Source organism: Ascaphus truei, chromosome 4 (assembly GCF_040206685.1).
Source record: "Ascaphus truei isolate aAscTru1 chromosome 4, aAscTru1.hap1, whole genome shotgun sequence".
Lineage (NCBI taxonomy): Eukaryota > Metazoa > Chordata > Amphibia > Anura > Ascaphidae > Ascaphus > Ascaphus truei.
Window position 1 is genome coordinate 395,977,042 of NC_134486.1, and position 72,089 is coordinate 396,049,130.

General features: G+C 47.1%; 1 protein-coding gene and 1 long non-coding RNA gene across 2 annotated transcripts; one reads left to right on the top strand and one right to left on the bottom strand.

Annotated features, from left to right (window-relative positions):
• Positions 1-15,723: 15,723 nt before the first annotated feature.
• Positions 15,724-49,491, bottom strand: XKR5 (XK related 5). The gene is made up of 7 exons (XM_075598601.1): positions 49,374-49,491; positions 43,880-44,063; positions 30,187-30,374; positions 27,450-27,659; positions 25,528-25,697; positions 20,435-20,546; positions 15,724-18,051 (listed from the first exon to the last, which is right to left on the bottom strand). The coding sequence occupies exons 1-7, from the start codon at positions 49,429-49,431 to the stop codon at positions 16,883-16,885; spliced, it is 2,091 nt and encodes a 696-aa protein (XP_075454716.1). The 5' UTR covers positions 49,432-49,491; the 3' UTR covers positions 15,724-16,882.
• Positions 49,492-62,836: 13,345 nt separating this feature from the next.
• On the top strand, positions 62,837-67,057 carry LOC142492196 (uncharacterized). Its single transcript, XR_012800804.1, has 2 exons — positions 62,837-63,024; positions 65,361-67,057. It is a non-coding gene; the product is annotated as an uncharacterized LOC142492196 (long non-coding RNA).
• The last annotated feature ends 5,032 nt before the right edge of the window (positions 67,058-72,089 follow it).

Sequence of the window (72,089 nt, forward strand, 5' to 3'; positions counted from 1 at the left end):
CCCCCCCCCCCCCCCCCACACACACACACACACAGCCACCCACACACACACACACACACACACAGCCACACACACAGCCACACACACACACACACACACACACACACACACACACACACACACACACACACACACACACACACAGCCACACACACATAGAGCCCCACACACACAGAGCCCCCCCGGACACACACACACACACACACACACACAGAACCACACACACACAGAACCACACACACACAGAACCACACACAGAACCACTGACCCCCACACACAGAGCCACTGACCCACACACACACAGAGCCACACACAAAGCCACTGACCCCCCCCACACACACAGAGCCACACACAGAGCCACTGACCTACACACAGAGCCACTGACCCACACACAGAGCCACAGACCCACACACAGAACCACATACAGAGCCACACACACACACACACACACACACACACACACACACACACTCACAGAGCCACACACACTCACAGAGCCACACACACACACACACACACTCACAGAGCAACACACACACTCACAGAGCCACACACACTCAGCCACACACACACTCAGCCACAGACACTCAGCCACACACACACTCAGCCACACACACACACACTCAGCCACACACACACTCACACACAGCCACACACTCACACAGCCACACACACACACACACACACTCACAGAGCCACAAACACACTCACAGAGCCACACACACACACTCACAGAGACACACACACACTCACAGAGACACACACACTCAGCCACACACACTCAGCCTCAAACACACACACTCAGCCACACACACACTCAGCCACAATCACACACACTCAGCCACACACACACACATACCTCTACCTGCTATGAGAAGGAAGCAGCTCAGTGTCCTCTGTCCTCCAACCAACCAGTCCCCTGCGGCCCGGCATCCTGCAGAGCCCCGCCCCGGCTTCCTCCAACCTCAAACCAATCCCCTGCGGCCCTGCATCCTACAAAGACCCGCCCCCGGCAACCTTCTACCAATCACCTGCGGCCCAGCCGGCATTCTCCAAAAGCCCAACCCCCCGGCATTCTGCAAATCCTCACCTGCTACCGCATCTTCTCCTCACCACCCGTGCGCCGCCCCAGCATCCTACTACAAGAAGCGGGACCAGGGCCAAAAACCGGGACATTACCGGGACGGACCGCCAACCGGGACAGGGATGAAAAAAACGGTACTGTCCCGGCAAAACCGGGACGAATGGTCACCCTACCCAGAGTGAAGGGGATATCATCCATGTAAATAATGTAAGTCCTGTTAGTCTGTGACTACATGTGTTAATGTTAAAATTGCACTGTTGTTGTCCAGCTAAGGAAGTGCCACTCCTAAAGATAAGGCCCCTCTATGTGGCTCTGAGCATGTTCCACACACAAGAGGGAATGGACAGGTAAGCAAGGGTCTTGGAGTGTCACCCTAGAATTGCTCGGGGATAAGAGTCTCCTTGGTTCTGTCAGAGGTGATAGGGTGTTACCTCATGCCAGAGGGCACCCTGCCTAGGGATTCCAGTGAGGGGGGAACAGTTAATATTCAAGAGAGAGAGCGCGCTTCCATACATCAATACTGAGTGGAAGAATGGGCCTCTTTGAGAGGATGCTGCCTGAGCACCTCTGAAGATGTTTATATGTGTTCCTTTAAATAAAGTAAAAGAAAAGTTTCTGGTGCCCTCCACTTATGTATATATTTATGTCTTTATTTATATAGCGCCATTAATGTACATAGCGCTTCACAGAAGTAATACACGTGACAAGCATATAAATAACAAATAGTACAAATAGCAGATCATGAGAATAAGTGCTTCAGACATAAAAGTAACATTGTAAAAGAGGAGTCCCTGCTCCGAAGAGCTCACAATCTAATCTAACTTATTGCTCACCATACCAGCCCTGCACAGACCATCAGAACAGCTGACATTGGGACACTTTGGTGTGGCGCCTCTTCTGTTGGCTGGGGGAAGAGGTGTTCCATATGGAAGAGTAAAAAGCGAAGAATCAGTATATACAAACTATCGCTGTCCTTTGAAGAGGGAGGTCCGAGATTTCCTAATGTTGGTATTGAATGTTGGTATAAAAATGGTATTACCTTTCTTACCTGTGTAGGTCATTTTTAGACTGGACCCTTGACCCTAGTGACTTTAGAAATTCTATCTTGGATAAAGAACGAGCCAGCATATTAACACTGGCATATCTTTCTCATGCTAGAGATAAAGCTCTAACACAAGCGATAACACAAAACCCTTTCTTTTTTTAATGGCATAATTAATAGCGTGAACATACACCGTAGGGTCTCTTTAGATCCGACTGCTACTCTGTATTTGCCTTTGACAGGAAATCCTCATGTCCCAGCTGGAGACATTGAAGCCCCTTTCAAACCATGGAAAGGATTAAGCACATTTATAATTTGATAACAAGACAAGAGGAACTATACTGCCTTTCAGTGCCATTAAGGGAACCTTTCAAGTGCCAATTTCACATTTCTATGCATACCTTCAAGCTAGACACTATGCACAATGTTTGTTTTCAGCACAGAGCACTATACCAACTAGAAACAGGATATTCAGTGTAATAACGACTTTTAGGAGACTCAGTTTAGCTCTCTATTTTCTCCACACTTGTTGAGGCTTTGCAAAGAGAGTTTACGGAGATCGAGGAAGCTTATTGTTTGTATGAGGGATTAGCTTTAATTAAAAGATCAGTTTGATCAACAGAACTTAAGGAAATCCCAAATATATATATATATATATATATATAAAAGAATATATATATTTATATATATAAAGCTTACCTAACCCCTAAAGACCTGACACATTTTGTCCCACAATGCCCAAATAAGTATAGGAAGTGTAAGTACGAATATCCCACATGTAACCCTTCCTGCCCAGCATCCTAGGGAGGTTACATCGGTGTAGTGCAGGCCTGCCCAACTCGTAAAGCGAGAAGGGCCGAACTGCTCCAAGGAAAAAAAAATTGGGCCGCACGGGTTAAATCATCATCATCATCATCATTCTCTCCTCCAGCACCTCTCATCATCATCATCATATCTCCCCCAGAACCCCTCACTATCAACCTTTACGATACTCCCCATCTATCTCTCATACCCCCATCTCTCCCCCTCACCCACACAATACCCCTCTCCACATCAAACACACAATACCCCCTCCACATCCCCCTGGCCCATTCCATGTCAGCAGCCCCCCCCCCCAAGTCAGCATCCCCCCCCCCACAAGTCAGCATACCCCCCATGTCTCCCTTCCCTCAATATAACACTCTCTCCCCCTCCCCTAAATCACACCCTCTCCCCCTCCTCTCAATATGACTCTCTCCCCCTCCCCTCAATATGACACTCTCTCCTCAATATGACACTCTATCTCTCCCTCTCTTCAATATGACACTCTCCCCCTCCCCTAAATGACACTCTCTCCCCCTCCCCTCAATATGACACTCTTTCCCCCTCCCTCAATATGACGCTCTCTCCCCCCCTGCAACTCACATCATACCCTCCCCCTGCAACTCACATCACTCTCTCCCCCCCCTGCACCTCACATCACTTCCCCCCCCTGCACCTCATATGTCAGCCCACCCCCCATCACATGCCAGCAGCCCACCCCCCTCACCACATGTCAGCAGTCCACCCCCCTCACCACATGTTAGCAGCCCACCCCCCTCACCACATGTCAGCAGCCCACCCCCCCCCTCACATGTCAGCAGTCCACCCCCCCCACCTCTGCACCAGCCCGTTTTTCACACACACACACACACACACACACACACACACACACACACACACACACACACACACACACACACACACACACACACACACACACACACACACACACACACACACACACACCCTCTCTTAGATCAGAACATCCTCCCCGGTACTAAGCCCCGACCCCGGCATCCTGCTATTGAAAAAAAAAAATACTCACGGCTGCCGCATCCTCCTCATGCTGCTGCTGCCCCCGCGCACCGCAAAACCCAGGGGTGAGGGGGGGTGGAGGAGGGGGGGTGGTGGTTTGAAGAGGGGGGGGATTAAACGCCGCCATTTTTTTAAACTTTTTTTTTAAACTTTTTTTTTTAAATTTATTTAATTAATTAACTGGCGCCCGGCCGCAGTCATCGCGGGCCGCACAGAGAGGCCAGGCGGGCCGCATGCGGCCCGCGGGCCGTATGTTGTGCAGGCCTGGTGTAGCGGTATGTTTAACAACAGCATAGATTGACCCTGTCCCAGGGAAAACATCGGCGCTAGGATTTTTGTATAGTACAATACCAATCTTTTTTCGTGTTCCCAGGCATGGGAGATTGACAGGGTTGTACCTTGATTCATTCATACGCTTAACATAGTTCTTCCAGGGGTGCTGTCTCTTATTTCTCCTGAGAGGTACATGCACTTGTTACTGAGATACCTAATTATATTGGACCAGTCCCTCCTTGTTTCGCCTGCTTAGCACTATCCATGTGATCCTGACATTTCAGGCCCCTCTCTAAGATACTGTCCTGTTCTGGGGAGGTTATTATTACCCTCCTTTCCATGCAGAAAACTGCCACTTTCTCAGCGGTTATAAACTCTGTATGTAGAGAGCTGCTTGTGAGTCTGATCTTCTGACATCCTAGAGCCCTATCTAAGCAGCTCTCTGTGGCATGTCTGCACTCCCTCTCTGGGACCTGCATATCTCTTCTGTTTATGTTGTACGGATTCTAAGCACTGTCCCTAACTACTGTATAACACAATAAACAGGGGGCCTAATCTCTCCTTTACTAGGGGAAACTTTCCCCCTGTCTCTACTCCCCGAGGCTTCTGCTCTCCTCTCCTCCTGGAACCTCCCTTGCATCGGTTCCCCTCTGACTGATATCTCCACTGTCATCACAGGGAGGAGCTTATCATCTATTGCTTACTCCCTATAGTAACCATCACAAGGAGGGGGGTTACACATACTTAAACATTAATTTTGGGAGTGTGGTAAAAGAGGTAGTGAGGCATGTAGAAAACATCTGGGTGTTAGGGCGCCTCATGATCAGCTGTGACAGAGTTGTCTTGTACTGTAGGTATGGTCAGGAGCTCTCACACCACTTTCTTGTAATGAATGTCCTTTTCCCCCGTGTTAGGGGTTGCAGGTTGCAATAATCGGGTAACAAAAACAGAATAGTCTTTTTACAGCATAAGGCTGCGCTTATAGTGACAGCGACGCGACGTTGCATCAAAACAAATGCATTGTCGCGGGTGCCGGCGCTTATAGTGGACGCGACGGCGCGATGGAGCGACAGCGCTACCAAAATTCTGGTAGTCAGTGGAATTTGATTTCTGGAGAGACGGTCTCCACATGTGACTGCCTATAAGCCAATCGGGGAGCTTCTCTGCCTGTCTGCCTTCCCCCTTGCTGACGTCACTGGCCTTGCAGCCAGCGACGTCTCCAGAATTTGAAATATAGCTTTCGTAATGGCGACGGCAATCGGTGACGTCATTGGTCGCGTCGCCGGCTGTATAAGCGCAGCCTTAGTCTGCAAAATAACAGGACAGTCCTTAATCGCTGGTATCCCAAAGGAAGTTCAGGCTCTCCCCTGCCAGGCTCTCTGTAACCTTTTCCCTCACAGGTTGAGAGCGAAATGAGAGTGGGGGAAGTTTGCTGCCTGCCTTTTATATCCCCCCTTTGCAATCAGCATGCAGTCCTACATGCCGGGGTGTGCTTTTTCCTGGTCTGCTCAGGTGAGAGAGTTTTAACCTTATACTCTCCCTCACACCAGCCAACAATTGTTTTTAGTGTTAGGAACGTTTGGAAAGCTATAAACAAACACCTTGCTCACGATGAACCTTTCTCAGTTGATAACAAAGATTCTAACATTGGGAAAAATGTATCTTGCAAAAATGGGTGTCGTATCTACCTCCTACATTGGCGCAACTAACTAGTTGAGGACACATACTCTTATAGCCATGCATAATAATGGTATATTACTTTCCTCTCTGTTGGCAGTAAGCCCTGATAAGAACGGGTATGCCAGCAGTAGTTATGGAGGTTTTCCCTCACACCATGGTGAGGTGCCCTATGTATGGAGGGGAGTGGCTGTATGCTCTGAGTCCCTGGATAGTGACATCAGGGATGCGCCTGCCTCCTGAAGTATATAAGGCACAACACAGTTAGTTAGTGTGTGTTCCAGCAGCTGTGGGAAGTTGTTGGGAAGTTGTACTTTCCTGCATAAGGGATTGTAGGAACACTTTGTGACCCTAGTGCAGTAACTAGCGGTCCAGGTTGACCAATCGGCCTGTCTAAGCCACTCTGTGTCCAGGGACCTGGCACAGTGAGGATCTCCTTAGGAGAAGAGGGAATTCCACTTCAATTTGGGAGGGCGTACCTGGCAAAGGGACAGCACGGAGAGATGTGCGGCTAGAGCCGGCAGCTGCATGGGGCAGTCTGCTACATTCCAAACTACAATAAAGATGGCCTTGTTAACGAAACACCCACTGTGTGAGTGTTAAATTACTCAACAGTGGCAGGCACCGCCAAGAAGGAGTTCCTCACCAGGACCATCTCCCCGCGGAAGCATAGACCCTGATGAGGTGGAGGTGCTGCACATGATGTAAGTTGAACTCGCACCCACTACCTCAGCTACCTGTCCTGATGACATCCCCTAATACCATCAAGCGGGAGACTCAGGAGTTCTGTTGCCTGCAGGTGCACCACCAAACACTAACACGTAATGGGGGTTGGTTATTAGAGTACCCGGGCCAATGTGAGATTGGGGGGGGGAAAACCCGTTACAATTGGAGGCGCTGCTGAGAGGTTAGATACCTGTCAACAGGACAGGCTTTTGCTAGGTACACTAGGAAACAGGGAAAGTGTATGCTGCCACTTTGTGCTGTGTTGGGATGGAACCGCAGGAGTAACCTGGGAACCTGAGAGGAGTTAGTGGGTCTGGAGTGGGGCTATAGCTATAGTTAGTGGGGCTATAGCTCTCCGAGTCACCTTGAGGTAGCGCTAGGGGTAGGATGCCTGAAGGGATAGCCTGTTAACTAGGTCAGGACTCTTTGAGAGGGTCTGCACTAGGCTGACCAAGAGAGGTAGACGCCCAAGTACTGCATGGAAGCCCCAGAGTACTCTAACCCATTCCAGATCACTTACCGAAGGGAGCACAGACTGGGAGGAAGGAGATACAGTAGACACTGAGAGAGTGAGCCTAGACTGAGGTAGTGCAAACACGAGTTAGATCTACGTTAGGTACATAAGGTGGTGCACAAGGCATGTTTATTGTACTGATGTGGTAGCTGCCCCGCAGAGCGGAGCTCCATGTACAATAATCCAGTATACAGTGATCGAGAAACAACCATCAGAATGGAGGATCTGCAAAGAGCAGAAGGTCCAGGATGCCGGACTGAGGAAGAAGAACAAGCTACAGAAGAGACTTTTGTGAGTTTGTTGTGGAATGGCGTGAAAGCTGTGGCTGCGCCGTGTTTGTCCTGCCTATGTTCTCGGGAAAGTACCCTCGAGACTAGTGAGGACGACAGCCTTGCGAGATGGGAGGAACGAAATGGACTTTGTTATACACCAATAAACAAACAGCCAGACGCTACCTCAAATATGAAGAAGGACAATACGAACCAAGATGGCGGTTCCCGCGTTCCCGGGCCACCGCGTGGGCCAGCTGCAGAAAGTCTTGCATCTTTGCAGTTTGCTAATTGTTGGCCAGGATTGGCGGCAACGAGAAAACCCCACCCTTCTAGGGAGTTTGGTGCGAAAGCTGGAGCCGCGCCCTCATGGACTATGACTTACTCTGCACCTGTGCTGGGTCAGCCTACAAGTCTGCGAGACATCCTCCTAGTTTCAACCAGGGGGAGTGGTCTGCAATTCCACCGGATGCCGATGGAGGAAGTAGGGGGAAGGATTGCTCAACCAGCCCCTGCCCTTCAGTTGCGAAGAGCCATTGATCGATACAGACCTCTAAGACGAGTGCCTCCGTTGGTGACTATGGCTGAACATTCTGAGAAAGTGGAACAGAGTCCCTTGATCTCTACCCATCCCTATTCGGTTCCAGGAGGCTTCCTGATTATCCGCGTAGAGGGTGTGGAGACAGTGGTCTGTCTCTGCCTGCAGTGCAGACTGCCGTGTGGAGCTGTGGGCAGCGAGGCTCGATGCCCTCACTGTGGACTGCAGTATATGTGGCCCATGACAACGTATGTGCCAGTACAAGCCGTGGGAGTGAAAGATTCTACCCCGATGTCGGCAGCGGAGCTTCCGGGTGCACTATGGAGGGAGAGTACAGGCCCCGCGGAGCAGGAATCAAGCCGGGTTCTCAAACCAGAGAAAACTAACCATCGGAGAGGTGACCAGAAAGGAGCCCATCGACGGTCCCCTACTGGAATACCCCGCCCGAACTGTAAATTAGAGTCCTCGGACGAGGAGTGTGCCAGGCTGGCAGATGCACAGGACTTGTTGACGGAGTACCATACCAGTGGTATCCCGTGGCGAGATGCTATTCCACGTGGTGTGGAGACGGAGTCGAGTGTCTCCAGAACCGCGACAACCCGATCACCGGAGTCCCACTGCCGGGGTGACTAGCGGGTCGGTAGGAGGTCGATCCACCCCGACGCTGCGGAGCAGTAGGCTAGCTCAGTGCTCGCCGCAGACCGAGGGGGTGGAGGTGACGGAGGAGCGGATCCAGGGTCAGGCTGGACCGCGTAGCAGACGGGCGTTGCCGGATGTCCTCGTGGAGGAAGAGGTCTCGATTGGGGACCCAACCCAAGATGGCGTCGAAGCACGTGCGTGTATGTAGGAGATTCCGGAAAACCAGGGCGGCAGAGTGGGAGGTGATCGCGCCTCTGCGGTCGAGCAGTGGAAGTCGATCCCCTACGGACAGACGGAACGGGCGCTCGAGCCGGAGAGCGAGAAGCTCTGCTGCCGGAGGAAAGAACGGACTTTGTGGCGGAGGTGAGGCAGGTATTGCTGAGGAGCAGGCCGTAACCCTGCCGATACCTACCATCCGGCCCCGTCCCCCAACCCCGTCCATCCCCAAAGTTAGCCCCAAGGCCCTAGTTAAATCCCCTGTCCCTGTCACCTGTTCCTTCGGGTCTACCTCTAGCCTGGGGATGTCAGGGGATTCTCGGGGTCCTACCGAGGAACGGACTGGGAGCATGGACTGGGGAACTTCGGATGATGGATCGGAGGGTGGAGGGAGGATTTCCCGACGAGGGTCGGTACCCAGTGATTGTGCTAGTATGTTGGGGATCACGGGTGGACACTGGTCACAGCGTCGGGGGAAGGTTACGCAATCTGAGGGTACTTCAGGGGTATCATCGGGCGGGCCTGAAGAGGAGGAGCCACTAGAATCCAACTCGGAGGAGGTACGGGAAACTCGATGGTGGGCACCACTATATGAGGGTTATGTCGCCTGGATAGACCGCACCCGTTTCATTCTAGAGAGGGATGGGATAGTTGACCATTGGTGGGCTCCCGGGGATTTCGACGATGAGGCATACCTCAAAGAGCTGCGAGTAAGGTGGGACCGAATTCGAGGGGGTCTTATTACCCCAAAGGGATCTGAAGGGTTAGATGATCCGGTGGAGTCAGATGAGCCCCTGTCATGGGTGTTACCGGGAAAGGCTGGGCAAACTAAATTAACCCGGGCCTGCCGAGCTGAATGGGCCATTACAGCCAAGTGTAAACGGTCTCATGGGCTTGAGTACCCATATGTCCCTGAACCTCTGATGAGGGAGATAGAGGACAATCGAGAGAGGTGGCTTCGTAATGATATAAAATATTATATCGTCAATAAGGGAGGGGCCATTAAGGGCGTTCAAGCTGAGCAGAGGGTTTCCCAACTGATGAGGGTTTGGAAAATTGGGCGCAGCATTTATATGCACAAAGTGGTGTATTGTAATGAGCGAGGCCTGCCCCGAGAGTATAGCGTGACAGTCACCGATGCAGCGGGGCGGGAGGTGAAGAAACCAGACCCTCGACACTATTATTAGGTCCCGTCAACGAGTGGTCTGCCTTTTTCTTTAACGCTCCCTGCTGGTCAGTGAGCGGAAGGTTCTTGCATTATTATGTGAAGGTGATAATGTTTGACGCTTAATTTGTGTATTCTTTTTCAGTGTTTCCTGGAGCAAGGTACACCAAATTTAGGCCCCAGCCGGGACGGTGGGGATTCACCAGGGGGAGTATATAGCCATGCATAATAATGGTATATTACTTTCCTCTCTGTTGGCAGTAAGTCCTGATAAGAACGGGTATGCCAGCAGTAGTTATGGAGGTTTTCCCTCATACCATGGTGAGGTGCCCTATGTATGGAGGGGAGTGGCTGTATGCTCTGAGTCCCTGGATAGTGACATCAGGGATGCGCCTGCCTCCTGAAGTATATAAGGCACAACACAGTTAGTTAGTGTGTGTTCCAGCAGCTGTGGGAAGTTGTTGGGAAGTTGTACTTTCCTGCATAAGGGATTGTAGGAACACTTTGTGACCCTAGTGCAGTAACTAGCGGTCCAGGTTGACCAATCGGCCTGTCTAAGCCACTCTGTGTCCAGGGACCTGGCACAGTGAGGATCTCCTTAGGAGAGAAGGGAATCCCACTTCAATTCGGGAGGGCGTACCTGGCAAAGGGACAGCACGGAGAGATGTGCGGCTAGAGCCGGCAGCTGCATGAGGCAGTCTGCTATATCCCAAACTACAATAAAGATGGCCTTGCTAACGAAAACCCCACTGTGAGTGTGAAATTACTCAACAGTGGCAGGCACCACCAAGAAGGAGTTCCTCACCAGGACCATCTCCCCGCGGAAGCATAGACCCTGATGAGGTGGAGGCGCTGCACATGATGTAAGTTGAACTCGCACCCACTACCTCAGCTACCTGTCCTGATGACATCCCCTAATACCATCAAGCGGGAGACTCAGGAGTTCTGTTGCCTGCAGGTGCACCACCAAACACTAACACGTAATGGGGGTTGGTTATTAGAGTACCCGGGCCAATGTGAGATTGGGGGGGGGGAAAACCCGTTACACTCTCTTCTTTGGTGGAACATTTTGAATTAATAGATAATTAAATCTGTACAGATAGATGTTTTGATATCTGAAGACCACACGTGAATCAACTTCCTCTTGAAAGTAAGAGAGGAATATGAGCACCCTTTCAAAATAACCCGGTGCTTACAGGCTCAACGGAATGGGGAAATACAAGTACAGAAAAGGTCTATGCATTGTATATAAATGTAAAAGATTATAAAGCAGTAAAGTATAATTTATTCGTGATAAATCTGGAGATTTGGGTTTGGTTATGGATTCTTGGCCACCTAAATATTTCTGAGCATAGGTAAGGCATTGTATGTCACGGGCAATAAAAATATGTTTATATAATGTACCAATTGTTTTAGAAAGTGGCATTTATTTATTAGTATATAGTAGTTGTCCTGTTTAGTCTAGTTTCTAGTTTTATATCTCTTTAATCTTTGTTTTATCTTTGGTGCATTTCACAACATCATTACATTGCATCCTGGGCTAGAAGCGTACAAGTCTTTGAAATAATACTGGGATAGATAACTACAATAAAACAATCTGTGATGCAGAGGAGACCGAGTGCAGAAAATCATCATAAAAGCTGTAGCTCCCAGAGAAACTATGTGTATTATGTCTGTATAGTTGCAACTGTCAGCTGGAGGTGATCCAGTTCTATGGAAGATTTTCTGGTTTTGAAAAACTCTAAAAATAAAATAAAAATAGAAAAATATAGGGTAATATTCCATGGGAAGAAAATAAGGAAGAAAAACGGGGAGAAGAAAAGAAACAAAAAACCCAAAAGAAAAATATAGTGTAGTATTCACTATCAAAACGCCCGGTCTTTGCGGTTTCTGGCTTCCCTCGATATTGCAGTCCTGGCGCTTCTGTTTTTTCACCGATGTTGTCTCTGCACCTCTGAAGCAGACGCTGGTCCAGTGCTCAGACCGCTCGGAACGTTATTGCATGACAGCACTACAGGTCACCTCTGCAGAGTGGGGACCCAACAGTCCTACATATTGAAGAGAAGATGTTGTCCTCTGGCGCATAGACTCAGTTTTTATGGTCATACCCACTTTATTTTATGCCACCATTTTGAAATCAATGTAAACATGTTCTAGAAATGGCAAACGAATGTGAGAGGGCGAGGACACAGGCGATGTAAATAAATATGTTTATATTAAAATACGGTATAAAATTCATAAATGCCAATGCTAAATACAAATATAATTCATTTATGCTGCTAAAATACATTTTAAATAGTAAAATCTACAGTTACATGTCTGTACGCTGTAAGAAAAAAATAAAAAAAAATAACAGGAACATTTGATTCAAAAAGCTTGATAAAATAAGTAATTAGGATACTTCTTTAGAAATATTTAGCTAAAGAATATAGCACAACCCAAAAAAAAATGAAAACCAGCAAAGCTGGTCAGATTTTGAAGACCCTAAATTCAGTGGTTGAAGGGCTCACAAAAAAAAATAAAAAGTGGCTTGTAAGAGACACAAAGCCAACGGAACGGAACCGTCTTGCCTCGGACCAAGTCTCTGCTGGTGTTCGGCCGCAGACGGATCCTCAGGCGCAGCCGATCCGCCCGCCGCTGGCCGCTTCTACAACATAGGAAGTTTTTAGTGCTTAGGGTAGGGGGTTATCTTTAGGGGTTTAGTGGTTAGGGGTTTCAGGGTAGGGGGTAGCTAGCGTTGGTATTGGGGGTTAAGATTAGGGAGTTCTAGTGTAAGGGTTAAGGACTGAGCTGGCCTTGTCCCGGCAACAAGGCGGTTCGCGGCTAAGCGCCGGCGGTCATTTGGTCTCGGCGAAAATGGCCACAACCAAAATGTCCTAGAACTCTAAACTAATTATACGCTGAGGCAAAGCTCTAGCAAACTAATTTTGCTTCATACAGTATATATAAATAAAAACAAAAACAAACAAGAAGAGTGGTATTTCATACCTCTTTGCCCCATCACACTTTGATTATGCATTATGTTGTACGGTGTATTGACCAACAGATGTCACAACAACATTTCATTTGTTTTATCTAAACATCTGATGAAGAACAGCAGCCAGCACAACACAGTTACAAGAAATGTATGAATGATTAGAGCAGCATTCAATATATAATACTATATTTATTATTACAATCTTCCAGGCCCAGCAAGACCACACTATAGCCTTCAGGTCTGCTAGGTTTTTCCAACCAACTCCTGATTGGAAATGGGTTTAAAAAGGCAGGCAGCAGAAAAATGGCACGTCCCCATGTGGAAAAGAGACAGATTCAACAATAAAGAGAAGAATAAGGGAGGTTTTCAACTTACAGCGGAAGTTACAGAATCGTTTAATGATGACCCTCAGGAAACCATGGGTCAGAAAGGAGCCGAGATGTTCTGCAGCTTAGAATGACAGAACAGAGAAGAGGCAGCAAAGGAAAAGGATGCACAAAAGAATGAAGATTCCATGAGCCGGGCTAAACTCGCAATAACCCAGGTGAGACTGAATTTGCTAAGGGGCAAGAAGCCAAGGCTGAGCGAGAGGTGTCTGTCCACAATCAACGGCAAGTGCGCATCTTTGGAGAAGACAAAGCATCTTTTGCATGGTGTGGTGGATGACCGGATTAACCTGGAGGTGTCAAATGCTGCTGCTGCCGCCGCCGCCGCCGTGGACAAGAAGCAGAGCCACTCTGAAAACGATTGCGGACTGGAAACATAAGTATGAGGTGGCCCAAGCAGAGCTTGAAGTCTGGCAGAAGGAGGCACTCAGATTCAGCACAGAGCTGTGTAAGTTGAAGAATGTCAATGAAAAGGTCTTGGATATTCAGGAGAATCTGCAAGATGAGATTTCAGTTAACTGGCCAGGTCAGTGAAAGAAATAAGAAACTCCACAAAGTAGAAACGATCAAGAAACAAATAGAACAAGAAAAGTGAGAGTCTGCTTTGAACCATGGAGAGCAAATCCATAAGTCTTCAATTAGAGCTCACAGACCAGAGAAGAATATGAAACAAGGGAAGCATTCTGACAACAGTAATACTACATAGCTTGTGTACAAAGAAGAATGGGGCGAGAAGCTATTTGCGCAAACTCTCCGCAACTATCCCCATACAGGCTGCCTATAGAGGAATGAACGCTTGTCAGCTTTATCGCCAGATTAAAGCAGCTTGTGTAGTTTAGTCAGTTTGGAGAATGCAATAGCAGACAAACAAGTATGATCACTTGAAGCAAGGTGTGCTTCTACGTCAGTCAAATGTTAGAAAATATCAGCAACAAAGACGGTACAAGGATACGACGAAAGCTGCTGGTGTCCAGATATAGATCCTACGTCATTACCAAGCAAGCTGTGCATTCCTACAAGTGCATCTGCAATGCCATTTCAGAGCTACAATCTGCTTCCCACAAAATACAGAGTAGAAGAAACAAAGTTGCTGGTACAGTAGGAGTGAAGATGATCTTGGGAAAAATACATTGCACTTAGAAAAACCATGAAGGTCCAGAGTCACAATGTTCAAAGATTAGAAATGAAAAGCGACACAAAAAAGTGTTTCAATTCTCACTGCCCTTCGCTTTGGGATAGAAGCAAAGAGAACCAGATCCACGGATACCATTGGAAATCAAAACGTGTGAAAGACGTAGAAAAGACTGAACAGAAGTTTGGGGACTAGTTGGAATGGAAGTCAAAGCAAGAAAAAAAAAAAAAAAAAAAAAAGGAGAAATAAATTGAAGTTGGAGCTCACTGGCAGTGTCAAGTGCCATGTGTCTGGGGAGCTGTCACCCAGACCAGCACACGTCAAAGTCTTATGGCAACTACAGGTCTTCGTGTTGCCTAAAAAGCAGGCACTTAAGGAGCTCTGATCGCTGTATAGATAGACAAAAAGAAACAGAACAGTTCAAGGACAAATGTACACTAATTATTTACATTCAACAATGTAGAACACAGACATTATTTGATGGGGAAATAAGTGGATGTCACCTATGACAATAGAACATTTGTCGAGACTGTACAAAATAAGTAAGATCTGTTTACCGACAAACACTGAGGACCTTAATGTATTGCCTTGAAATAACAAAAGTATTACAACCTTTGCAGATGAAATAAGAGTGAATATCTAACGGAACCGATTAATTAATGGAGCTAACAGAAAAACTCCTCGGGTATTCTCATTAACACCACTCGTCTTCTAAACATCCAAAGCAACGTAATACTCCAAGTCAGGCAGAGCACTAAATAATACTAATACCGGCAAATAGTAAGAGACAAAAAACAAAACAAAACATGGAATTAGTCTTAGTCATAATACAAATACTGCAATATTCTGTTCTGCATACATTATCCCATGGTTCTGATAACTGTGCAAAATTAGCTCAAATTGTTAACACCAATCCCCCTTTCTACCTAATCAGAACCAGAACTAGGGCGGGGGTAAGTCCTCTGGGCTGGACTGTACTGTTCTTGGCTCCATGGACCTCCCAGTTCCCAAGAAAACCTTTTTATTTGCTGGCATTCTTCCCTTCTGGGAAATAACATGTTTGCGGTTGGCTCCACTCCGATGGGCCAAAAGGACGTTGCAAAGTCATCAAGGCTTCCTGTTGTACTACCGTGGAAGCCATGGGTTTTTTTTTTTTTTTAATTTTCACTTTACTGACAAATTAAAAAAAAAAAAGTTAATTTCTTGAGAACCGCAGGGTCCCCAGAGAAGACTATATTGTGTTTTAGCTGCAGAACTGAAGGGGGGGGGAGGGGAAGGAGGGATTAGGGGGGACAGAGAAATTAGAAAGCGAGCGGTTGGTGCTGTAACACCTCCCTCTGCTCCACCTCATTATATACCGGTGAGAAGAGGTGCTTAGGATTTAAAAATATTCGAATATTTCAAAGGTCGCTTTTTACCATTGTAGACAGAAGGCTTTGTCGATGCCAGACCCTAAAAACACAGAGATTATCAGAAGATAATGATGCAGTGGAAAGGTTTGGAAGCTCGAATGATCCTAGACACAACCATACATTTGTTGTACTGCAGGTTGTGAACACTTTAAATGGAACAAGAACAGATTAACATTTTTTTTTTAGTATGTGCAGTTTCCAAAACATCACAGGGTATACATACACACACACACACACACACACACAAACACACACAAACACACGGTTCTGCAAGATCCATACACATTGTAACATCTATGAAGAACTGTCCGTGGTCCAATGAAAAGGTATTGCAACAAGCTACAGAAAATAATAAAAACACTTTTGTAACGGGAATTAGATAAAAATAATAAATACAAAAAAAAAAAAAAAACATTGGGGATATTATATGAAAATCGGTTTTGAACAAACAAAAAAAGACATTCAAACACGCATTACAAAATTACTCAAGGTCCAGCCTTGGCTATATTCTTACTCTCACAATTTGACCTCTGTCAGATGAGAATCCATTCACTGACCAAGATTATATGATTAGAATATTGAACCAAATCAGAATATCGGCTCTGCAAGGAGCATATTGTGCCACATTCCACAGGCCATTTCATCTTTACTTAGAATGTACCGGGAAAATGTTGGAAGATTTAAAAGCAACCGTTCCTATAAAAGTAGAAAACGATACCCAAAACATCATAGGAAAGCGATGCAAGGTTAGAGTTGATTTCCTACACTGTTGGGCAAACAGTGTAAGTCCATATCAACTAAAGGATTTTACCTTCCTGTAAGGAGGGCCAAGTCCAATTACACAGGTATTTCTATCTTAGGTTAGATATATTTTCCAACTAATCCCAAAAGAACTACACTGTATCTCAAACATAGAAAGAGGAAAAGTCTATTACAACCTCTGGAATTTGAGGGCCTTTAAGACCTCCTTAACACTTTGAGAGATGCTGTACTTTGCTAAGCTTTCTCCGTCAGTTGGGCGAGCTTTTTCCTGGCTTTTGATTCCCGTAGCCCTAACTCCAGGCTTGGGGGATGTGGTTTGGGGGTGGATGTGAAGCAGGGTTTCTCTTCCAGCCCGAGTCTTCCTTTATTAGAAGGGGCTAAGACCCCAGCAGTCAACAAGTGGTGACACTTCTCCCCGAGGGCATCCTCGCTCTCCATAATCTCAGAGTCATTATTAGACAGAGAGGACTCATTACAAAGACTACCCACATCTGGGGCAACACTTCTCTGGAAGTTGCCGTTTTTAGCAAAACCCAGAATGGGACTGACACTTATAGCTGGAAATGCCTCTGTTTTAACTTGAACCTGCTCTGTGATTTCTTTAATAGAGCTGCCGAGTGGTGATTTCACACCCGTACCGTGCACCAATACAGTCTTTGTCTCTCTCACTGAGGGTACAACTCCCTCAGTGTTTGCACTGAAGTACAATGTGGCATTCTCCGGCATTTCCGCTCTATTGCTGGACGAACCAGCAGCATTCAACTCTTCATCAATATTACCATGTGCAATCCCACCATTCACCCCCAACTTGTCTCTATCTGGACTATTTCCGAAAGTGACATAGGTAGACGAGTCATGTGGGCTGCCCTCGTAATCCTGGTGTTCTTCAACTTGCATTTTCTCCATCAACCATCTTTCTGACTCCAAGATGCCAACAGGGTTAACAGGCTCTAGTTTCCCATTATCTGCACACATCGGGTACTTTTTACCCAAGAGATGTCGAGAATTCTGCGCATCTTCCAGACCCCCAGGAAGGAGGATATTACCAAAGCCACCATCGCCGAAAGCTGCATTGATCTTTGACAAATTCCCAGTTTTCATGGCTAATTTCAAGAGCAGCCAGGGACGACGACTTTTTTCGTGTGTGTCCATCCAAGTAACAAGTTCTTCGTCTGCCACCATTTCCCCGTTACCAGTTTGCACCTTTGGTTTCAGATCTTCTATCCCAAACGTCCCGTCTGCCTCTCTGCCTTGAACGCCATGCCAGCGCCCTGAAGAAAAAGCAGACTCTTCTGCCTTTTCCTTTCCGACCCTCGCCACATGTGCCATTTTCCTGAAACTCTGAGATATTTCTGTGGATTTTGGGTGCAACAGGGTATAGTAAACAATCAATGCGGCACATCCTGCAGGGGAGATGGAAGCAGTGCATGGTCAGTATTATGCCCTGTGCATGGTCTGCACACAACTATTACATTGGAATTACTGTACAACAGGAATGCATGAACCAAAACAAACAAACATACTATAGTGTACTTTTGGGCATATCTAATAAAGTGCTACTGCAGAAATCCCCATTCCATGCTGAAAGACACTACAGTAAGGAACCATACTAAAAGACATTCTGGAAGGTGTCTTGTGGAGTAGCACTGCTCAGTAAATATGGCTCTGTATACTTAACATAGTTCTAGCCTCTGCTTAAAAAGGAATATAACATGAAGGGTCATATTTATCAAGTAGTGCCAAGCTGTAAGACACCTAAATAGGCCTGAAGGTGTCTTGTGCTTGGTACCGCTGAGTAAATATGAGCCAGTACCTAAAACCTGTAGAGCGTCACCATGTCCGAAACAACAAGTGTGTGGAGTACACCTCTACTGTCCAGAGTAATGACCAATAGTAGCGGTATGTCAGGATGGGATTATGGATAGGAAAGGGTTAACTGAACACAATGAAGTATTGTGTGTGTGTGTTTGTGAGTATACTGCTAGTCAGGTCTTTTTCTGTTAAACCTTTGACCTTGCTTACTAGAGAGAGTAGAGATCGATTTTTACATTCTTAGTTTAACGTTTATATTTTCTCATTCTGTTGGCCTCTCCTAATTTTATGTTGACATATTTCGGTAGAACACTGGAATGATTAAACAGCAAAAATAGGGCTGTGCAGAGATGGCAGGCTAGTGACTCAAGGTCAGGATGAGGAATATATTTTGGTTGGGGTTGATAGACCATACAATAAACAGAAATAATAAAACAATTTTTTTTTTTTTTTAAAGAAACAAAATTAAGTTTTGAGAGAATAAACCTGAGTAGATCACCGAAAATATGAATATTGATTAGGGTGTGTGATACCTGACTAATAAGATGCGAATCACTTAGAAATGAATAGTGTGTATGTTTGATTGCTTCCGTACATTTCCTTGCAGCAGGTTTTTTGCATGCTGATGCGCTGTCTTGCGCTTTTACTGCAGTAATACAAGTTCTAAAGGGAGAGAGAACCTACTTGGAGTTTTTATTGCCAAGCTTTTAATCACCTCATATTGGGCCGACTCCTCTCAGACATTATTGGAACCGACTATTTTTTACTAAACCCCTAGTGGGCTGGGTGTGTCCACATTACAGATTGATTATTGGTAACGGACAAAAGCATTCACCTGTCACTGTAAAGCCATGCAAGAAGTGTGTAAACAGTACAGCAACCAAGGGGTTGTGGTTAAACACACACACGTGTAAGTGACAATCTCCAACAAGGGTAATATGGTACTAGTTAGGAGTGAAGCTTTTTTTTTACAGCAGCAATAATGTTTGGTCCATGTCTCTCTTACCAGAATAAACTTCAGCAGGGCATGTGCAGCCATATCCCAATTCTGCATGTGCAGCCATATCCCAATTCTGCATGTGCAGCCATATCCCAATTCTGCATGTGCAGCCATATCCCAATTCTGCATGTGCAGCCATATCCCAATTCTGCATGTGCAGCCATATCCCAATTCTGTATGTGCAGCCATATCCCAATTCTGCTTGTGACTGCAGTATGTAAATATTTGCACTTGGCAGACATGCCAAATTGGATTTGGATGTCCTAGTTAGGAGCAAACGAGTTACCCATAACTAGGTCTGCTTGATCCCAACAACAGAATAATACAGTTTTTCTGGCTTTATGTAACTAGTGTAGGTAGGAAACAGAACTCATTAAATTACACTTCTAACAAGACAACAAGTGCCGAGTACTGTGTAGGTGTCTTTTGTACTCAATATGGAAAATAGCTGAAGCGCTCAAATGCAGGTATATCTCAAAATGATAACAAGCCAGACCACTGTACCAGGGTACTAACAATTGATATAGTACCTATTGTGTCATATAATGGGTACTATCCTCCTGAAGACAGGTGGTGTGTGGTGCAACCCACTCACCATCAGTCTCATTGGCAGGTTCCCCTGAAAAATATACAAGTACTCACATTCTGGTAGGGCAGGCAGGCAGGCTGTGCAGCTACTCAATGCAATACAGGGAAAAGGGAGACCAAAAAGCGCACCAGCACAAACGGAGCAGGAAGAATCCAGGACAAAAAAATGATTAAAAGGGCACTTTAATGTGGCAAAAGACCCATCCAATGCATTTCGAACGTCGCAGCGACGTTCGAAATGCATTGGATGGGTCTTTTGCCACATTAAAGTGCCCTTTTAATCATTTTTTTGTCCTGGATTCTTCCTGCTCCGTTTGTGCTGGTGCGCTTTTTGGTCTCCCTTTTCCCTGTCTTTTGTACTCATCTAATAAATCATCCATTCTTACCAATAAGGAATCCGGACATAACAGCCACAGAAAGCTTTATGTTGCTCCACATCGCCTCCTGCAGGAAGTCTGTGGCCAGCAGCAGGAGGATGCTATTTTCTAGCAGCATGACCTATAAAAGGAGAAAGGACAATGACTTCAGTTGCAGGGCGTTCTGTTCCGCTTGCAGGTGCACCATCGTCCATTACCGATTTCATAAAAGCTTGTGAGGTCGCTCCTAAACAACAAGGGAATCAGTTGCACATACATTGCAACTAAACCAGAGTTAGGGTGACCCCAGCAGTGTACAGGTTTTCAATCCTACAGCCATTTTTTTGGAAACCGTTATTCTGATTTAAAAGATACTCTTGTGCAAGGCATTGCTTACTAAGCACTGCTCAGCTAGGAGACATCTTCGAGCCCATTAACACGAGTAGGCCATAAGGTACCTTTCGACTGAGCACCGCTGAGAAAATAAGGCCCCAACAGGTCAAGTGCAGCAGGATATAAATAACTCGCAAAACCGGCGACTAATGAACCAACCAAGGAAAGTCTCCATTAACCACATTAAAAGCCTGGATACAAGTGAAGATGTGATGCAGTCTGATGCTTTTGAAGCCAAAAGGGTCTGGAATGATCGGTCAGTAACTAATGAAACACTTGCTCTGGGTGTGAAAAACGTACAAAGAATTATTAGTCAAACATGGGAGTAACCCGTGTAGTATCTTAAAGATTACGTTTGCCCCCACCCCCCAAAAAAATGCAGTCTTGGGGCTGTGAAATGCATGTAGCACAACGCACGGTATGTACAAAAAAAATATATATATCTCCAACCGCGTTCTTCTTCAGGATAAACGAAGAAGAGACATGCGAGGATTGGAAATGTCTGAAGCATTCTCTGGTTAGTCTATCTTGGACTTACATGGAAAACCAATACGGATACGGATACATATATACATATACATACATACATATACATATCTTATACTATATTAGTGAAAGCACTGTATGTTTGCCTGCCTGCCTGCCTGCATGCATGCCTGCCTGCTGGATGTCCGGTGTCCCTAGCGGCAATCTCATTGGTCCCTTGGCCCGCCCGCCCCCGCACACCTCTCATTGGCCTCACACACTCACACCACCCCCTTGGCCCGCCCCCCACACCTCTCATTGGCCTGAGGTGGAGTGACGGGCCAAAGGTCCAAAAAAATAAATAAAACACACACACACACACACACACACACCTCTCTCCCCTCTCCAAATCACCTTTTCCCCCTCCCCAGCGGCATCACCTCTTCCCCCTCCCCAGCGGCATCACCTCTTCCCCCTCCCCAGCGGCATCACCTCTTCCCCCTCCCCAGCGGCATCACCTCTTCCCCCTCCCCAGCGGCATCACCTCTTCCCCCTCCCCAGCGGCATCACCTCTTCCCCCTCCCCAGCGGCATCACCTCTCCCCGCTCCAAATCACCTCTCCCCGCTCCAAATCACCTCTCCCCGCTCCAAATCACCTCTCCCCGCTCCAAATCACCTCTCCCCCCTCCAAATCACCTCGCTTCCCGCAGCTGCCACGCGGCGCGTAAGATGGCGGACCCCCTTCCTCCCTCGCGGCGCCGAGTCAGACGGTGGCGGCGCCCGGAAGTACAGGTAGGTGTCGCTCCCCACCTCCGGCGCCAAACGGAACTGTGAAAGGGCGCTTCAACTGAGGTGTGTGTGTGTGTGTGTGTGTGTGTGTGTGTGTCACTGTCCACTGCCCCCCCCTCCTATCCACTGCCCCCCCCTCCTGTCCACTGCCCCCCCTCCTGTCCACTGCCCCCCCCTCCTGTCCACTGCGTCCCCCCTCCTGTCCACTGCGTCCCCCCTCCTGTCCCCCCTCCTGTCCACTGCCCCCCCCTCCTGTCCACTGCCCCCCCCCTCCTGTCCACTGCCCCCCCCCTCCTGTCCACTGCCCCCCCCTCCTGTCCACTGCCCCCCCCTCCTGTCCACTGCCCCCCCCTCCTGTCCACTGCCCCCCCTCCTGTCCACTGCCCCCTCCCTCCAGTCCACTGCCCCCCCCCTCCTGTCCACTGCCCCCCCCCTCCTGTCCACTGGCCCCCCCCTCCTGTCCACTGCCCCCCCCTCCTGTCCACTGCCCCCCCCTCCTGTCCACTGCCCCCCCCCTCCTGTCCACTGCCCCCCCCCCTCCTGTCCACTGCCCCCCCCCTCCTGTCCACTGCCCCCCCCCTCCTGTCCACTGCCCCCCCCCTCCTGTCCACTGCCCCCCCCTCCTGTCCACTGCCCCCTCCCTCCTGTCCACTGCCCCCCCCCTCCTGTCCACTGCCCCCCCCCCTCCTGTCCACTGCCCCCCCCCCTCCTGTCCACTGCCCCCCCCTCCTGTCCACTGCAGGAAATGCAGGGGGAGGAATCCATGCCTTTGAGGCGCCCCCCCCCTCCCTTTGACGCCCCCTCCCCCTCCCTTTGACGCCCCCCCCCCCTCCCTTTGACGCCCCCTCCCCCTCCCTTTGACGCCCCCCCCCCCTCCCTTTGACGCCCCCCCCCTCTCCCTTTGACGCCCCCCCCTCTCCCTTTGACGCCCCCCCCCTCTCCCTTTGACGCCCCCCCCTCTCCCTTTGACGCCCCCCCCTCCCTTTGACGCCCCCCCCCTCCCTTTGACGCCCCCCCTCCCTTTGACGCCCCCCCCCCTCCCTTTGACGCCCCCCCCCCCCCTCCCTTTGACGCCCCCCCCCCTCCCTTTGACGCCCCCCCCCCTCCCTTTGACCCCCCCCCCTCCCTTTGACGCCCCCCCCCTCCCTTTGACGCCCCCCCCCTCCCTTTGACGCCCCCCCCCTCCCTTTGACGCCCCCCCCCCTCCCTTTGACGCCCCCCCCCCTCCCTTTGACGCCCCCCCCTCCCTTTGACGCCCCCCCCCTCCCTTTGACGCCCCCCCCCCTCCCTTTGACGCCCCCCCCCTCCCTTTGACGCCCCCCCCCTCCCTTTGACGCCCCCCCTCCCTTTGACGCCCCCCCCCTCCCTTTGACGCCCCCCCCTCCCTTTGACGCCCCCCCCTCCCTTTGACGCCCCCCCCCTCCCTTTGACGCCCCCCCCTCCCTTTGACGCCCCCCCCTCCCTTTGACGCCCCCCTGCCTTTGACGCCCCCCCCTGCCTTTGACGCCCCGCGCGCACACACTGACTGACTGCCGCACGCACGCACACACTGACTGACGCGCACACAAAGCCTGACTGACGCACGCACACACTGACTGAGGCACACACTGACTGTGTGTGCGTCAGTCAGTCTGTGTGTGTTTGTGTTTCTGCCTCAGACTCACTGACGCGCGAGCAAACACACAGTGACTGACGCACACACGCTACATGAAGCTGTAAAGGAGGGAGGGAGGGGGGGGGGGACTGGATTGATGTGAATGGGGGACAAACAGAGAGAGGGGGGAGGAGAGAGAGGAACGGGAACATTACATCCCGGGCAACGCCGGGTCTCTCAGCTAGTATATTTATATATATATATATGTGAATGGGATTTTAAATCCACAATGGTCCCCTTCTAGGAATATTCCCTCAGAGGCCTCAGTTGGGGAGAGGAATAGCCTTGGGGTAAGGGCACTGCCCTGGAAAAGCCTTTTCGTAAGCGCTTGCAGACAGGTATTTATTGTGCTTCTAATATGAACAGTGCCATACATTTTAATTATCATTCTATTTGCTCAATTTCTTTACTGGTGCAATATAATGTACTGCAACGTCAGCAAAGTCCTGGCAGCTCAGCAGGAAAGGAACAGGCCAGGCTGACCTGGGGTGTGAAGCAAATCTATTCCATTTTAATTGAGCTCGGTCTGCCAAAACGGTTCCTCACCCCGCACACTGTCAAACTTTGCGAGTGTGTGTTTCCGTGTGTTCTAGTACGTCAACACTTTCGCTGCCAAAAAGAAGCCGGCGATGGAGTAAACCAACGTCAAAAACATTAGAAAAATCTTTTAAAATGTTGGCAAAAGCCATTAGACTACATCTCCTTCCACGTAAAAATAATAAAACAAACTATAACCCTGTAGGTGCCACGTATTTCAGTGTTGCGTTGCAATGTAATGCAGCTGCCTGTGGCTGAGGCTTGAACACCTTTAAATACCTACATTTAAACACAAATTGAACTTAAGGCATAGGCATTTTTTTCAACCTCATCCACTATGTAACCTTCTAAATCCATTTGTATAACCTGCCAACCTCTTCACTTCCAGACGGGCCAGCAACATAATGGATAAGCATTTCCCGGTTTCCTTGCCATGAGTTGCTAGCCCGTATGGCACAGGAGGGGTAAACCAACCAATGGATCTTTTCTAAAAGTGATTCTTACTGGTTTTTTTTACCGAAGCACTGCACACACATTTGTTGGCGTTCAGTCCTTCAGAGAGTGCATGGATGCGGTTACTTCCAATAACAGTAACGCTCTTTCAGATGGTAACGATACACGCTTCCGTAGTAATGGCTGCGAATGTGCACAGCCATGTTTTATGGGTTCAATATTTGTGATTTATGGTAGTCAATGAACAAATAAAAACATTTTGTAAAAAAAAAACCTTTTCTAGTAACCAACTTGGTTCTCTCTGCTGGCAAAGTGTCACCCTGTCCACCTTCTCTTTCTATGCCTATAGGAAGTAATGACGATGCACAGATCACTATCATAACAAAGGTCAGAGGACCAGAAGTGATCGCTGAGACAATTACGGTGTTCGCTGAAAATAAACATGTAATCAGCAATGACGGCTTCATAATCACTTTGCTGTCAGTTCCCCTTTAAGCTATTGAACATGTCACTGTCCTTAGTTTATTTTTGTCATAGAAGGTAATGCTATTGACCATTTTTTGACAATACCGGCCACTACCTACCAGGAGTATGCTATAGTCCAAGCTCCCCAACTCTGTGGCAGTGAACGCAAATTCCCCCAAAAATCTAATAAAGTCGTTTTTCTCTGGGAATTGTCAGAAACGACTAAATAGATGGAAGCCAGGGTCCAGTAAAATGGAGGGTCACTTTGTCCTTGCCAAACAATGAAAGTCCCATCCAGTGCCAGAACTAATAGGGTTTAAAAGAGAGACAGACACACAGATGAGGCATGCGGAGAAGAAGTCCTTACCGCATAAAAGATGGCGACGCGGTACCTAGAAGGCCCGTCTCTGACATTAATAAAGCAGAACACGTAGACTGCTCCGACGAGGACATTAAACCACCTCCAGTGACAGGGCCTGGAGATGACATCGGTCTGCTGAGCGACAAGCCAGAAACACATCACTAACCAGTGAGCACCTGCAGAGAGGGGAGAGAACAAAATAGAACGCTTCAGGTTCTAGATCAGGAGTGGGCAACTCCAGTCTTCAAGGGCCACCCACAGCTCAGCTTTTCAGCACGTCCCTGCTTGAGCACAGGTGCCTCAGTCTTGGACTGAGCCACCTGTGCTGAAGCAGGGATATCCTGAAAACCTGAGCTGTTGGTGGCCCTTCATGACTGGAGTTGCCCACCCCTGATCTAGATCATTCTAATCTTATATGGCACAACTTGTCAACCCCCCGCACCAGGTATATTTGGCTGAGGACAGCATATATCGTGCCTGTATACACAAGCGTTTACCAATAGCCTTATGGAAGATATTACATTAATACCGTAGGAACACTGCAAATCGTTTGGTGACTGTGGAGACCTACAAATACTTTTTTGGATGCATCACTCACCTACGTTTAATATACTAATTTAACCATACCGCTACTGTTAGCTCACTTTAGTCCTAGAAGCGACGAGCCCTTCACCAGAGCCACCATATACATGATTTGGGGAATACACTGAGAAGAGAGGACCGGTAGCCCAACGGTTATTAAAGGTTTAGTGCCACCCAATACCAAAGTGAGCCAATGACAGATCTGTTATAGCGATGTGATACGTGTCTCCATTTTACATGGTTTCTGCATTTGGTGTATATACATGGTAAGTGGATACAAAAATAGGCGAGTGCTTTTCTTTAGATTTACCCTTTGGGTTATGGTGTAAGAAACCAAAGCTGCCCTATCTTGCAAAGTGCCTGGTGCCTATGTGTGACTAGACAAGGATATGGTGGGTTCAGGGTGGAGGCCAAATATTTGCTTTAAGCATTAATATGCATTTTAGGACGTCTATTAAAGCAGCAGTCCAAGCTGCAGTTTAAAAAAAACTTAATAATAATTATAATATAATATACATATTTCCCCCCACCCTTTAATATGTGCATCAATACAATCCACACAATTATAAGTAATTAGCTATGTTGCCGATTGACAAAGATTCGGCTCGGGGGTCCACTAAATGGCTGTCAGTGCAGCAGAAGAGGACCAAAGATGCAAAGTTCTGTGTGGAAGATCATGTGACCAGGCAGTCGCCAGATTCAATTGGTGCACTGCTAGAGGGAGGGCAGGGCTCAAAAAAGGTGTGTGCCAGAGCCTGTTTCAGAAGAGGAAGGGGATGTGACTTTGTAAATGGTTGCTATAAAAGCAAAAAAAATCTGATTACATTAAAATGTCATTCAGAGTTGTAGCATAAAAAAAAAACCAAGTACTTTCTCACAGTACAGAACTGATTTATTAAAAAACACATGTAGGATATTGCTTGGTCTACAGCTTTCAATGGTTACGTTGGTTGCGTACATGCATTTTTGGATGTTTAAGTGACCAAGCTTTGAGAAGAAGACTATAGTTTAAGACTAGTGAATGCTCATCATGGAACCTTTGACTCTGGTACCATAAATAACAATGGAATTTCTTGTGGTAGAGAGTCATTGCCCGAGCAGCCTGACAAAGACAACCAACAAGGAGACAATGGCACCAAGTCGAACATTTACATAATGTAGATTCTCTGGGTAACATCAGAGATACTTATTTATTGGGTTGGAGTTTCTCCAAGTGGTGTCAAATATGTATTTTGCTAGATTTTTCTGCCAGGATGTCCCTTTCCCATCATCCGTCTGCTGGCACAATGTATTAAAAAGGGACAACAAGACAATGATCACAAGCAGTGAAGGATATGAACTCTTACCTCCCACAGCAAAGACCCAGAAGTGATAAACCCTGGCAAAAACCACCAAGGCCATCACCCGTGTCCCGATCATACCCATCCGCCACAGGAGCTGGCAGAGAAGAGCTGCCCACGGCATAGAGAGGTGCCCGGGCTTCAGGAGGCACAGGAAGCTGCTGTACAAAACCAGCGCCCAAGAGAGGGACAGGAGGGACAGCAGAGCGCTCAGGACTGGAAGGAGAAACATAGCAACGTAAGACACCTCACTAACGCCAGGAGACAACAACACACACACACACACACACACATCTCATCATGAAAGGGGCAGTGGTCCTCTTTAGGGAAAACACATCAAGGTTCTCCAGATATAATGGTGCACAAGCGTTTGAGGACTTGGGTTTCTTCTTGAGAAGTATCAACGCTAAAAGTCATCACAACTGGCAACTAGACTACAATCCTCAGAAGCAACATGGTTAGCAAGACCATGTAGTATACAAGGGCAGCACTGTCACTGATCCCAACATCTCAGAATGTTTTCATTTAGAACAGGGGCCCTGAATATGAGCTGTAGTGTCACTCCCACCATGGTGATATAATCCAGTTTAAGAAGGACTCCGTCCCTGTCAGGTGACCAATCATGTAAGTGGCAGGGTCCTTTCGAGCAGCAAAACAGAGAAAAGGCTGAAGAACCAAAAATAGTTCCCAAGGAGTCAATTAATTCCCAAATCCATACTATTGCGGCGTTTTCACAAAATTCCCTTAAAATTAAAAGTATTTAAATTTTTTTTAAAGTTATAATATATATATATATACACACACATATATATATATATATAGGCATACCCCGCATTAACGTACGCAATGGGACCGGAGCATGGATGTAAAGTGAACATGTACTTAGTGAAGCACTACCTTTTTCCCACTTATCGATGCATGTACTGTACTGCAATCGTCATATACGTGCATAACTGATGTACATCACAAATTTGGAACAGACTCTATAGTCTCCCCGCTTGTGCACTGCTTCGGTACGAGTATGGAGCTGGTATTGTTGTTCATGACGTGCTGCCAGACGCATGCGTGAGCTGCTGTTTGCCTATAGGGCGATATGTCCTTAGTCGCGAGTGTACTTAAAGTGAGTGTCCTTAAACCGGGGTATGCGTGCGTGTGTGTGTATCTATATATATATATATATATATACACACACGTAGAGGTATTAGTACCGTGTTAGCCGAGCTTCAATAATCAAAAAAATAAATAGATGATACCGTTCTGTGGCTAACGAAATGCTTTTATTTGTGCGAGCTTTCGAGATACGCCGGAAGAAGAGATCAGTGTATCTCGAAAGCTCGCACAAATAAAAGCATTTCGTTAGCCACAGAACGGTATCATCTATTTATTTTTTGATTATATATATATATATATATATATATATATATATTCAATACAATGTCAATAAAACATCCCACTAAATAGATTAACAGAGTACTGTAATGCTGTACTGCGCATTTAAGTCAAGCATTGTTAAAATGAAATGTGTGTACACATTTATACGTCCCCAATTCAATATACAGTGAATACGTTTCACCTGCTGTAGAAGAGTTTCCGCTCTATGGAAATATGTGCGACTAAAATCTTCTCCAGCACCAGGAGGTATTTCCTCATGTTGTATAAGGCCCCGTACCCACTGCTCACGCGACAGTGTGAACAAGATACGGCCCTCTATAGGGCCGGCCCCAGTTAGTGCGCGCACATGATCAAGCGCCAGTACATTTGGGAAAGTCAAGAAATGTGACTTTCGGCGCGGCGACCTCAGATTGCTCGGCTAAAGGCCACAAGCGCCGCCAGGCGCTCCGTTTGCGCTCGTGCGCTCACCGGGGTCGTAGCCTAAGAGCCTTTGACTACAGAATATGCGTAATACACTTTAATATGCTACAGCAGGGGTGTGGCAACTGCAATCCTCATGGATCAGCATATCCCTGCTTCAGCACAGGTGGCTCAGTCAAAGATAGGGATACAGCAGCAGGAGAAAAAAAAAACCTAGAAGCACTACTACTGAACAAGAATAGAAAACTAAGAGTGCGTATTCTGTAAAAAAAATTGATTATTTATTAGTAATAAAGACAAATAAAACGCGTTGGTGGGACGATACCTCGCTTTGTTTTCATGACCAATAAATAACATTTTTAACAGAATACGCAATCTTGGTTTTCTATTCTTGTTCCAGTAGTAGTGCTTTGTTTTTTCCCTGTTGTTGTATCTACGCCTACGTCGTCAGCACACCCAGGACCCTTGGACAAATGGAGCCACGTCAGGATGCTGCACATTACATGCGAGTCCGTTCTATGATGCATTATTCTCATTGATTCAACTATTGAAGGTATGGTGGACTTTATTTACACATTGCCATTTCTGGACTAACAGCTGTTTATTACCTTTACATTTGGGCATTGTGAGGTTTCCAGGCAATAGTGTTATTACCACCTACCCAACAGTTTATTCACATTACTACAAACAAAGGGTCCTCGAACTTTTTTCATGAATTTATTGTGTCTGTACAGCCCTTAGCACCACACAATTTTTTCTATTGTCCAAAGACAGGGATATTCTGAAAACCTGACCGGTTGGTGGCCCTTGAGGACTGGAGTTGCCTACACCTGTGCTAAAGCGTGATAATATTTAGGTGCCTAACGCTCCTCATGTAAAATGCTGGACCAGAGATGGAAGTGGTCAGGAGAGTGGCCTCGACTAACCTTACCTGGATAAATGTCCGTCTGACCCAAGGTCAGGTAAATGTAGGACTGCAGCAGCAGGTGAGGCAGGGCCTGCAGCAGGACTTCCAGGAGCCTGAGCAGCGACAGGTCTCCGTGCTGCATCAAGAGCTCCGTCTCACCCCTTTCTTCTTCCCCTCTTCCTTTTAAAGCGGCCCGAATACAGTCCACGTGCCTGGTAAAGAGAGATCAGAGTGTGTTCCTGGACGCTCGTCCTTGCAGCGCAAACACATATGGGATCTCTATAGCGCCCAACATGTCGCTCCCTAGAATAGACCACTAATCTTTAACCCCTTGGCTGCCAGAAGATCCAAAATGCACAGCAAAGTAACTTGGCAGCCAAGGGGTTGTTACTAATAATCACGTACTTTACACATAGATTTTAGTTTTTTTAAACAGTCGACCCCACTCTTCCGAATTCCGTTTTCAGTATCGTTGTTTTTACAGCATGGTAAAAGCGCACACACACACAAATGGTGGCTTTACCAGCCAAAGGTTTTTCAATTGTGTTTCCTGACAAAGCGTGTCCTGAAACATTTACATGGGTGATCCAGGTTATGTATTTAGTTTGCTGAAGCATTTCTCTTGCTGTAGACTTTCCATTCCTAATAATAATAAATAAAAATAAGGACAGGTAAAGTCACAATGCTGTGTCTCCAGTGATACTGCGAGGCGTAATCTGGTGTAGGAAGTGCACTCACATTCTACAATTAGCAGATACGTGTATATACTGTACAGCACATCGCGGCAAGGAACCGCCTACAGATAATACCTTCCCACCAGCCACGGTATCTCAGAGCAAAGAAAGAGGGCTACGAAGGAGCAGATAATCAAAACAATTGTCGATTTATATAAATATCATTGGAGATATAGTATTGCACTATTGTGTCTTTATTCTTCCTCTCTCTGCACCCCGCCCCCCTGCCGTTTATCCTCCTACCTGCATTTGCATAGATAAGGATGCATACTCCAGTCCTCAAGGGCCACCCACAGATCGTTTTAAAGCTGCAGTTCAGTCAATATCCTGCATGTGTGTTTTTTTTTAATAAATCAGTTCTGTATGTAAGAAAAAATACTTTTAGCATTTTCTGTTTTTAAAAAAACTACTTTAAAAGACCAATTTTCTTGTATTCTATTTTAACAGCCATTTGCTAAGGCACTGCCCCTTCATGCCCTGACACACCCCTTTGTCAGCCCTGCCCTCCCTCTAGCACATGTCAGTGCAGGAGTGCTCATGAATATTCATGAGCTTCCACTGACAGACAAGCAGAATATAAACAGATCCCTTCACTAATTATGTCACCAAATTTCGCCGATCAATACATGGAGAACGAATTGACCTGCAGCTATACAGTTCTTTAGGTAATTAGCGATTGCACACATAAAACTATTGAAGTAAAAAAAAAAAATAAATAAAAAAAAAAGACTGAACTGCACCTTTAAGAATACCCCGCTTCAGCATGATTGAGCTACTGATTGAGCCACCTGTGCTGAAGCAGGGATATCCTGAAAACCTGGCCTTTTTGTGCCCCTGGAGGACTGGAGTTGGCCAACCCTGGCATAGATGTTCCTGTATAATTGCATTTGTTTTGATGCTCCCTCCCCTAATTTCTTCTTTTACAACGCAACACTACAAAATATTACCACCATGCATGCATTTTAGCTATGAGGAACTGCAGCGTTAACACTTCTGAAAAAGGAGACACAAATGGTTACACTGTCTCAATACCACATATTTAAACACGTCACTGCCATTAGGTCACTTTGGTTCTATGTATGTATGTCTTTATTTATATAGCACCATTAATGAATATAGCGCTTCACAGCAGTAATACATGTAACAATCATATACATAAATAACAGATCATGGGAATCAGTGCTTCAGACATAAAAAAATAACAGTCCTTGCTCCGAAGAGCTTACAATCTAATTGGTAGGAAGAATGTAAAGAGACAGTAGGAGGCGTTCTGGTAAGTGCATCTGCAAGGGGCCAAGGTTTAGATATCGTGTGTAAAGTATTAGCCCCTGTGCTACTCACATGCTTCTTTAAGCAAGTGTGTCTTAAGGTGAGTCTTAAAAAGGTGGATAGTGAGGGTGCTAGTCGGGTATTGATGGGAAGGTTTAAGGCGGAGAGGGCTTTAGATACAAAGGGGGTAGAGAGAGAAGGCATCCTTGAGCAGAACGCAAGAGTCGGGATGGTGCATAGAGATGTAAGTAGGAGCAGAAGAGTGTAAAGCTTTTAAAGTAAGGAGGAGAATTGGATGCGGGATTTGATCGGATGCCAGGAGAGGGATTTCAAGAGGTGAGACGCTGAGACAGATTTAGGAAAGAGTAGAGTGGTTGTGGCAGCAGCGTTTAGGATAGATTGTAGGGGAGACAGTTGAGAGGCAGGAAGGCCGGAAGCTACAGTAATCGAGACGGGAGAAAATGAGGCCTGTGTCAGAGTTTTAGAAGTCGAGCAACAGAGGAAAGGGCGTATCTTTGTTATATTGCGGAGGAAAAAGCTACAGGTTTTAGATACGTTTTGAATGTTAGAGGAGAATGAGAGAGAGGAGTTGTGTGTGACCCCTAGGCAGCGTGCTTGGGTTACTGGGTGAATGCATGTTGGACTGCATTTGTAATAACAAATCTAACAATGCCAAATCTTTCCAACTATTCTGCTCCCAGAGAAGAGACAAAGCCTCTCTGGAGGCAGCAACTGAAAACTAAATTAAGTGCTTGGAAAGTATTTTTTTCAAGAAGATGATGCCCTTTACAGGAAATATGAATCACACACAGTCTGAATCATACAGCTAATAATGACGGCCTTCCAACTAACCCCTTGTGCGCTAAACACAGCAATATCCATTGCAACCGGGAGATTAATAGAGCTATCCAATATAGAACCAGGAAAGATAGGCAGGTGTACATGTCACTTGTGTTGTGGGATACAAAAACAGACAAGCAGCACAATGGATAGAATGCACAATGACAAGTGTATAGTGTGACAGTGCTGAAGACACGGAATCGGAGAGCAGAGCTTTCGACAGGGGAGGATGGGCTGGTTTGGAAATAAAACATGTCCTGCTCATTATGTGTGTGTTCGAAGGGCTGAAAAACATTAAAAGTGCAGTGCCTCCAAAAGGACTGAACCAAATCAATGGAGGCCATTTTAAAGGGGTAAAATCTGGGGCGATGTATGTCATTAGATCATTTCTATAGTTCCTTTGTACAGACGGCGAGCGGAGATTAGAGAGATTTCATTTCTTCTGGTTATTATTTATAAAATATTTTACCAGGAAGTAATACATTGAGAGTTACCTCTCGTTTTCAAGTATGTCCTGGGCACAGAGTTAAGACAAATAATACATGGTTACAAATACAGTTACATAAATGAACAGGGTATACATTATATACAAGACATTGCATGCACAGTTAAAGAAAATATAATTACGGGCGTATGAAACAGTTACAGACCAGATTAAAATGTGAGAGCCTTAGATTTGAAAGAACTTAAACTGGTGGTGGATGTGAGAGTCTCTGGTAGGTTGTTCCAGTTTTGGGGTGCATGGTAAGAGAAGGAGGAACGGCCGGATACTTTGTTGAGCCTTGGGACCATGAACAGTCTTTTGGAGTCAGATCTCAGATGATAAGTGCTGCATGTGGTAGGGGTGAGGAGCTTGTTCAGATAGCTGGTTAGCTTGCCCATAAAGAATTTAAAGGCAAGACAGGAAAGGTGAACTTTGCGCCTAGACTCTTGTGATGACCAATCTAGTTCTTTGAGCATTTCGCAGTGATGTGTGTTGTAGTTGCATTGGAGAACAAAACGACAAATTGAATTGTAGGGGGTGTCAAGTTTGCTAAGGTGGGTTTGAGGTGCCGAGCCATATACTATGTCCCCATAGTCAATAATTGGCATTAGCATCTGCTGTGCGATGCGCTTTCTGACCAGGAGACTTAGGGAGGATTTGTTCCTGTAAAGTACCCCTAGTTTGGCATAGGTCTTGGTTGTCAGGGTATCAATGTGCATCCCGAATGTTAAGTGGGAGTCAAACCATATGCCCAGGTATTTAAAACTAGTGACAGGGTGGTGTTAGCGTTGTGTTACTCCCGTGTGTGGTGTCACCGTGTCCAACAAGAGTTTGCTCAAGCAAAGCCTCCCTTCTCCACCTTCCCTGACAATGACAAGTGGGGCTAACGAAAATACAACTCTATTCAAAAAGGAAAAACTGCTTCATTACCAACATTTGTGAAATCTTTATTACATTTCGATTACTAAAATGAACCATTTTTTTTGGCAGCTACTAAGTATTGCACTTTTAAACTTCCAACAAGACACAAAGAAAAAAAGGATTGTAGCGTGAGAATATTAACATGGTGAGGTGCAGCAACGCTAAGTCCAGATAAAGATTGATGCAATATAAGTCTGCCATCTGCAGGTCAGTTATGGACACGTGAAGGCTAATCTGGCTTGTCACCTTGTCAACCCTGCTCATTCTTCAGACTTCAGACAGTACCTCTTCAATGTTAGGGAGCCTATAATAGTGTGTGCAGGGTGTTACCTTAAAAATGCATGGGGGTGAGGGCGAGAAAGTACATGGCTTCATCAGGTTTTATTTCTTGTGTTTGCGTCAATAAGTAAATCAAATTACTGAAAGCTGCAAATTATGAGAAACTAAAAATTCTGGGGGAACATAAAAAAAAAAAAAAAAAAAAACTTGAGGTGCGGCAAAACTGCAAATTGCTCTCACAACAGGTAGGCCATTAAAAAAAACGCAGCCAAAAGTTTAGGAAAATTCATGGCTTTGTCCACCCCTATCTACTAGACCTGACACTATCCCCAACACTGAAGCAAAACAGAGATGAGCTTTTTGTCCTGCGCATCCGACCAAAGAAAATATATATATTTTATGGTCTATACTTGTGTAGCCAGGTCTCCCCAGAGTGTCCGCTCCCCCCTCACCTCGATGCCGATCGCGGGGGCCGCCGAGTCCCATGGCGGCCCCGCCGGACGCTCTGGAAGGTGAGGGCGGTCGGGTCCCGGCTCGGGGGTTGCCGGGGACGCGTGCGGCCGGTTGCCGGGGACGCACGCGTATCACAGGACTCCCGGCGCTCCCGGAGCCGGGCGGTGAGCCAGCCGCCATTGTTCCTTGGCTCGCGCATGCGCAGTGGTCGCGCGTGCGCGGCAGGAACCCTAGCGCCAGGGAGGTGTTGCGCGAGGGTGAGGAGAGCCGAGAGAGAGTCACGGCAGGTCAGGCAGAGTCGCGCCTGCGCAGAAGATAGGCCAGAGTTAGGAAAGAGTCGCGCGAGAGTAGGGACTGTGAGAGAGGTTGCGGCGGCCATTAGGGGTTAGTGCAGGTGTAGGAAAGGCACGCATGCGGCCCCAATGTTATTACAGGTGCCCAGGGACTACAATTCCTATAGTGCTTAGCGAGGGAGGCACCAGGTGCCTCATAGGAGCCAATAGGGCTGCAGGATCTCTAAGAAGCAAGTGGATACATTTGGCGGGCTGGAGCTACGGGCAGTCAGAGTCAGGAGCCCAAGGAAGGAAGGAGGTAGGGTGCAGGAGCCGGAGACTCCCTGCACTAGGCCAGTGGCCCTAAGGTCCAAGTTAGCCCTTATCCCTCAGGTTAGTGAGTGTTGCCAGGGATAGTCTCTGAGAGGGACCCTGTCACTCATGGTAGTCAGAGCTGGGGAATAGCCAGGGATAAAGGGGGCTGAGGTTAGTCTGCAGAGCGTTGCGGCAGGCGTTTAGGTGAATTAGTGGCACGAGACAGCTGGGGGGTTCATAGCGGTAACCAGTCCGGGGAGCCATAGCCCAGGGTCCGTGTTGCGAGTGGCGAGGCGCTGGGGGGGTTCATAGCGGTAACCAATCTGGGGAGCCATTGCCCAGGGCGGCGTTGTGCGTAGTACGAGGCAACTGGGGGGGTTCATAGCGGTAACCAATCCGGGGAGCCATGGCCCAGGGCCCGTATTATGAGTAGGGTGGGTACAAGACCTACCTATATAGGATAGGCAACCCCGAATGCCCTAGGAGATTGACCCTTAAGCCACTTAAGGATGCTGTGTTATAGGGACGGCCTATAGTGCAGTGTGTGTCACGTTGCTATACCGTCAGTTAGGGACTCAGCGGATGCTGCGGTTCCAGTGACGGAGTTCGGACCCACGTTGGGGTCACAGAGAATATCGCCAGGAGTTCGGTTGGAGGATCAGACGGATTCATCACGCGTCTGACCCTTTGTGAAGCGTTGCTGATCCGAGCACGGGAGTGCTCGGCAGGTATCTGATACATAAGTGCACCACCGGGCCCTTAGCTTAACTGTGACTGCGCAGTCACCCATTGACTCTGTCTGCAAGAGTGCGGGACATTGGGTGGGGTTCTTTGGACACTGGGTGGGATCACCTAGTGTTGGGGAATCGTACTGCGAGACGTCACGGTTAGTGTCTCCTCTTGAGAGGGACACAGGTTATGTTAAGAATGTGATGTGTCGTATTACATGTTAGTAAAATCCTTAGTTATTATACCCCATTGTGTATGTGATCATTGTGTTTGTCCTGCGAGGATCCACTCCCCCTCTGGTGGGAGCCATCGCAGGTGGAGGCGCTGCATCGTGTAAGTGAATACCCATAGTGTTGGGTTATACCCCAGGTTCCCCGTGGCGGAAGCTCAGCCCTCCTGTGAGCCAACAGGTAACGCACCACATTCGAGTAACATTGTATGTTCCTACACCTCCACAGTATAATCTGCGATTGGGGGGGGGGGGAAAACCCGTTACACTTGTATATGCTGCTTTAAACTATAAGCACCTTATAGTTATTACAATAAGGATTCCGTACAAACATACAGAAGCTTAGAAAAGCATTACAAATAGATTAAAAAATATTAGATACCCATTCCAGTTTAAACCATCATTAACCCTATGGTTGCTTATAGACGCAGCTACTAGATCATGGGGTCCGGTATTCCAGGGGGCCCACGAAGTAGAAGCTACATCAATCTTACGGCTCGTTTCTGTAGGGGAGAGAGAAAGAGTCCGGGATTTAACAGGAAGAAAAGAAGGGTTCCTTCTCTTCAGTCATCAGTAAAAGAGCAATCACGAGTGCCGGAGCGGCCAAAAGCACTCAAAGGGTTAAATGAAATGCTAGAAGAAGTAAAAGTTAATTTAACAATAGGAAGAGGATTAAAATTAAACCAAAATGGTAATTAACTCCGTTTTGGAGGAGAGAGGAGACTGATGAGACGCACGCGAGATATGTAAACATTATCGTTATTGAACTTTACGGTGCCAAGAGGAGTTGCCCCCTGTGCGGCCAAGGGAGTTTGCCCAATAAACAAGGACATCTGTGTCACTTGTGTGTTGTATCTTATTAAACCATATATTGTACTGTTACAGAATACATTTAATTTATATTTAGCGTTGGTGCCACGTGTATTACGATCATGTGAGCTCTCCAATCTCAGTATGTAAAAAACATTGCGTACTTTCCTAAATGTTTCAACACAGGATAGCATAGGGCTATGCCCATCTTATCTGGGTGGGATCTCTTGCACACCATGTTTTTCTACTTTAGGAAAATATAACCCAATACAAAAAAAAACCCAACAACTTTTTGCTTAATGCATTACAGACTTTTACCGTTACGTCTCCACTCATCCTTTAATACCCCAACTTTAAAAGTCTGCAATGTGTTTGCAGCACCAATATTTAACTTGGTGCCTTAGTGGAAAATACCGGGTATCAATACTTTTCACATGGTACCTAGTGCGTTGCCCTTAAAAAGGAACTCGCTACGGTGTCTTATTTATCACAGACTCTTAGGTTAGGAAAAGTTGACACAGGAGGAAAATATTTTTTAATTTTACAAGGATGAGTGAATAGTTCAGTATTTCTATCCAAATATTCATGATGACTTAAGAAATACATTACCTAGCAACTAGTGATGTAAGTGCTAGGCTAAGATCTCTGATATTCATATTAGTGCAGCATTATTTCTATTGCCAGGTTAGGCTTTATCATTAATGTGCATCATATCATATTTTAGGTAGGGTATTGGAGGACGAGTTAAAGCTGCAGACCAAGCAATATCCTACATTGTGTGTTTTTAAATAAATCTGTTCTGTACTATTTTTAAAAAAAATGCTACAAGTATTATCTCAAACAACTCTGAATAACATGTTTAATGTATTATATGCAACACACCTTTCTTGTTTCTATAGCAACCATTTACAAAGTAACACTGACTGCAGAATACTCCTCTGCAGTCATTTAGTGAACCCCTGAGCCAAATCTTCGCAGATCGATCCTGGAAGAACGGATGCAACTTAGCTAATTACTTATTGTGTGGATTGTATTGATGCACATATTAAGATGGGGGGAAAAAAATGGAATTAAAAAAATAAAAAATACCACGGCAGCTTGAAGAAATAATGGTAGCAGCCTGGAATAATTTTGCGGGACCAATGTTTAAGTTTGTGTTTTCATGTAAAATACTGGGTATCAATACTTTTCATATGGTACCTAGTATGCGCTTTCTGATATGAATTAAGGTTGCTACTACCGGATCAGACTACCTTGTGATTTCAAGGACCTCCTCTCAATCTCCAGGTCATTAGTTTGATAAATTCTGGGTCTGCATGCAGTATTGGCCCCCAGTTCATTAATGCTGGGATCTGAGACAGTCTCCAAGGAGCGTCTTCTTAACGGTTTATCGGATCCGCAAAAGAGGCTCTTCTTGGCCAGTAAGGAACTACATTGTCCTTCCTGATCTTGCGCACGACTGCTTGAAGTGAAATGGAGAGAAAATATATGCTTTTTTCTGCGTTCTGGTGTCTTGCGAACGATCTGAGCTTTGGTCACTTTTTCTAGGTATGGTATGACTAATATCCCTTATTGTCTCAAAGTTATGACCTTCATAAAAAGATTCCGAGTGCCATGACTAGCCCAAAAAGGTAATGGCATCTTAAGTCAATGGATGCCAAGAATACCCCTTTCTCCACAGCCGCTATATTGCACTTAGGGACTCCATCTTCAAGTGGTGGATCTTTAATAAGGGATTGACCTTCAAGGTTCAGCATGGCCGATTGCAACCATTTTTAGCACCAGGATCGCATAGAATCTTTTGCCTCTGATCGTATGGCACTGGCAGAATTGCAGATCCAGTACATCTTGTATTGTGTTCCTCAAGACTGATCCACTTTGTGTGTTTCTTGGGAGTCTTGCGTCTTTGAAACAATGTCCTGGAACCTGGGAAAACTCTAGTTAATAACCCTAGGCTATAATCTAACAGACATGGATATCAGTCATCGTCTGGATCAAGCGATCTAAAAACATTGCCAGCCCGCTGCCGATTGGCTTCTCCAACCAGACTGGGATCCTGTGCCCTTCCGCAACTTTGTTTCTTAATTATGACCCAGGTTGTTTTTTGCCTGGGCTTCTCCAGAACTTATGCGGCAGAGGGTCCCATTTCCTGGTGTAGGGTCTACACAACCTTGCCTCCTGAAAACGCCTGCTTGGAGCCCTGAAATAATGTTGAAGTTGCTAACTTTATTTATTTTTTTTAGATACGAGTCCCCAATATGGCAAGGATACTAATCTGGTTTTAGAGGAGGTATCTGCTCCCCATGGTAAACACAACATTTGAGTCACTCTTCTTCCGGCTACTGATAGTGCCGATGATATTGCCGTCAGGAGTACAATATCTATGGATATAAATAAAATAAAATCCTTCTGATTTGGAAACTCTCGCAGCAACTTTTGTCGCGAGGTGCCATCTTCATTCCACTCTTCCAAATTAGACACCAAAATCCTTACGGTTCTTGATACACGACATTGTTGCCGGTTTCAACTTCACTCTCCAAGCAGAATACTGAGTACACATGATGCCTTCTGTCCGACAAACCAGTGGATCCATGAAAGACGCTGTCTAACGGAGTAGTTGTGTTCCTCGCAATTTATGTTATTTCAGCACCCACTTACGGTGGCGTTTCCAATTTTTACAATCGTCATTGCTGTTATTCAATACAATGAACTCCACTCTGCTTTAATGATATCCTTAAATGGACTGGTGTACTGGGAAAGAGTTGCTTAGTCTTCTGGGCCCAATAAAAAGTGTAAGACTCCCAGCTACTTCTTGGCATCTTCTAAATTTAAGGTTATGCTTATAGTGCCGGCGATGGTCGCTGGAAAATCAAATAGAGATGACTTACAGCGATCAATCCTTCGCGCTTACTATAAGCGCACGCAACAATGCATTTGTTTTGCCGCGACGTTGCGTCGCTATTACAATAAGCGCAGCCTTACGCTGTTTGCTCTGAATAGCTTGCCTGGTCTTGACAATCTAGAACATACTTGTATGCTCCAGATTTATAGACGTATGTGATCTGGACCTTTTCAAACAAGTCTGGAATTCAATTTAAGCAAATGATTGAAGTAGTGTATCCTCAGCCAGTCAAAAAAGTTATTCAAATGTGACAAACTTTCCTTGTCTGTCATTTTCTTTATACAATCAGCAAAAAAACAAAATTGAAATACCGGGCATCCTGCTCCTGAGATGTTCTGGCGCCCAGGAACAGCCTGAGGTTTCCGACAAGTCAGCAAGCTGGAGGCAGACCTCTTTGTAAAAGGCACCTAGACAGCAGCCCGGCATCTGGGAACATACAGGTGTATTCCTCCACACAATAGGGCGGAATCTTAGCGGCCCTGAAGTAATGCATGCAGACAGGGAAACCCCCCACCCCCCCAAAAATACATGCGGTCACAACCGTGGATCAGTCCGCTCCCCAGCTATGGCAAGACAAGAATAACTGGCCCGGAACGGGCCACGGCTCCTTTATTCTGGTCTCAGCCGTTCTTGTACTACCCTAGCTGGAAGAAGGAGTTATCTGAGAAGTTCTTGGCTGCCATAGAGGACGAGGAAGAACTATAGATAATGTGGGACTGTGTGTGTGTGCGTGTTGATGTGCGTGTGTGTGTGTGCGTGTTGATGTGCGGTGCGGTGATGTGCCCCCTTCTGCCCGATCCCTGTGGCTGTCAGCCTGCGGGAGATGGAGGGAGCTTGCGCCGCCGGGGGGGGGAGGGGGGAGGAGAGCGGGTGATGTGTCCCCCTTCTGCCCCGATCCTTGTGCCTGCCTCCCTGCCCGCACGGGAGATGCAGGGGTGCTGCGCTGTCCCCGTGGGGGTGGGGGGGAGCGGGTGATGTGTCCCCCTTCTGCCCCGATCACCGTAGCTGCCACCGTGCCCGCGCAAGAGATGGACGGGGGTTGCGCGGCCGCCGGGGGTGGGGGGGTTGGGGTGAGGAAGGGGTTGTGTCCCGGAGCAGTGGTGGCAGCAAGGTGGTGTGTGTGTGTGATTATATATATATATATATATATATATACACATATATATATATGTGTGTGTGTGTATGTATATTTATGTGTGTGTATATATATATGTGTGTGTGCGTGCGTGTGCATGTGTGTGTGTGTGTGCATGTGTGTGTGTATGTGTGCGTGTGTGTGCATGTGTGTATGTGCATGTGTGTGTATGTGTGTATGTGTGTGTATGTATGTATGTGTCTGTGTGGTGTGTGATGTGTGTGATGCGTGTGTGTACCAGTGTGTATGTGTTTGTGTGGGCGTGTGCAAATATATTTATCAAAGTTGCACAATGTTAATAAAGAATTTATTCTCACGTCTTTTTTTTTAATTTTTAAAATATTATATAATATATACACACACACACACACACACACACACACACACACACACACACACACACACACACACACACACACACACACACACACACACACACACACACACACAGACCACTTCAAAGTGACACACACACACTGACGGCTACCAAGTGACACACACACACAGTGATACCTGCCTCCCAAGCGCGCTTGCTGTCTCCTCTGCCAAGACAGCAAAAAGCTCCTGGTAGCGCAAGCGTCAGCAAGCGAGAGCGAGCAGCAGCACCTAAGCGCTTACTATGTGAGAGGCCTTACTGGTAATCCTGCAAACAGTGAGTAAATAGAACCCAATTCCGATAGGATTTAACAACAGGCTAAAGTTTTAACCACTTCCACTTCAGCAGCTTAGAAAGTGGAAGTACCCTATATCCAAACGTCCATGCTTAGTGTGACGCATATTATTTCTGCATCGTTTTCTTCCCGCTCAGCTAGATGGATGGTAATAGCTATTGACCCACAGCAGAGGGAGCCCACAAAGAATATTCATAGTTTGCATTCCTCTTAAGAGTGCCGGGTTACTATGAAAACAGGAAAGATCTCCGTGCTGGGCGCGTGAACCGTGGCTGCTGCCCAACATCTTCAGAAGCAGAGCTGTCAATCACGTCAGGCCCTTCCCAAAGTTGTGCCCCATAAAACTCTGCTTCTGAAAACAGTCTGCATGCAGCACTGTCCCCTGCGCTGGGAGCGGCTTAGTCAAACTTTTCCCAGCCCTGGTTATCATTATTTATTGGAGAACATATTCCGCATGCGCACTGGGGGGGGGGGGGGGGGGGGAGGGGGAACAGTAGTTATTGCAAACCAATAAAAAAAAATTTAAAAAAAAGGAGTAGTGTGGGCCCTGCTTGTGAGTTGATACAAAATGTAGCATGGCTCATCCAGACTGCCTCTCTATCCCCTGTCATGCAAGTCCTTTGTAGCTACAGGCTGTGGCAGGCAATCCTGTGGGCATTGACCCCCTTCATGCTACTGTACTCTCTGAATGACAGAAGTGGTGGTGACTCCGGGTCTGTGTATAGCCAATCATGGTACAGACCTTGAGCCCTCCCCTTCTGTAGTCTCAGAGAGGAAGTGCCAAATAGGAGGAGTTCTCTTCCACCCTTCCTAGGGAGAGGAGGTGCGTTCTGCTCCCACCCTCTGGGGTGAGGAGGTAAGAGATGATAGGCCTTAATACTACCAGAGAGACCAGCAACATCCCAAGGCATGGGATCCTCTGTCACTATATGCATCCGCTGTATAACATCTGCAGTGACTGCCAATAAAGCCCCTTTGCTTTTATATACCTCTGACTGAGTCTACAGTCTATTGGGCAGGGGTGCACAAGAAGTCTGCTTTAGTGGGGACTGTCTCTGGGAATCCTGGAGCCCACTGAAGCTGGAGGAGCTGACACAATGGGAAAAGGCTGAACTCATCAAAAGCCTGTCCAGGTCCCCACTACAACTCAGCTCTCCTGGACCCTCACAGGTATGCAAGCACCATTAACATCTGTAGTACCAGCAACATCTCCCAGAGAGGGGGAGGGGGGGGGGGGGGGAAACATATGCTACACAAACAAAAAAAGATTACCTTTTCTGTCTCACTCTAGCACTGCCCAGTTTAGTAATTGTTTTCACTGGTAAATGCCGCTCTTCCAGAATTTTACATTTCAGGTGCATCACTTAAAAGTTTTCAGGTACTCGAAGTAGCATGGCCCAGATTTACTCAGTGGTGCTACTCCATAAGACACCTGGCACGTGAAGACACCCTTTGTCCTATTCACTTCTAGGTAGAATAGCACCTCTTCGTAAACCTCAGTCCATATTAATTTATTGGAAATAAAAGGTCTCCGAACAAAAAACAAAAAGAAAATCAGAGCATCAGGGATACAAGTAGATATTGGTAGAAGGGAATCTGTTAACTCTATAAGCTTGTAATGAGGGATATAAAAAGACATACGGGAACATAAAATGGAAGTATGCCCAGTCTTACCGCTTTAGAATTCCCAGCTGCAGGACATGGAGCAGTGTTAAAGTGAAGCATTCTGGGTGTCCGTCTCTCCTGAACCAGACGAAGCTGAGGGCCTGAGCCAAGCAGCCGGGCAGCAGCAACCCAAGAGTCCACCCAGCCCACAGGTACTGTCCAGTGAGGAAATAGTGCAGCACCACAGCCAACTCTGGGATTGAAACAGAACAGCGGCATTACAAGGGTAGGAACTCACAAAAGCTAGGCACGTGCTAAACATATAAAGCAAACAAAAACTACAAATATGGTGGCGGACTACAAACATGGCCGCCAGGATCCCCAATAGAAAGCCACGACATCAGGATTTTACAATTGGCCCCTGGAGCAAGCCTCGACTCTGGCTGCCATAGTGTTCCCTTAGTTTGCCTGGTAACTCTTCAAAAAAAAAAAAAAAAAAAAAGTGTGTCTATTATGAAAAAGTTATTTTAAAATAAAAATGTATAATTGTACTTGATTTTGTCAATCAGCTTAATTTCCCTTTCATCTGAGGAAGGTGACCCCTACAGAAAAAAAAAAAAGGAACAAATTACATTGTTTAATCCGTTTAGAAAATATTTTTTTGCTGGCTTCATGGGATGTACCTTTAACATGTACATATTACAGACCTCTGCAGAAACTGGTCACTGATCCAGTCTATTCTACTACAGAGGTTGGGAACGTGCCACCCAGCAACTTGTTTCCAACATAAAAAAGCTGCATTTCGCTTCCAGGTGTAATACAAATGAGTATTAAAGAAAATATTAAACTTATTACAGGATATTGAAGGAGATTTAAACAGACGGGTTAAAAAAAAAAAAATAAAAAAAAAAGGAAGGGGAGGGGAGGATGCTCTCCTGTCCTGCTCTCTTCCACCATGGCCGAGAAAAAACAGGTTCCACCGCCCAGCATCCCCCACCACCTCTCTATGGGCAGAGAGCAGAGGTTCCACTTCCCAGCGCTCCCCCACTGCCTCTCTATGGTCAGAGTGCAGAGGTTCCACTTCCCAGCGCTCCCCCACCACCTTTCCATGGTCAGAGAGCAGAGGTTCCACTTCCCAGCGCTCCCCCACCACCTTTCCATGGTCAGGGAGCAGAGGTTCCACTTCCCAGCGCTCCCTCACCACCTTTCCATGGTCAGAGAGCAGAGGTTCCACTTCCCAGCGCTCCCTCACCACCTTTCCATGGTCAGGGAGCAGAGGTTCCACTTCCCAGCGCTCCCCCACCACCTTTCCATGGTCAGAGAGCAGAGATTCCACTTCCCAGCGCTCCCTCACCACCTTTCCATGATCAGAGAGCAGAGGTTCCACTTCCCAGCGCTCTCCCACTGCCTTTCCATGGTCAGAGAGCAGAGGTTCCACTTCCCAGCGCTCCCCCACTGCCTTTCCATGGTCAGAGAGCAGAGGTTCCACTTCCCAGCGCTCCCCCACTGCCTTTCCATGGTCAGAGAGCAGAGGTTCCACTTCCCAGCGCTCACCCACTGCCTTTCCATGGTCAGAGAGCAGATAATTCTTCAGCTGTCCATCGTTTCCTTTATATATCGATACTAGAAAGTCTTCTACAAAATCGACCTCTTCATTTTCATCTGCTTTTTGCAACCAAAGCTGGACCAAAATCTTCATGTCCAGGCTACTTTTCTCCACAAGGTTTCCATTTTGTTAGTCTTTGTTGCTTCACCCTTATGTTGTAAATCTCCCTGCATTTTGATGTGTCTGTTGATTTCTGTCCCATCCCTGAGTATATAGAAAAGACATACTAACAAGCAACTGGGTTACATTACATCACAGGAGGTTCTTCAATAAGTACGGCGGCAGCCAACGCACTGCGGTTAGACGAAAACTCCAGTACAAAATAAATGGGAGTTATCGGCAAATCGCAGCTTCAATGCTTATTGAATTAAGCCCTGGAGAATAAGAGGCTATCCCTAAAGTGGGGAGTAGCAGCTGATGGGAAGACCGCCACAAAGAAATGCAATCAAAATGTACACACAAGGCTGACCTGGGTGTGATTAACCTGCAATATATAGCACTCAAGGGATTCCCTATGCACATTCCATGCAAGGTCAGGATGCTGCAACAGTCTGGTGCATTTACCCCCATACAGCATCAGTTGATTTGAGATTCAGATACTATCTTTCCAAACACTAAGGAAGCCATTTGTACCCAGACAGCACAAGATGATAGCAGAGATCTAGCAGTTACAGGTCTTTGCAGTGTGTACACAATGCAGATCCTCTAGTGATAACCATACACTTGTAATATCAGACCATACAAAGCTGGGTATTACACTGGTCATTCATCAACTACACACCTACACTGTAGCACAGTACGTGCCCAGACAGATACAGTAGGTTTATTGCATGTGTCTGCATACCAAGCCTTTTTTTTTTAATACAAATATAAAATTACTCTGGCACTGAAGATATAACGAATGGCAGTTTTCTTGCATCAATACATACTGTATGTGGAATCCTTATTCAATTACATGGTATATTTAGTGGGACCCAAACTTGGTCATCTTCCTTTGTGCACCAAATACAGGAGGGACCTCATAGGCAAAATAAATGCTTATGGGACGGGGTGGGGCACCAGTGTTAAGATTGGGGCATGACTGGAAACCAGTGCATTAATCCCTTCATGTCCACAAATGCCTGTAACCCACCGGTCTGCAATGCACAGCAGGTCCTGCCAGCTAAGGGGCCTTTGCACAACTTATGGGACACAGATACAGCTTCGCGGCATACTGAATAAGAGGAGAAAATGCATCAGTCGCCAAGTCGTGGCCGCTTAATTCCTCAACAGCTGAAGCGCATATACACCAACTGTTTCTTCACTGCGAAACCTTCTGCTTCACTCAGCTCACCTGCCAAGCAACTATACTACTAACAAATAAATCAAACCTGGGACACCTTATTTACCATATATCACATCTCACACAGCAACACTGCTCTTTGCCCTCTGCTGGGTGTGAATGGAGAGGAAGCAGAGGTTACCTGCTATCCAGTCACTCTGCCACATCCCATTAACTCACCTTTACTATCATCCCTTTCCCTTAGCTCTGGTGTGTGTGGGAGAGGTAGAGAGCATCCCCGTCTATCTTAGCAACATTGGTTATTACACACTCACTTATACCTTCCTACGCCTCCCGTAACTCGGGTACCTTTCCAATCAGCCTTTAAAAATGTCAGCGCAGCACAATAGACTCCTTAGGGTCTATGAACCAAGGCAAGTTTAGAGAGCAAATCGATGCTGGACCCACTTTTATCTTTCAACAAATCAAAATATCCAACAGGTCTGAGGCTGTGCAAGCCACCTTGGTTGGACATCGCGGTTTTACCCTTTGCGTGCCAGACAGGCCACGGCCCCACAGTACCAGCAGCATCACCGTGGTCCGAACGGAAGGAGGACGTCCTCCTGTTACTGCTCTGGCAAGACTGCGTTCATTGCGTCACAGGAACACCATATCCCTTAGAAAAAAACCGAGCTTAAAGCCCATGACATAGCCACGACGTCACGGGGCCCCTGGAGTGCCAGATACCACGGCGTGGTGGCTACATCCTGGGGCAATTACGGGGTTAAGAAACTGGAGCAACAAGTTTATTAAATATGATGCAGCTGGAGGCACCAAGACCGTGGCTGGGCAACACCAGTCCTCAACGGCCATCAACAGGTTGGGTTTTTCAGGATGTCACTGCTTCAGCACAGGTGGCTCAGTCAAAGACTGAGCCACCTGTGCTGAAGCAGGGATATCCTGAAAACCCACCTCCTGCACTGAAAAATGTGCAGTTTTCCCCGAGTGTTGATATACAGACCCCTATTGCATATAGGATTTTCACAAACACTTGGCCCACCTCATTACTGCTTCTGGGCCACGTTAATCAACCGCTTAGCATCAGTAACAAAACTATATCCGCTTATCTCTACCACCCAATCCTTCAACATCTCTCCTAATACCTTTTCCGTATCTGTGATAGCATCTGTATGCCGCCGCTGGACCCTCTGTATACAGGTTAAGTGGGACCTTGGCGGGAACGTGAGGAGTTTGATACAGCAGCGGCTGCAGACCGTCTCCAGAAGCAGTTGTATATAGATCTCCAGCCTTCATGTCCCTTAAAAGTTCAACCCAGGCAGCATTTTTTTAGTAATAGGGTTGAAGCAGGGGGTCTGCGGAACTGAACCCCATTATTTCCAGCTGCGGGCACCTCGTGCTCCCGGAGATACTTACCTCCTTTGGGAGTACCGGCATCTCTCTTCAGTTTAAACGTCCTGGTCGTGCAGGCCAATAGGAAGCCGCAAGGGTTGACGTCACGGCTTCCTATTGGCCCCCGTGACGCGGGAGCTTTGAAGCCGCCATTACGAGAACCCCCAACTAGCCCAGCCAGAGCTGCTACCGGCATCCCATACGGAGGCAAGTATCTCTTGAATCAGGGGGTCCCAGGAGCTGAAATCAACGCGGTTCAGCTCTGGAGACCCCCTGCTTCAAAACTATTTTTAAAATGGTTTTAAAAGTCGCTTGGGCTGCTGCTAAGGCTGCGGTCCCAGTCATGTCTGTGACACGCGCGCCCGGCGGGGGGGGGGGGGGAGGGGCGGCACGTGCACAGCGCTAACCGCGATCTGAGAGAGATGGAGCTTGCGACGGGAGGGGGCGTGGTCGGGGATTTGCGGGGGCGTGCCCATTACGTCACGCGGCTGGTTCGCCCTCATTGGGTGAACCACCGGTGGGGGCGTGGCCACGCCTCCGTCGCAAGTTTTAAACTCAATTTCATTGAGTATAAAAAACTTGCAGTACGGCCGGCTGCACCTTCAGCGTGAAGGTGCGTACTGGGCCCTTCCCCATTGAGGGGCGGTGCTTACACGCACAGCGCACGCCGCGGCAGTGACTGGGACCGCAGCCTAATCCCTTGCACAGCGCTACACAGGGCATTATGTGTCAAGACTATGGGAAGCAGAGCATTTGACAGCTCCACTTCTGAAAACGCTCTGCAGCAGCTGTAATTTCCTGCGCACGCCCCCCCGGCAAACCAGCGCAAGTAGGCGACATTTTTCCAGCCTACAGTATATATACACAGCCGCACTTCATAGGACGAAGCGTACTGTAACTTCACAAGGAGAGCTGACAGTATGGATCTTGGGCAAATTACTGTCTCACCAAAGCTAGATTGCAAGCTCCTCAGATCAGGGACTCCTTGTGTCCGCAAACAGCGCTATAGTAGTGTTATTATATAGGGTCAGACTCCATATCAGAGGGATCCATGCAACAAATGATGTATGCTTTATACACAGCAAAGGGGCAACACTGCTATTAACCCACTTACTGCCAGGGTGAGCATGCAACTCCTGTCATTGCTGGAGGGACAATAAACGACACGGTCTTTAATAACCCCTTCCCCGCCAGAGGCGTCTGTCACTGTTAACCATACAGTGCCAGAGGGGATTAATTCACACGTTTGTCCTCCCACCCTCCCTGCCCATCCCCGTGACACTCACGCGCCCCCCGCTCTGCCAGGAGCAGCAGCAGCGACCCGGCCGCGCGCCCCCCGCTCATCCCGCTGCACGAGACCCGTCCGAACTCGGCCCCGGATCCGCATCTGCCGCCAAGCGCTTCGCCCCGCCCCCCTTTAACCCGCTGCCCGCCGGAGAGCCGAGCACACAATGCAGCACAGTGTGGGCTGCACAAGCCCCGCCCACTGACTTGTCAACCCACTCACTGCAGCCCTGCAGGAGGCTGGAATAAGAGACAATGAGATACATTATTATGCACATATATTCTTTTTTTTCTTTTACTGTGAGATTTTTGACTGTGGCACTCACGCGCCGGGCGGCTGATCCATGCTTTGTGTTACTACCCCTTTGAGGCATGATGGGGTTTGTAGTCATTTTATTCTATTCTATAAAAAGAGCCACTATAAAAGTGAACTGGGTCATTGGCTGGGAGTCATCAAAGCACGACACCCCGAATCTTCCATAACCTGCCGAATCTGCCATATCCGGCATTGACTTTAACGGCAGGTATTCCAGATTCGGCCGCGGTTTGCGCGGAACGCGCGTTGGTGACGCCAGGCCAATGAATCCCGCCCAGCCTGCGTTTATTTGATAACCTTCTTGCTGTGATGCGATGCAATGTGTTGGTGGCCCAGCCCAACACCCACAGCAGCACCCCATATAATTCTTATTTCTTTCTATTGATGTGCACTCGTGTTGTCATCTCGTATCCACATGGTCATCCTGCAGCCCGGCGCAGTGGGTGCGGAGAGCTGGGGAGATCGGTCGGCATACATACAGAAGACGATACGTACATATTGTGACGCGAAAGGGACAGTCATTTAAAAAGGAAATATTTGATGTCATTTAACCCATTCACTGCCAAAAGGAAGGCGTGCACTGAAGACGCTAATGCAGGGGTGGCCAACTCCTGTCCGCAAGGGCCGCCAACAGGCCAGGTTTAAAGGATATCCCTGCTCCAGCACAGGTGGCTCAATCAGTTCCTGCTTCAGCACGGGTGGCTCAATTAGTGGCTCAGTCGAAGACGGCACCACCTGTGCAGTAGCGGGAATATCCTGAAAACCTGTCCTGTTGGTGGCCGTTGAGAACTGGAGTTGGCTACTCCTGGGCTGATGCATTGATCCTGTGATACAGCGATGTAACTTACACCCAAATAGATAGGGTGACCAGACGTCCCGGGTTTAGCCGAGAGAGTCACGTTTTTTTGGGCTCTGTCCCGGTTTTAGGATCCCCAGCTTGTGGCTGCTATAGGGACTTGCCCTTAGACATTGCCCCGCTTAGCACTATTAGTGTCAGGGACACAGTGAGACGCCGCACGGTGACTGCGGCCTGCGGTCCAGAGCCAGACCATAGAGACAAAGCTAGGACGCGGCTGCGCTGGCCTTAGGTGATCTGGGACCAGATCACCCATCTATAACAAAGACACTCTCATGGTGGGACAGTCCCCGCGGGATCCACCCAGGCGGAGGCTTCGCGGTTCAGCACTTCGGATCCGTGGATCCCATCTTCATCTGCGTGCCCCGGGTGTGGACACATGGCAGGTACCCAACGTGTCACGTGCACCAACTCAACACTTTAGTGGGGCAGCGCTGTCTCACACATTTGGGGACACTGGGAAGGGCTGGTGCCTGGAGCACCTCAGTACATTGGGGAAACCCCCCCCGGGTTGAGGACACGGTGTTAGGGAGGCACGGTGAGGGGTTATGGCCCTGCGAGGTCTGTGGGGGTGTATATTTTTCTCAGTATTGGTTTATGCTGTGTATAGTAAAACTGTTATGCTTTACACCTGTGCATTCTTTATTGTCCTGTAACGGGGTCATTCCACTTAGTAGAATCCCATTACAGGTGGAGGCGCTACCGAACGATCACTCAGGTGCACCCCATGTTCCCAGCAACGGAGACTCAGATCTCCTGTACGCCACAGGTATAGCACCACACATATACCGTAGCCACACATCTTCCAGGGGGTGGGGGAAAGTGCGCTATATACATATATATATATATATATATATATATATATATATATATATATATATATATATAGTATGTATATACAGTATGTGTATATACACATGTATGAGAAATGTATCAGAGTGATGATGAAAACGGAACTGGATCAAACTGTCCCACTGTATTGGACTTAGTTGGCAAGCTTGGACCTTTCTAACATCTGGAATGAATAAGTCCCTTATGACATCACCAACATCTGGTCTGCATATCATTTTTAGAGAGGAAAGATTTTCGGCGGGCATGTAACAGGAATAATGGAACCATTTTCATTCTTTCACCCTCTAATAATAAACACGCTGCACAGTATGTGTATACTGGTTATGCATATACAGTTCCAGCCCCCCAAATTCACACCCTTAAAGAACATATCACTGAAAATAATGCTATTAGCATTACCCACGCACATGCATGGGGTGTAACGCAAGTAAAAGCATTTTTTGCAAACACCCGTAGTTTGTAGACGAATAGATTCTAAGTACCTGTTTGAAATTGTAAGTTTTTAAGTAATTGACTACCCACCTTAAATAAGTTATGGTTGGTAAAGTAACAAAAACCCTCCACCCTATAGCATACAACAAATAAAAATATCGCTTGTGAGCACATTCACATGTCTCAGACAGGTCTGCCACTCTGCTTTTTTCTATTATCTCCCAGCACACAGTGCTTCCACTGCAGCAAGGGATTCTGGGAGATGACATGCAAAAGAGCACACCGTGTCTGTCACCTTTTGCTTCAAATTCATTTTGACATGGACCCCTATAAGCTTATGTCTGCTGCATTACACAGCTTTCCAGCACAGCCTGGGTAAACGTGCAAAGCCAGTAACCCTACTCACAGACAGCTGTTTCAACCTTTTAGGTGTCAAGGGTGTGAGGCTGGTTATACTGAACTTGCAATTTGAAGCTGGGATAGATTTCAACCATACACAAGTTATGGTGGGTTAAAAAAAGTGGCAAAATCCCCCCACCGTATAGCATAGAGCAAATGAAAATATGACTTGTGTGTAATTTAGGAGACTTCTGTAATATTGGATGCAGATTTGAAATGCAGGGGAGGAGAGTGTAACAGGGGCCTCCCTCCTTCACATGCTCTAGTCTAGCACACACACATGCTCTAAGGCGTTTACACCAGGATTCATCAAGCACCGCTGCAGGTTATCACACCCGACCCGGCATTAACTGACATTCAAGTCAAGTTAACGTCCAATTCGGGTACAATACGCTGCATTGGGGCTTGAAGAAATCTGCCCCTAAAGTGCTCTGTAACAGAGGGACGGCAATTCGAGTTTATGTATAGAGGATGGCAAAATACATGTTTCAATGAAATATCAGGGTCCACATTTTGGAAATAGAAAAATCAAGCACATTTTCCTGGAAGATACTTTTGAAGAGCTCATACTCAGTATATAACTTTGGATGGCAAATAGGTTGTAATTACATTTTTTTTAAAATATAGTTTTTCCAACAATGTTGGAACTCAAGTTTTGGAAATTCAAACATCCAGCAATTTCCCTGGAAGTTAATCTTGAATTTGCTTTCATTGATGTATATATAACTGTAGCAGGCTTCCCCCTGGCCCCCCTTACCTCCGCAGGAGAACGGGGACCCGTGGTATGTCCGGGTGCTGCGGGGGTGAGCGCGTCGCCGGGGGCTCCCGGCGACATCAGTGACAGGGCGCCACTATCTTTATTGTGTCCACGCATGTACAGAAGCGACACGGCGGCCATCTTGCGTTTGGCGTTAGGTTCGCGCATGCGCAGATGCGATGCGGCGGCCATTACAGGGAGTGAGAAGAGGCTCACCATAGTCAGGGACATCCCCCAGTTCATACATGCGCAGTTAGCAGCGGCAGTGGCCATTACAGTTCGCACAAGCGGTCCCAATGCTATAGAGGCCCATGGGGAACTACAACTCCCAGCAGCCCTAGGGGCTGGAGCTCATGTGATGCCACAGCAGCCAATAGGGCTTGCAAGATTCTCCTGCTGGAGAAAGATACATTGTTGTGCACAGACCATGCCAGTCAGTAGGAACTGGGACACAGAGAGGGGAGGGTGTGTTTGTGCAGGGAGGAAAGTAGCCCCCTCCCATCCCCCCTCACTAGGCCAGAAGTCTCCCCCTTAGGCGCAGCTAGGCCCTATTCACCCCCAGCTTGTGGTTGCTGCAGGGACTCCCCTGAGATAGGGACAGGGTCCTGTAGAACCTAGACAAGTGAGGGTCCAGCCAGGAAATGGAAATATCCTGACCATTGCTGTGAAGGTAATACATCCTCTGCAGTAACAGAGGCAGAGACATTCTTAAGGTGGATCACTCCATGCGGGAGCCACCCACCGTTGAGGCGGAGGCATCTTGGATCATCTCCTGGAGCAAGGGATTCCAAGTCAAACATCTGCTGTACCCGGATGCAGGAGCCCCAGGCAGGTACTATCCACATCACCAAGTGCACCACCTATACACTTCATCTTAGTGGGCAGCGCTGTTCCACACGTGGGTGGGTTTCCGGGACTATTGGTGACTTTTGGGGATTGAGGTGCAGGGTACCAAGCCCGGCGAGACGACGAGTAGTTGTTCCTATTAGTGTCATAGAAGGACACTGTTAATGTTGTTTATGTATGTTGCATTGTGTTTATCTGCCCCTATAGTAAACTGTTTAAATATATATATATATATACTGGTGTATGTGATTACTATACAGGCATACCCCGGTTTAAGGACACTCACTTTAAGTACACTCGCGAGTAAGTACATCTCGCTCAATAGGCAAACGGCAGCTCACGCATGCGCCAGTCAGCACGTCCTGAACAGCAATACCGGCTCCCTACCTGTACCGAAGCTGTGCGCAAGCGGGGAGACTATAGAGCCTGTTACAAATGTGTTACTTACATCAGTTATGTATGTATATGACGATTGCAGTACAGCACATGCATCGATAAGTGGTAAAAAGGTAGTGCTTCACTTTAAGTACATTTTCGCTTTACATACATGCTCCGGTCCCATTGCGTATGTTAATGCGGGGTATGCCTGTATGTGGGTCCTGTGTCAGGGGTCATTCTACCCTTAGAATCCTACATAGGTGGAGGCGCTGTTTATGTAGATCGTTCCAGAGGATACACCCCAGGCTCTCACTGGCGGAGGTTCAGGCCTCCTGTGAACATGACATGTAAAGCACCACACACCTTGTAATACATATAGATTTCCCCCACATGCACTCTATCTGCGATTGGGGGGAGCAAACTGTGCTACATAACATTACCAGGTAGCAAAAAGCTTCTAGGAAATATAGTATAAAAGACAAAAAAAAGTTGGTTTTCTGAACATTTTGGAGTCCAAAGTCATGAAATTGAAAATAGCAACTCCCAGCAGAAGGTGGAGAGCCAAAAAAAAAAGTCAATAAAATACAGAACACTAGACATTACTACACAGGGTGAAAGGTATTTTTTAGAAAATGATCATAGATCTGGTACAGTTTATAACTTTGTAGCAATAGTGAAAGCACACAGAGAGAATGGGTACATTTGTGCTTATCTGCCTTAAACTCATGTGTAAATGTATGTACAGAATGTATATCTTTATTTGTATAGCATCATCCATGTATATAGCACTTTACAGCAATTATACACGTGATATAATAATAGGAGACATTGCAACTAGACCCTAATACCCCGGCAGCCAGCTTTCCTGCTCTGATTCATGTTCCCCCACTATTGTTGGTCTTCCTCGTCGTTCCCTTATACCAGTGGTTCCCAATCTGTGCGCCGCGATTATCCCTCCCCATTATCCCTCTGATTATCCCTCCCCACCATCCCTCCTTAATGCCGACCGGGCTGCAGGGGATTGGCTGCAGGTCAGAGGAAGCCGGGGTGCAGAGCACACGGTGAGTGTGTGCGTTTGTCTTCCCGCTCCTGGCTTCTCTGTCTGCTGCGCGGTGATCCCCCTCATCCCCCCCTTTTCCCCGGGTCTCAGCCAGGGGTGATAGGAGGTGGTAGCGCGGGGGGGGGGAGTTGTACATTTGCCCGCTCGGGGGGGGGGGGAGTTGTACATTTGCCCGCTCGGGGGGGGGAGTTGTACATTTGCCCGCTCGGGGGGGCCCCCCTTCCCCACATCCCCTTGGCGCGGAGGCGAGCAGTGGTGGTGAGCGGTCGCTGCCGCCGGTTGGTGGGCGGTGGGTGCAGGGGGAGGCAGGGAGCCGCCTGCACGGATTGCCTGCCTTTCCTCCCTCCCCCCCCCAGTCACTCACATCCGTCGCTGCCTCTGCCCTCCACTGCCCTCCACAGTGTGTGTGTATCAGTGACTGTGTGTATGTGTGTGTGTGTGTATCAGTGACTGTGTGTGTGTGTGTGTGTGTGTGTGTGTGTGTGTGTATCAGTGACTGTGTGTGTGTGTGTGTGTGTGTGTATCAGTGACTGTGTGTGTGTGTGTATCAGTGACTGTGTGTGTGTGTATCAGTGACTGTGTGTGTGTGTATCAGTGACTGTGTGTGTGTGTGTGTGTGTGTGTGTGTGTGTGTGTGTGTGTGTGTATGTATCAGTGACTGTGTATGTATCAGTGACTGTGTATGTATCAGTGACTGTGTGTGTATCAGTGACTGTGTGTGTGTGTATATCAGTGACTGTGTGTGTGTGTATCAGTGACTGTGTGTGTGTATCAGTGACTGTGTGTCTGTGTATCAGTGACTGTGTGTGTGTATCAGTGACTGTGTGTATCAGTGACTGTGTGTGTATCAGTGACTGTGTGTGTTTGTGTGTATCAGTGACTGTGTGTGTGTGTATCAGTGACTGTGTGTGTGTGTATCAGTGACTGTGTTAGTGTGTGTATCAGTGACTGTGTGTGTGTATCAGTGACTGTGTGTATCAGTGACTGTGTGTGTATCAGTGACTGTGTGTGTTTGTGTGTGTGTCAGTGACTGTGTGTGTGTGTATCAGTGACTGTGTGTATCAGTGACTGTGTGTGTGTGTATATCAGTGGCTGTGTGTGTGTGTGTGTATCAGTGACTGTGTGTGTGTGTATCAGTGACTGTGTGTGTGTGTGTGTGTGTGTGTGTGTGTGTATGTATCAGTGACTGTGTATGTATCAGTGACTGTGTATGTATCAGTGACTGTGTGTGTATCAGTGACTGTGTGTGTGTATATCAGTGACTGTGTGTGTGTGTATCGGTGACTGTGTGTGTGTATCAGTGACTGTGTGTCTGTGTATCAGTGACTGTGTGTGTGTATCAGTGACTGTGTGTATCAGTGACTGTGTGTGTGTGTGTGTGTATCAGTGACTGTGTGTGTGTGTATCAGTGACTGTGTGTGTGTATCAGTGACTGTGTTAGTGTGTGTATCAGTGACTGTGTGTGTGTATCAGTGACTGTGTGTATCAGTGACTGTGTGTGTATCAGTGACTGTGTGTGTTTGTGTGTGTGTCAGTGACTGTGTGTGTGTGTGTGTGTGTGTATCAGTGACTGTGTGTATCAGTGACTGTGTGTGTGTGTATATCAGTGACTGTGTGTGTTTGTGTGTGTGTCAGTGACTGTGTGTGTGTGTGTATCAGTGACTGTGTGTATCAGTGACTGTGTGTGTGTGTATATCAGTGGCTGTGTGTGTGTGTGTGTGTGAGTGAGAGAGAGTGAGAGAGTGTGTGTCTGAGAGAGTGAGATACAGTGTGTGTCTGAGAGCGTGTGTTTCTGAGAGAGAGTGTGTCTGAGAGAATGAGAGTCTGAGAGAGTGTGTGTCTGGGAGAGTGAGAGAGTCTGAGAGAGTGTGTGTCTGAGAGAGTGAGAGAGAGAGAGAGTGAGAGTATGTGTCTGAGAGAGTGAGAGAGTGTGTGTCTGAGAGAGTGAGAGAGAGTGTGTGTCTGAGAGAGTGAGAGAGAGTGTGTGTCTGAGAGAGTGAGAGAGAATGTGTGTCTGAGAGAGTGAGAGAGAGTGTGTGTCTGAGAGAGTGAGAGAGTGTGTGTCTGAGAGAGTGAGAGAGTGTGTGTCTGAGAGAGTGAGAGAGTGTGTGTCTGAGAGAGTGAGAGAGTGTGTATCTGAGAGAGTGAGAGAGTGTGTCTGAGAGAGTGAGAGAGTGTGTATCTGAGAGAGTGTGCCTGAGAGAGTGAGAGAGAGAGTGTGTGTTAGAGAGTGAGAGAGTGTGTGTCAGAGAATGAGAGAGAGTGAGGTCTGAGAGAGTGAGGTCTGAGAGAGTGAGGTCTGAGAGAGTGAGGTCTGAGAGAGTGTGTGTCTGAGAGAGTGAGAGAGTGTGTCTGAGAGAGTGAGAGAGTGTCTGAGAGAGTGAGAGAGTGTGTCTGAGAGAGTGAGTGTGTCTGAGAGAGTGAGAGTGAGTTTGTGTCTGAGAGTGAGAGAGAGACTGTGTCTGAGAGTGAGAGAGAGACTGTGTCTGAGAGTGAGAGAGAGACTGTGTCTGAGAGAGTGAGAGAGAGTGTGTCTGAGAGTGAGAGAGTGTGTCTGAGAGTGAGAGAGTGTGTCTGAGAGTGAGAGAGTTTGTCTGAGAGAGTGAGAGAGTGTGTGTCTGAGAGAGACACCAACTGCGCACTGCAACTGTTAGGTATGACAGTATATACAACTTTGTTTTTAATTTGGGCGCCGTGGAAAAATCCTGATCGCCTTGGGGAGCCTTGAACCGAAAAAGTTTGGGAACAACTGCCGTATGCTGTATGTTTTCGGAAGATCCTGTTCCTATGTCTGGGTTTGGGTGTCCTCCCGAAGTTCCTACACACGCTCTAGTACTGAGTTTTCTTGGTGGGTAGCGCGTTAGAAAATATTCTAAATAATAGGAATAAACGCTTCATACATAAAAGTAGACATTAGGAAATGCCCCCAAGAGCTTACAATCTAAGTGGTAAGTAGGGACAACTTACAGAGACAGTAGGAGGATATTATAGTAAGTGTGTCTGCAAGGGGTCATATTAAATGCATATGAGATGTATAGTATCAGCCAGCGGAGCTACCCATATGTTTCATTAAAGAGGTGTGTGTTAAGATTTGCCTTAAAGGTGGAGAGAGTGGGTGCTAGGGCATATTGAGGGGAAGGGCATTCCAGAGGTGTGGGGTAGTGAGTAAGGTTTTAGACAGGTGAGAACGAGTCGTTAGAACTATGGGCCTTGTCATCTAAACCAGTGTTTCTCACCCAGTGTGTTGTGGAACCTTGGTGTGTTCTTCAAATTTCAGGGGGAGCATGGGATATCGTCAGCAAAAGGAAGACTAAAAAACATCTACAGTAAGTGCAGGTGTTTTTATCAAAGACATGATAAGCTGTTGTCTTGGCTCATATGCTGTGCCTACCTACAGTGTGAACAATAGTAATGCGCAAATCCAAAACTGTGGCAAATGTTGTAGGTTGTATATGTTCAGCAGAGATGCACCTTGAAATAGAAGAAATTATAGAACATAGCGCAAATCGGTAGAAGAAATGATAGAGCATACAGCAGTGTGAATCAGTAGAAAATTAAACTTTTCTTATATCTATAAAACAGAAATGTTGTTTGTTTGCTGTGCATCTTGGCAATCTGATTGGTCCGTCGGTCTGTCACTCAGCCTCTGGCCAATCTGATTGGTTCCTTGGCCCGGCCCCACCCCCGCACGCCTCTCATTGGCCTGTGTGCTTCTCTGACCACACCTACCCCACTGACCACACCTACCCTCACCCCTGCACACTACTCACACCGTCCGGCCCTCCGGTACTGCGTCAACACCCCCCGCCCCCCAGCTTACCTGCTGGCTCCTCCTCATCAATGACCTCCCCTCACCCGCAGCTCACTCGCCGGCTCCCCCTCATCACGCGGCTGACTGTTTCCTAGGGCGGACGATCCGTTACCCCTGGCCGCTACCTTCCCCCTCGCGGTGCCCTTAACCCTGCTTGGCCGCGCGCTGCAGGACATGGGGGCGGGGGGAGCACGGCAGAGCGGTCGCGGCCGGGCTGTCAGGAATCGGCGTTCTCCTCGCTTCCCACACAAAGCACTCCCTCTCCGCAGGGAGTCCCTGGACACACAAAACAATCCTGCCTTACCGGCCTCCACGGCTCCTCGCCCCTGCCGCCGTCGCGGGATCACTCCCCTCGGCGATTCCTCTGCTCAGCGCCGGGCGCGCCCACGCCCTCCTACACGCACGCCAGCCCCAGACGTTATGTGCATGCATTCTCAGTTTACAGAGCCCACGCTTAACAGAGCACTTTTAACCACTGCTTCTGCAGTGAGGCGTCGCCCCCAAGCATCACACAGTTCAATGCAAATCAATGATTACACTCAGCTGGGCTGTAACACCTCTCTCCTATCAGGGAGGACTCCTTGCAGTCCTCCAGGCCTGCCCCCTTTTCCCATTGGCCGGCCCAGCTTTATTATGCCTGTGCTTCCCATCACTCGTCGCTCGACATAGTTCTGTATGGAAGTATTTGACTATTCTCTCAGTAACTCCTCAAGTATTGACGCGGATTGGACGACTACCCCCTCTGGCTCTCGACTTTGGCTCTACTTGGACTTCGTGACTTCTGGCATCCCTGATCTTGGCAACGGCAATAACTACTCCTTCTCTACTACCGGTACCGGCAAGTATTACTATACCTGGCCTGGCAACAATAACACCACACTCCGGACACGCTCCCTTTGCTGCGGGTGCGTGTATCCCTACGTCCCACCTCAGCACAGGGGACGGGTCTGGTCTGCGGGCAGCACCGGCGTAACAGCGGCTAACTGTCCCCTGGGGCGGCCAGTGGGGGGACACGGGGAGCCTCCAGCCTTCCACCGCGTACGCCTCCAGCCTTCCCCCGCACCCGCCTCCTGCCCCATGCCGCCATTCGCGGCCACTCCCCCCCCCACTCCCAAACTGGGACGGAGTGGAAGCTCCAACCAAGCTTACCCTGCTCGCGCCTCCTGTCACAGCCCTCCAGTCTCGGGCCCCACCCCCCAGCCGCCAACTTCACACCCGCTCAAGGTAAGTCACCCACCCACTGTCTCCTCTCACCCACTCACCCACACACTGTCTCCCCCACCCACCCAGTGTCAGTAACTCACCCACCCAGTCAGTCAGTAAACGTGAGTAAAATCAGTAACCCACCCACCCAGTCAGTAACCAAAAGTCAGTCAGTAAAAGATTCACACCCCCACCCAACAATTATTAGGGATTCACATCCTGGGCACCGCCGGGTCTCTCAGCTAGTATGTCCTAAAAATATGAGCCATACTCACACCCTGTATGGTCAATAAAAGCAGTTCACAATATTAAGGACATCGCGAGTGACCAATTTGCTCACCGCCTCAGATCCCTCTGCGACGCCGATGTTATGGACCGTCTCTCCCAACTGTGGGTGTCTTTGCCGGTATCTACGTGAGCTCCGTCACATCACTTCCGGTTCGGTCGGACGTCACTTGCGGTTTTCGGCTTACTGGCTAAGACGCGTCTGTGAGTGCTCTGCGACCTCAAACACTCCCACTCAACGCGTTTCGCCACAAGGGTGCCGCGGCCACAGGGGAAAATCTTTTCCGGCTGCTCAGCGGACACATCCCGCACTGCCTGGAGATGTAGAGGCTGCAATCCCACTGTCCTCTCTCAGCCCAGGCACGGAGGAGAGAGGAACCTCTCCATCTCCAGACAGCCCAGTAGGGACCTGTTGAACAGCTCACATGTTTGAACTGTGTGGGAAGATGGAAGGGAAGAGAGAAGGAAGGAGGGCTCTGTGTGGGGAGGAGAGTGTGATGGCATTATACGTGGGTGTGTGGTGGCTTTGGGAGTGTGGGCAGGAGGAGGAAGGTCAGTGCTGTGTATGGGGCGGCGGAAGGTGTATGGTGTAAGCAAGAGAAGGAGCGGGTACATGCCGTGTTTATGATTAAGAGGACGAGTGTGCTGTGTCAGACAGGAGTACGTGTAGGAAAAGGGTGAGTATGAGGTGTGAGGGTGAATGTGGAGTGTGTAAGAAGAGGATGGGTAAGTGTTAAGTGTGGTGGGTGAGTGTGTAAGTGAGGAGGGTGAGTGTGTAAGTGAGGGTATGAGTGAGGTCACAACAGCATGAATATCCTAAGATGTAAAACATTATTCAGTGGTTCCTCTGCTCAAGAAAGGTTGAGAACCCGTGGTCTAAACAGAAGACTATGAATGTAGGCTGGCTGCTGGGGGCTTATGTGCTAAGACTATATTTACATTTTTTTGTGCCTCCAAATGTTTGTGCTTAAAAATAGTTCACCCCTTCATAAAATGTGTATTAAGACTTCATACAAATGACGCATAATTCATTGTTTAATATGATTTTCAACGCATCCCTCAAGTTGAATACCTGAATAATGGCACTATTTAAATTAAAGCAGAACTATGTGTATTTTTTATTTATAACTAGTGTTAGTAAATATAAATGATAAGTGTAATTTCATTTATAACAGTCATACCGTGAAAAAAATTACATTTTTGCTAACCTGTATAATTAAAGCCGTGCTGCGTCAGATACATTTTTAGGTTGCTACATAGCAACGTAATTCTGTGCTAACGATATAAACAGATTTTTCAGCGTTTACACCAACTTGAACTTGTTTGGGGCACAGAAATATTATTTTTAGTCCATACCATTGGTATCCGTTTACCTAGCACAGTCTATATCTGGAAAAAATGTTAAATATATATTTTTTACTGCACCTCTAAGATGTTATTATTATTGTTTATTGGTAAAGTGCCAACATATTCCGCAGCGCAGTACAATGGGGGTACAGCAGGGCCCCGGGTATACGGCGGGTTAGTGAAAATCGCCGGAAAGCGGATCCGGCGATTTTCAGTGATTTTGCATGCACAGAGCGGCGGTTTTGCCGTTCTGCCCATGCGCGGCCTATGGTCATGCGCGCGCAAAATACGGTACGCGCGCGGAGACAACGGTCTGCGCATGCACGCCGGGCGCACCTGCCCGTTCTGCGCATGCGCGACTCTGATTCAAAGATGGCGGCCCCCTTCTTGGTGCTGCCGAATAAACGGATTGTCGAAAAGCGGGACGCCGAGAAGCGGGGCCCTGCTGTACAGAGATTTGATAATTACATCAACAGTTACAATACAAATAAGGACAAACATGCACAGATAAAAAAGGTAATGAGGGCCCTGCTCATGGGAGATTACAATCTAGAGCCGGAGTGGCCAGCTCCCATCCTCAAGAGCCACCAACAGGTCAGGTTTTAAGGATATCCCTGCTTCAGCACAGGTGGTTCAATCAGTGGCTCACTCATTGACTGAGCCACCTGTGTCGAAGCAGGGGATATCCTATAAACCGGACCGGTTGGAGGCTCATGAGGACCACAGTTGGCCACTCCTGCTCTAGAGGGAATGAGGGACAACATTGAAACAAAAGGTGAAGTGTCTGCTCATTGTAGGATGGAGTATAGCCCAACAGCTCATCCCTTTCATGTGGAGGGTGGGGATGTTAGGAGGTGTTGATGTAGCTAGGGACTCCCTTTGGCACAAAACACTTCATAATGACTGCTACTGTATGTCTGAATCTCGCCCAGAGAAAGGTATTAGCACCTCCCCACACAATCCCTCACAAACACTCAGAGGTTCTACAGATACAAGCATCTGGGAGAGACAGAGAATAGTTACTGGGATTAGCTTGTCTTCGAAGCTGCCAGCACCATGCAAGTACTGTGGCTTGTATGTCTTTGTTTCTTCTCCTGTCAAAGTGCTTCAGGTAAGAGAACTAGGGCTGTCTGTGGGATGACATGAGTTTGCACAGAAGGGGTGAGATCTTATTTTGCTGCACTTTCTAAGGGTTATTTGTGAGATAAGGGATAACTAACCAGGTGTCGGATAAAGAATAGATGTCATGTTGTATAGGGCAGCGTCCGGTTTCAAGGGCACAGTATAAAAATCTGAAAATCACCGATTTAAAAAAGACCAGCCTAATAATAGGGAAGTTATAACTACTTTTATTTTATGTATATATCGGTGCATACAAATAAATTAAAAAAAATACAAGTGTTTTAATGGCACCATTATCTTTGCATATAAACAGGGGATGAATTTGGTTTGCTCTGGTTAATCTGTTCTGTGTGATATCACTATGTGCGGAGTAAGAGTTTGCAGAGGCAAAGCCCCCTCTCAACTCGATCCTTTCATTTATTTGTCCCCTATCAGTAACCACGGGTTTGGGGGGGTTGAAGGGACAATAGTCACTTGAATGGCAAGAACTCCCCTAATAAAAATAATAATTTTCTTAATTGCCAAACAAATTAAAGCAGTGACAAGTTCTACCAATGAAATGTAAGTGATTTTATACAAATCAAGCATTAGTATTTTTAAATATATATAATTTAAGTTAGGTATCCAAATGCTTTAGAGTATTATAAAGAATTCTTCACCTAATCCCTTTTGTGATAACACTATTTGCAGCAGGGAGATTGTTCCTTCAGAGTCTCCTTTGATGCTCTGTGTGACTGATGATGGGAGCATCGCTTGTTGAAAGAGATTATGGGGAAAGATCTTTAATTACCAGATAACATGCGAACTTCAGTGGAAATGTGAAACTGACTTATTTTTACACAGGAACCAAATAAGTGAAAATGTTCCGTTAGGGAAAATTTAATATTTCTAATTTAATCGATGTTATTTAAAAAAACAAACAAAAAAAAACCTTTTCTTTGCCCTCATTAAGTATATTGTGATTAAGAAAGACAATTATATGGTTAAGTTGTTGCATTTTTTGCACACAGTGAGCCAGATCCACAAAGCGCTGTCAACCCCGTCTCATAACATCATATTATCAAAATCTGTAATGGACGTTATGTTCCCTGAGATTTACACCAACCCACAACACTAATTATAAACAACATCAATTAGCAATCATATTAGCATAGATTTAACAGCATGTTAAATTAGCACTGGCTCACATTCCACCAGTCTCATCTAAACATGGCATTAGCCAGACTCTGAAATATGGTCTTTGCAGGAGAGGAAAAATGCCCTAAACCCACTTTTAAACAACATGTAGAGAGACGCCTAAGCTCAAAAAGAAGCCCACCTGAGATATATGCGAATAGGAGTCATATACGTTGCATATTCTATTAGCATATATCCCAGGTATCTCAGGTGGCTCCTTTTGTGTACAGGTGTCGCGCCATGTGTTTTGTATGAAGTTTTGTATGAAGATACCCACTAGCACTTAACAATGTGTTAACCTAAATTAACGCCTTGTTAAACCTGTAATGGAGATCTGGGTGTAAGGGGGAAGTACCCCGATTGCAGTGATCCCTTACATATCAACAGGGCGATAAGCCTCTTTGAATCTTATTGAATTGGCTTTTAAGAGGGAATAGTATGGGTCTCTGACTGATAACCTTGCCCCTTGAGTGTATCACAAATCATATCATACCCCCGTTTTGAAATCATTGGGCGGAGGAAATTAGTACAATAACTACATTTAATTGAAACTTTGTAATGAGTACATTATTTTGGCAAGGTTATGGAACAGATTCCTCATAGCCCTGCATTTTCAAACTGAAACCCATAACATATTAATTGTGCTTGTTTCCCCCTTTCAAGTGGGGACCTATATGAAGACAACTTGTCCTGATAAAGATCCCCACTTGGACCGATACGTTGATCATTTATTAAGACTATGTAACTTTTTCGACAAGATCTGTGTGCCTGCATATTACTATATATATATACAAACAACACAGAAGCAAGTCTGCAACAGACTAAATATAAAGAAACCAAAATCAGTAGAATCGCCTATAAAGAAATAATAACAATAGGATACTGACGAGGTGTGAGAGAGGGATTTTATTATGTTTGTATGTTATGTGATGTGTCGTTAATAAATTTGTTATACTTGTTTACACCAGAGTGCTTCACGTGGGATACTTTGTTTCTATTTTTGTTTTTTTATATATATATATATATATATATATATATATATATATATATATATATATATAATCTCTCTCACACACACCTGTAATAACCTATTGAATAAAATGCTATATTGTTTGAAAGTACAAGTCTGACCTTTGTTTCCCCACACAGTTTACTTTCCAATGGATTCCTACATGTGCGGCAAAAGCAAGGGAAAATGCCAGTTTGATGTGTGTGATGATAACTATATTTGCATCGGAAGCTGCAACAACAAACAATACATCTGTTGTTGGCCAAGACCCAAGAAGTAATTCCCTTATAGGGACCACGGCAGATTATCCTGGAGATGATTATGTCTGCAGTGGGAGCCTTCAAGCTCTCTGGAAATGTGTAATGCTGCCAATAAAACTATACAGTAAAGAAACAACACACAGTATGGATAATGCTAAAACAAATGCTAAATCGACAAATAAGACAAATCAGTGCACATAAAGGACAAGCATGTAATATAAAATCAAACCATTAATGGTTTCACATCAATGTCCAGTCTTAGTACGGAGGATGTTAGATATAGAAAATAAATCCCGTTGCTGCTCCTTCAGGGAGAATATATATATATATATATATATATATATATATATATATATATATATATATATATATTGTATTAGCTTGTAGCAGTATAGCTGCTGTGTGTGACACTGCTGTCACATGAAGGCCCCTGTCATATTAAATGGGGCAGTAAAGCTTCACACACATTCACAGAATATTAAGTAGGTGTCTAGGTGGGGTTTATTAATTAAACTGCGATATTGACTATAGGGACACTATTATATAGATGCTCCCATTGATTTTATTGTTGGGCAGTGGTGCCCCGATCAGCACTTCTGCAATGCAATGAATAACCTCTACATTAGAATAATACTCACAGTGATGTGAGCCTGATCCTTTAAATGGATCCAGTTATGGTCCCAGTGCGGGTCTGTGACAGCGTCCTGCATACGCTCTAAACCAGGGGTGGCCAACTCCAGTTACTCATTTACTGAGACATTGAATGGGCCACCTGTGCTGAAGCAGGGATATCCTTCAAAGCTGACCTGTTGGTGGCTCCCAAAGACTGGCGTTGGCCACCCCTGCGCTAAACAGACGGCACCAGCAGCAGATGACAGCTGCACTAACGGGATCTGGTACCACAGTGACCCGGAAGCTTCTGTATTGATTCATTACATATGTGCAGAGAACGTTTAACAAAACACGTTTTCACCCTCCCCACAAAGTGTGCTTTCTAAGAGTCTCAGCTCACCGTGTTTATAAACTACATGGAAAAATACTTGAAAGGCCTTAATCACACAGCTGTAACCCTTTAAACATGTCACTGCCATTCATACACTTTAATTCGTCCTTGTGACCTTGGGCGAGTCACTCAATCTCCCCGTGCCTCATGCACCAAAACATAGATTGTAAACTCTTTGAGGAAGCTCTCTGCAGAGTGAAACGCGTTGGATTATTGCCAAGTTTCTCGGTCGCACAGCACCCCCTCGATGTGCACGGCTGCCCTCTTCCTCCCGCACAGAAACTCAGTAATCATCCGGGTCTCAGGTCACTCACGGGGTGACGTCACGCCAGTCAGAGACCGGATCGGAGCGAAACCAAGCAGCTCGCGGTACAGAGACGCAGGAGGAACCGGTTACCCTGCAATGCAGCTGATAACCCTGGTACACAGACAGAATTGTTGTGGACTTTCACCGGCGACCACCCCAGGGACCAAAACGTGTGACCCTTCCCAGGTTTTATACCTTGAGGCTCTTTTAATACTTGTGCTTGTGAGTTCCCATGTTATCTCCAATACAATCTGTTTTGAGACTTTATTACACGATTGTGTCTTTTTTCTTTTTTCCTTCCTAAGTGGAAGTCTTCTCAGGTTTTGCAGATAAAGAGTCCGTTTCTTTCGCCTGATGTATGCCATTAATTTTTCATATATATCAGCCCTTCACTGGACACTCACGTACACACTTTGTGTTCGCGCCCCAAATTTGTGTATTTCTGCGGGACTTGTGCCTGCGAAAACTCTATGTACAGCGCTGCATACTGCGTCAGCGCTACACAAGGACAAACAATTATATTATTAATAGGAAGGACAGTCCCTTTGATGGTCATCTGGGCAGTATAGGGTCGGAGCTTTAAATCGGGGAGACTGTATCGCCACCACTTACTGTTCAAGTGATAAATAATCTCTTGTCCAGTGTTTCCCAACAACTTTATAAAGGTGAAACCCCTGGTAGCTGTAAACCTCCACCCCCCCCTTTTTCTCCCTCTACACCCCCTCCCTTTACACCCCATCTCCCCCTCCCAACATATTCAAAGGAATTTAACAATGTAATTGGCTTCCTTACACAAATGTAGTCCTGCATAACCCTTTTAGTACCGGAAGGTGACGGGCACCGAGCTGGCACGTTGCGATTGAGAAGCAATCACGTGTCACCGACACAGAATCTCCCAAAGGAGGTGTTCACTGGATGCCACACGGGCCGACAGACAAGGGAACGGAGAGAGACAGACAAGGGAACAGAGAAAGACAGACAAGGGAACAGAGAGAGAGACAGACAGACAAGGGAACAGAGAGAGAGACAGACAGACAAGGGAACAGAGAGAGACAGACAAGGGGACAGAGAGAGACAGACAAGAGAACAGAGAGAGACAGACAAGGGGACTGAGAGAGAGAGAGAGACAGACAAGGGAACAGAGAGAGAGAGACGGACAAGGGAACAGAGAGAGACAGACAAGGGAACAGAGAGAGAGACAGACAGACAAGGGAACAGAGAGAGACAGACAAGAGAACAGAGAGAGACAGACAAGGGGACTGAGAGAGAGAGAGAGAGACAGACAAGGGAACAGAGAGAGACAGACAAGGGAACAGAGAGAGACAGACAAGGGAACAGAGAGAGAGACAGACAAGGGAACAGAGAGAGGCAGACAAGATGACAGAGAGAGACAGACAAGGGAACAGAGAGAGACAGACAAGGGAACAGAGAGAGACAGACAGACAAGGGAATAGAGACAGACAGACAAGGGAATAGAGAGAGACAGACAAAGGAACAGAGAGAGGCAGAAAAGGGGACAGAGAGAGACAGACAAGGGAACAGAGAGAGACAGACAAGGGAACAGAGAGAGGCAGACAAGGGGACAGAGAGAGACAGACAAGGGAACAGAGAGAGACAGACAAGGGAACAGAGAGAGAGACAGACAAAGGAACAGAGAGAGACAGACAGACAAGGGAACAGAGAGAGACAGACAAGGGAACAGCTAGAGAAAGACAAGGGAACAGAGAGAGACAGACAAGGGAACAGAGAGAGACAGACAAGAGAACATAGAGAGACAGACAAGGGAATAGAGACAGACAGACAAGGGAATAGAGACAGACAGACAAGGGAACAGAGAGAGGCAGACAAGGGAACAGAGAGAGACATACAAGGGAACAGAGAGAGACAGACAAGGGAACAGAGAGAGACAGACAAGGAAACAGAGACAGACAGACAAGGGAATAGAGACAGACAGACAAGGGAACAGAGACAGACAAGGGAACAGAGACAGACAAGGGGACAGAGAGAGACAGACAAGGGAACAGAGAGACAGACAAGGTAACAGAGACAGACAGATAAGGGAATAGAGACAGACAATGGAAAAGGGAACAGAGAGAGACAGACAAGGGAACAGAGAGAGCAGACAAGGGAACAGAGACAGACAGATAAGGGAATAGAGAAAGACAGACAAGGGAACAGAGACAGACAGACAAGGGAATAGAGACAGACAAGGGGACAGAGAGAAACAGACAATGGAACAGAGAGAGACAGACAAGGGAACAGAGACAGACAGATAAGGGAATAGAGAAAGACAGACAAGGGAACAGAGAGAGACAAGTGAACAGAGAGAGACAGACAAGGGAACAGAGACAGACAGACAAGGGAACAGAGAGAGACAAGTGAACAGAGAGAGACAGACAAGGGAACAGAGACAGACAGACAAGGGAATAGAGACAGACAAGGGGACAGAGAGAAACAGACAATGGAACAGAGAGAGACAGACAAGGGAACAGAGAGAGACAGACAAGGGAACAGAGAGAGACAGACAAGGGAACAGAGAGACAGACAAGGGAACAGAGAGACAGACAAGGGAACAGAGAGAGACAGACAAGGGAACAGAGAGAGACAGACAAGGGAACAGAGAGAGACAGACAATGGGACAGAGTGAGACAGACAAGGGAACAGAGAGAGACAGACAAGGGAACAGAGAGAGACAGACAAGGGAACAGAGAGAGACAGACAGACAAGGGAACAGAGAGAGACAGACAAGGGAACAGAGAGAGACAGACAAGGGAACAGCTAGAGACAGACAAGGGAACAGAGAGAAACAGACAAGGGAACAGAGAGAGACAGACAAGGGAACAGAGAGAGACAGACAAGGGAACAGAGACAGACAGACAAGGGAATAGAGACAGACAGACAAGGGAATAGAGACAGACAGACAAGGGAACAGAGAGAGACAGACAAGGGAACAGAGGGAGACAGACAAGGGAACAGAGACAGACAGATAAGGGAATAGAGAAAGACAAGGGAACAGAGAGAGACAGACAAGGGAACAGAGACAGACAGACAAGGGAACAGAGAGAGACAGATAAGGGAACAGAGACAGACAGACAAGGGAACAGAGACAGACAGACAAGGGAACAGAGACAGACAGACAAGGGAACAGAGACAGACAGACAAGGGAACAGAGAGAGACAGATAAGGGAACAGAGACAGACAGACAAGGGAACAGAGACAGACAGACAAGGGAACAGAGACAGACAGACAAGGGAATAGAGACAGACAAGGGGACAGAGAGAGACAGACAATGGAACAGAGAGAGACAGACAAGGAACAGAGAGAGACAGACAAGGGAACAGAGAGAGACAGACAAGGGAACAGAGAGACAGACAAGGGAACAGAGAGACAGACAAGGGAACAGAGACAGACAGACAAGGGAACAGAGAGAGACAGACAAGGGAATAGAGACAGACAAGGGGACAGAGAGAGACAAACAAGGGAACAGAGAGAGACAGACAAAGGAATAGAGAGAGACAGACAAGGGAACAGAGAGAGACAGACAAGGGAACAGAGAGAGACAAACAAGGGAACAGAGACAGACAGACAAGGCAAAAGAGAGAGACAGACAAGGAGACAGAGAGAGATAGACAGACAAGGGAACAGAGAGAGACAGACAAGGGAACAGAGAGAGACAGACAAAGGAATAGAGAGAGACAGACAAGGGAATAGAGACAGACAAGGGAACAGAGAGAGACAGACAAGGGAACAGAGAGAGACAGACAAGGGAACAGAGAGAGACAGACAAGGGAACAGAGAGAGACAGACAAGGGAACAGAGAGAGACAGACAAGTGAACAGAGAGAGACAGATAAGGGAACAGAGACAGACAGACAAGGGAACAGAGAGCGACAGACAAGGGAACAGAGAGAGACAGACAAGGGAACAGAGAGAAACAGACAAGGGAACAGAGAGAGACAGACAAGGGAACAGAGACAGACAGACAAGGGAACAGAGAGAGACAGACAAGGGAACAGAGAGAGACAGACAAGGGAACAGAGAGAGACAGACAAGTGAACAGAGAGAGACAGATAAGGGAACAGAGACAGACAGACAAGGGAATAGAGACAGACAGACAAGGGAACAGAGAGAGACAGACAAGGGAACAGAGAGCGACAGACAAGGGAACAGAGAGAGACAGACAAGGGAACAGAGAGAAACAGACAAGGGAACAGAGAGAGACAGACAAGGGAACAGAGAGAGACAGACAAGGGAACAGAGACAGACAGACAAGGGAATAGAGACAGACAGACAGACAAGGGAATAGAGACAGACAGACAAGGGAACAGAGAGAGACAGACAAGGGAACAGAGAGAGACAGACAAGGGAACAGAGAGAGACAGACAAGGGAACAGAGAGAAACAGACAAGGGAACAGAGAGAGACAGACAAGGGAACAGAGAGAGACAGACAAGGGAACAGAGACAGACAGACAAGGGAATAGAGACAGACAGACAAGGGAATAGAGACAGACAGACAAGGGAACAGAGAGAGACAGACAAGGGAACAGAGAGAGACAGACAAGGGAACAGAGAGAGACAGACAAGGGAACAGAGAGAGACAGACAAGGGAACAGAGAGAGACAGACAAGGGAACAGAGAGAGACAGACAAGGGAACAGAGAGAGACAGACAAGGGAACAGAGACAGACAGACAAGGGAACAGAGAGCGACAGACAAGGGAACAGAGAGAGACAGACAAGGGAACAGCTAGAGACAGACAAGGGAACAGAGAGAGACAGACAAGGGAACAGAGAGAGACAGACAAGAGAACAGAGAGAGACAGACAAGGGAACAGAGAGAGACAGACAAGGGAACAGAGACAGACAGACAAGGGAATAGAGACAGACAGACAAGGGAATAGAGACAGACAGACAAGGGAACAGAGAGAGACAGACAAGGGAACAGAGAGAGACAGACAAGGGAACAGAGACAGACAGATAAGGGAATAGAGAAAGACAAGGGAACAGAGTCAGACAGACAAGTGAACAGAGAGAGACAGACAAGGGAACAGAGACAGACAGACAAGGGAACAGAGACAGACAGACAAGGGAACAGAGACAGACAGACAAGGGAATAGAGACAGACAAGGGGACAGAGAGAGACAGACAAGGGAACAGAGAGAGACAGACAAGGGAACAGAGAGAGACAGACAAGGGAACAGAGAGACAGACAAGGGAACAGAGAGACAGACAAGGGAACAGAGACAGACAGACAAGGGAACAGAGAGAGACAGACAAGGGAATAGAGACAGACAAGGGGAC

Bases quoted from the DNA above. Each gene is read 5' to 3' on its own strand.
- XKR5 (XM_075598601.1), bottom strand. From the start codon at position 49,431: ATGAGCGGGGGGCGCGCGGCCGGGTCGCTGCTGCTGCTCCTGGCAGAG. The intron at 25,698-27,449 runs GTAAGAGTTCAT...CCCTCTCTGCAG, and splicing joins CTGGGTCTTTGCTGTGGGAG to GTGCTCACTGGTTAGTGATG. The intron at 20,547-25,527 runs GTAAGGACTTCT...CTCCTTTTATAG, and splicing joins GCGTCGCCATCTTTTATGCG to GTCATGCTGCTAGAAAATAG.